This window comes from Lytechinus pictus, chromosome 6, assembly GCF_037042905.1.
Source record: "Lytechinus pictus isolate F3 Inbred chromosome 6, Lp3.0, whole genome shotgun sequence".
Taxonomy (NCBI): Eukaryota; Metazoa; Echinodermata; class Echinoidea; order Temnopleuroida; family Toxopneustidae; genus Lytechinus; species Lytechinus pictus.
The window spans coordinates 25,461,375-25,533,463 of record NC_087250.1 but is presented as its reverse complement, the minus strand read 5'-3'; the positions used below and the strand labels follow the sequence as shown (position 1 = coordinate 25,533,463).

At 35.2% G+C, this 72,089-nt stretch overlaps 1 protein-coding gene across 2 annotated transcripts; it reads right to left on the bottom strand.

The window, feature by feature from the left end:
• Window positions 1-14,761: 14,761 nt before the first annotated feature.
• LOC129263960 (uncharacterized) lies at window positions 14,762-54,671 on the bottom strand. Of its 2 annotated transcripts, XM_064101276.1 has the most exons (8): window positions 54,358-54,671; window positions 40,443-40,750; window positions 36,329-37,908; window positions 34,522-35,057; window positions 31,120-31,168; window positions 22,028-22,530; window positions 21,195-21,294; window positions 14,762-14,908 (listed from the first exon to the last, which is right to left on the bottom strand). In XM_064101276.1, the coding sequence occupies exons 2-8, from the start codon at window positions 40,744-40,746 to the stop codon at window positions 14,861-14,863; spliced, it is 3,120 nt and encodes a 1,039-aa protein (XP_063957346.1). In that variant the 5' UTR covers window positions 40,747-40,750; window positions 54,358-54,671; the 3' UTR covers window positions 14,762-14,860. The 2 variants fall into 2 exon arrangements, with proteins under 2 accessions (XP_063957346.1, XP_063957345.1); XM_064101275.1 differs by lacking the exon at window positions 54,358-54,671 and having other exon boundaries at window positions 40,443-40,833.
• Between the last annotated feature and the right edge of the window lie 17,418 nt (window positions 54,672-72,089).

The window sequence follows — 72,089 nt, the reverse complement described above, 5'->3', positions numbered from 1 at the left end:
ATAATACTGATAATAATAATGATAGGCATTTATATAGTGCCATCTATCTAGAAATATTCTATTCCGAGGCGCATTGTTTATTATTTTTTTACCCTTGGTTTAGCTCGAGCTGCCTGTCAGTGCTATAGTGCATTCAAGGAATTAATCCTGTCGGGTATCCATTCATCTCACCTGGGTTGAGTGCAGCACAATGTGGATAAATTTCTTGCTGAAGGAAATTACGCCATGGCTGGGATTCAAACCCACAACACTCTGTTTCAAAGTTGGAAGACGAATCCACTGAGCCGCAACGCTCCACACAAGTGCAAGCACAGACAGGCTCATTGTTTATACTTCAACCACTAACAGGTCTAAACGAAAGACTATGGTAGATCTAGGCGAAAGGCTCTGTCTGGTAGAACCAGCCATAGTTAGTCTTACTACTTCCGACTGCATTGTGCACACTGCGAATTGCAACATCTACAGGTCTCTGCCCGGAGACTAACCATGGTATATATATATATATATACCTTCATATATTATAGGTCAAATATGTCCCAAGTGAAACTGGTGTCTGATCCCAATATAATTGACTTTGGCTCAGTTACCTGTATTGCCAATTAATGTCTACATATCTTTTTTTCCTAGTGGCTCAGTGGGTAAGTCCCTGGATCTTGAACTAAAGGCGATCACACACCTTACGATTGGTCTGCGACCCGATTTCAGAATAAAATGTAGTAGAACTTGATGCTAATATTGAGACTTGGAATATCTTACCGTGTAATGTTCTAAATCATCTTACGAATACCTATGTTCAAATATGTGACTATGCTATCATCCTTCTTAGAATAAAAAGCGAATTTAATATCTAGTCGTAATGACGTCATAGCAGTCGTACGATTGGCTACGATTTGAAACCAATTTGGCCTTTCCTCCAAAATAAAGGCTTGCAACCTTTCAAAATGGTTATATTAGTATTCTTTCAATTTATTTTAACCGCAAATAAAATGATATGTTCCATTCACACTTTCAAAAAATGAGCAAAATGCGATTTGTTCCAAAATCGGATCGCGAACAGCCGTACGGTGTGCGATGGCCTTAAAAGGTGTGAGGTTCAAATCCCACTGTAGCGCTTTTGACCTTCGACATGGCGTTTATCTACATTTTCCACTCTCCACAGGGATGTATTTAACTGTTTAATATGTGCCAAGTAGGAATTTTTTTCTTGAATGTTCAGGTGTTCAGGTTAGCCAAGCATAAACCAGGATAATAGTATGAAGCATTTATTGGTTTCATGCAAAATACAGATTTTCAAAGTTCCAGTTTTATGTTTTTTCCTATGGTATTAAATTTGAAAATGCTGCTTTCTTCACCAAAATACAGACTTTCAGCTTTTGTAATACCGGTACTGAAATGTTCTTGTTCAGGTTGGCAGCTATTTATTGAGTGCTATGTGAATGTTGAGTATAGGTATTATTCTTCTTTCTTTCCCTCTCTTTATGCACAGTCTCACACAGCGGGAACATCCCCATCGACGCCATCATTGACATCGCCAGGACGATGAGGGAGCGTTCCATGGCTCGCGAGCTCAAGGGAACGGTCAAGGAAGTCTTGGGAACGGCTCAGTCTGTAGGATGCACCGTGGAAGGGCAGAACCCTCATGATATCATTGAACAGATCAACGATGGAGACATAGAGATCCAAGCAGTGAGTTTTTGAGCAGGGTGTTCTTTGGGGTCTATCTAACAAAGGCAGATTACACCTTCTCAATGTCATGTGGCAAACTGATTCAGATTCAGACATCATACATTACGAATATCATTTTCATATTTGACTTGTCAGTGGGGGATATCAGAGCTGATCCGGTGGTGATGACACTGCATTGAGTACTGGTTTAAAATTTTTAGCAGTGGAAGGGACTGACAGGCTGTTACCAATTAATAGTGAAAACCGAGTATTTGAGTAAAAAAATTCAAGTAATGTTTGTTATCTCCATCACCATTTATCCTGTAGTTTGGTGACAGTAGCATGTATTCGGAGGGTGACACGACATTTGCTTGTCAGACAATTGGTTCTCCGGCAATTGCTCCTCTGACAATTACTCATCCTGCTATAGCTCCTCCAACATTTGCTTCTTTCAGTATTAAACAGGTTAATGTGTGTTTGACCATGATGGTTGATGGTCATTGGAATTGATGACCATTTCTGTCAACAGTCCCATGGACTGCCATTCAAGGCAATCGGGCATTGATTGCGCGATTGCAGCGAAAATTTGCACACGTGTAGAGCTGGATATAAACTACAAGACTGTATAGCAAAATTTTCAAAAAATTAGTTGCTTATTTTTTTATTAATTAGTTATTGCAAATAAGCGTATGAAATTTGCCATAATTTTTTTTGTGTGTATGCATTGCCTTTAACTCACTTTATATAAGTAGTGGAATGCTAATTTTTGGTGAAAAACTTTCTGGATTAAAAATCAATAATGACAAAACTAAAGTATTAAAATTAGGTTCATGCCAACATTTGCATTATGACTTCTCCTTCGGCGAGATCGTGGATTTTCTTAAAGTTTTAGGAGTATTTTTCACATTAGATGAACATAAGAAAGAAGATCTAAATTACAAAAAAATCTTAAGCAAAATTAAAACACTCTTGAACTTTTGGAAGCTAAGGGATATAACGTTATGGGGAAAATTCAACCATTGAAGGTGCATATCTATTCTAAAGTCCTCTTCCGAGCGTCTCTTACTCCTGTTCCTAAGTGGGTTTATGAATCATTGGATGAATTAACTTTTGATTTTTTTTATGGAAAGGTAAGAAAGACAAAATTAATAGAAATACAATGTTTTTAGACTCTAAGCAAGGAGGATTAAAGATGTTAAACTTCCCTGTACAGGTAAAGGCACAGCGAATAATGTGGATTAAAAGACTTTTAGATAAAGATGAAGATATGAAATGGAAACAGTACTTTAATTTTGCCACTAAACATTTGGGTGGAGATTTGTTATTTTCATGTGACTATATACCAGGTTTATTGAAAGTAACAGCTTCCAAATTTTACATGGACTTATTAGAAGAGTGGGTAAATATAAGACATATTAGAAGTACAGAGTTTGGGAAAGAGGTGATTTTTAATAATAAGCTTATTCGATATAAAGGGAGTTGTATATTTGATAAGATTATATACGATAAAGAGGTTTATAGATTGCATCATATTTTGGATAATAACGGTAAACTAAAATGTGATACACATTTTCTTAATTTGAATTTAAATGCAAAGGATGTTGAAAAGATTAAGCATATTTATGCCTGTTTACCCGTTAGTTGGAAGAACAATATTGAAATAAATGCAAAGCATAACTCTGGAATCGATTTCAATTTGGGTAAAAAAACGACTAATTTAATGTTTTTAAAATCAAAAGAAATATACGAACAGCTGTTGTATAAAAATTAAATTAAACCTTCTATTTTTGACAGAATTAGAACGAATTATGATCTTACCAATAAGGAAATAGAAAGTATATTTTTAACACTAAGATATTGCACACTGAATAGTCGATTAAGGGAGTTTCAGTATAAACTCTTGCATAATATTATATACACTAACCACCACCTTTTCCGTTTTGGTCTTATTTCGACCAATTTATGCTCATTTTGTGAAAAGGAAGAAGAAACGTATGAACATCTATTTTATACTTGTGAATTTTCAAAATCTCTTTGGGATCTGTGTGCAAGAAGTTTAAATTTTGAAATAAATAAATTTAGTTGGCAGGAAATTCTTTTCGGGAAGCAGGAGAAAAGTAAAGGTAAATATCAATTAATCAATCATGTCTTGATTTTAGTTAAATATCTTATTTACAAAAACCAAGAATTAAAAAAAGCTCCTTCATTGATTGAAATAATAAATAGTATTAGGGGGGATCAAAGAGAAGAAAAGAAATTAGCAACATAGAGGGGGACTCTTACAATCCATTTCTCTAAATGGGAAAACTTAAACATTAGACCATTTATTGGAGCCCAGAGCCAGTTCTCCACCGGATAGGGGATGGGATTGTTTAAGGGAGGGTCGGGGGGGGGGGGGGGGGGTAGGGACCAGGGCTGAGTTTGTATTTCAGTTTGAATTTATTTGAGTGAAGAGGCCGAGGTGATGGGTTAAAAAAATATATGCTGATGGCTTTAATTCGTTTAGGTTTTATGAATGATTTTTTTTTTTTTTTTTTGTATTTATAATTATCAACAATGTTATTGATAATTATGTATTGGAAGATGCCTGACATTGTGTTTAACATTCATGAAAAAAAATATGTTGAATTTATGAGTTGTCAAGGTATTTGTAAAGACATCAAAGTTCTATTTGTTTGTAATATATATTATATTTTGCATATGAATCGAAGTTGTCAATAAAAACTACTCAATAAAAAAAAAATACTAATAAAAAATAATAATAATAAATAAAATAATAAATAATTAAAAAAATAATATAACTTTATACAAAAATAAAAAGAGCCGTGCCCGAGTGGTCTAAGGCGTCTGACATGACTTTTAAATGCACTGTCAATGATTATAAAGTAAGTCATTAATCTTGGCTGATTCTTTAAAATGCAGGTTTCATAAGAAAGGTAAAGGTTGAAGCAAAAGTACTTTGTTATATTAGCAGATTCTGTCATTTCATTTTTTTTGTTAGTTTGAAATATTTTTTAATTGACTACAATATTGATAAAAAAAATTTAATTACTTAATGCAAAAATAAAATAAAATCCTCGCCCGCGATACCAATGCCTGTGGTTAATCGATAATGGTCTTTTATCCTGTATTAAAAAAATGGACATGCTAAACACACTCTTGGTAACTAGGTGTGTACTTGTTGAAAAAATAATTAATAAAATTAAAATAACAAATAAAACAAGTAACTTTATACAAAAATAAAAGGAGACATAACCAAGCGGTCTAAAGGGCCTGACAATACATGGAAAGTCCGGGGTTCGATCTTCGATAATGGTCTTTTATCATGCATTCAAATAAATGAGAATGCTATACACATTTTTGGTAACTAGTTGTGCACTTTTTGAAAAAATAAATTAAAGAATCTCAAATTTGTTTCTTTGTTGGAATTGTTACTTCAAACAGTCGAATGCATTGAGAAATCAGTTTCGATCCAGAGCCCCATGATCGATACCATGGTTTGATTACAACCGAAACTGCGCCGATAAGCAATCAAGATCGTCGTCGAACGCTCAATCTGTTCATAAGATTGGACTATCAGCAATTTAGATTTGTTCTTTCAATCTTGTGATTTTAAAGGGGTAGCGACCAACACTGACCAACACTGTGTGGTGTGGTGTCTCATTTACTATGTTCATGTTTTTAAAAGGGCTAGTTTAGAAGGGTTTTCCCCACAAACACAAAATCCAATGCCATGCATGAATGGCTAGTCTTAAATTGTACCGTTTGTTAAATTAGACGAACTAAAGTTTATTAAGCAAATTGTTCTCTTCCCCTCTCTCCCACTTTCCCTCCTTTTCTCCACAAACACCCACGTGCACAATCCAACACAATGCAATAATTTTACTTTGGGATGTATGCTTTTATTCGTGTTATTGTTCATTACAACGCGCCCTCTCGCTCTACAGATTAATTACTAATGCGTTCAGTCATTTTTACACAATAAAAATGCACGAATGAATTGAATAAGATTATGAATGTGATACATCCTACTTCAACCATGAACAGCTCTAACTTGTTCCAAACATCTCAACACTGATTGTATGAAATGACCGTCATACGCACGGAATGGTTTATATTAGTTGTTTGACATTGCCACATTGTCTTTGTATTTTACAATAAATCTTATAACCATGCGAAAAAATAGTGAAATATTTTTAATGTACTTATCATATTGCGATTTAAAGATTTATTTGCGCGAATAGTACTGTTATATTGACGAATAAAGCTAAACTCGTTATTCATCTTTGGTCATTTTCCATATGTCGTGGGTAGGGAAGAGCAGTCACGACTCCAAAAGATTGAGCTCTAGTCGATCGAAATGACATGAAAACGAAACCAAAACAAACAAAAACCCAGCAAAGACAGGATAAATACAATAATTAAGTACACTGTGCTACAAGGCAGTCATATATGTAATATTCATAGTATTGTATCGATAATTCTTATGCATTCTAGTAAGATTAAGTATTTTAATTAATATGAAATCAATACTTTCGCTAAATTCAATATAAACATGACGTTAAAATCCCCAGTTATAACAATACAAGTTATTCATTAACACCCTCATCAAAAAAGATAATGAATAAACTGTATATCTCGAGAACATCATCACCTCGAATGTGACATCAAAATCCTCTGACTTGCTTCTCAATAGTTACTTCCTCGTTATCCTGTGATAACACTCATCATATTACAAGGCAAGAAAAACACAAGTTTTGAAATAAAAATCTAACTTGCAACCCTTACTCTAACTCTTTAATTAAACCTGAAATAACTCCTAAAATAAAGTTAAATGACATGCCTACTGAAGATAGGCCTACAAATGTATATACATATAAGTGTGAGAGTATTTATAATCATTATAGTACATAATTGAATATTACTATTACTTATTACTATTAATACGTGAACTCCCATCTTCAACAATATATTACAATAAAGATACCTTATATTTCATAGAATCTTCAATGATCTGAAGCAAAAACTCTTTTATCAATCTTCAATTTAAAAACAACATTAAACTCACTTGATCCAACAACTCCAACTCCTAAGGCCCTGTCACATTGTGACCATCACACTGGCATCGACTTAACAGCCGGCAGGCAGCTAAAAGATTTACTCAAAATTCACATTACAAATCTACACTCCAACATTTAGGCACTGGTTATTTACAGACATTAAAATTGATTTCAAAATATCACTTTTATCACGTCTGATTTAACGTAGTATTAACATTCCTAGCACTTCATATCATATTTACAAAAAAAAATGTAGAGTCAAAGTAAGCGTGGCATAAATGCAATTGGCCGGCCATCTCTAAATGTCATATTTCCATTAACATAATCTAAAACTACACAATCAATACGATTCAGATCTTCCAAATTCAGAGTCACTTTGAAAATTCACGCTTTTTAAGCTTCCGAAATCTACTCCTTATTAATCTTAACTTTTTGCAAACATGATAATACACTAACCACACTTCAACGAAAAATACTATACGGTACATTTAATTCTGCAGCCTTTGCACATTGATCACTTTCTCATGCTCCGTAAAGAAACACACTTGGCATTAAACAAATAGTCTAAAGTAATATAGAATATTCAACATTCCCTAAACAGCGTATAAACTTAATCTTACACGCTAGGAAGTAGTCAGACATAGTCTATTGATCTGTATTGTAATCACACATGTAAGTATACAAAAACAAATTTTCTATATTATTTTAGACTGCTGATAATAGTACATAACTACTTTTGACTTAGAGTATAGTAAGGATATCGCTGATTAAGCGCCTCACTACTTACGTGGCTGCCCAAGTGCATACCAATCTACATGTTATACACTTGCACCTGCTATAATAGTCCGGTCTGTGAGCGTCAAAAACACCCTACTTGTGGACACAGTGGACAAAAGCATGATTTTTTCTCCAGACCTTTGTTTATGTATAAGAATTAATAATGGGGTATGCTCCAAAAAATCTGGCTGCAGGAACAGTGAAAAAATGGGTGAAAATGTCAGAATTTATGAGTTTAGATTGGTCTGATATATAGACTAGCGCTAGTGCAAAACTCAATAGCAGTGCATTATTTTGCATTTGTTTAGTTCTTGAATTCAGACCCTTTTTGAACAGATCTTCTGTTTGTCCTCGCATCTCAATGCACTAAATATCTGAATGCAGATGCTAAACAAGCCGAAGGGTGGCGGTGGAGGGGGTTGAATGTTGGTGTGTATATACATATTTTGGTCTTGGGGTAAAGATGTGCAGACACATTTTTTGCATGTGTTGGAAATTGTGTTGCCATGGTAACAGTGTATTATGGCAAAAATAAGGTACAAATCTTGCAATTAGAACAACTTCCTCTGTTTTCATCCGATTCTCATGAAATTTGGCACACACATTGGTCTTGAGGTGAAGATGTCTAAGACACATTTTTGTGTGTCTTTCAGAAATCTTGTTGCCATGGTAACAACATATCATTTGGTGAAAATTGGTAAAAAAAACTTACAATTCGAACTGCTTCATCAGTTTTCAATCAATTCTCACGAAATTTGGCACACACATTGGTATTAAAGTGAAGATGTACAAGAACCTCTTTTTGTGTGTGCATTTTATATGTCAAAATTTAGGTAAAAACCTTGCAATTTGAACTACTTCATCAGTTTTGAACCAATTCTCATGAAATTTGGCTCACACATTTGCCTTGAGGTAAAGATGTGCAAGAACCTCTTTTTGTGTGTGCATTTGTCAGAGAGTATATTGCCATGGTAACCACATATGATAGCCAGAAATGCAGGAAAACTCATCGTTGATCAAACTACTTCCCCTTTTTTTAATCAGTGCTCATAAAAATTGGAAGAAATATTAATCTTGGGGTGAAGATTCATATTAAATTCTAAACTGCATTAAAATGTTCACGCCAGAGTGTGGAGGTATTAATCACCTTCAATGCATATTTCTAGGTTTTGGGGGCGGGATTGGTCCTTAAAATCTGACATCAAAATAGAGAAGGTTAAAGGCGGTGGCCATTAGGAACATAAACATGATAAACACTCTTAAAATATGCATCCCCTCAAGGGCATAGGCTGGGGGTACACTGTGTGAATGTGAAACCTTCCGCTGTGACAAAGGAGTTCCAACACTGGCAAGCAAAACAAAATGTGTACCCTTCTACTTTCAACGGCTGATTTTCCGAACCTTAGTTCCACCTCCCCAAGATGTGCACCCCTCCCCATGCTCAAACCAGTCTACGCCTACATGTATGCCCATCAGGGGTCTTTGCATTTTTAAAGCGAGACATTACTCCCTTTTTTAGGGGGGGGGGGGGTCTTTAGAAAATGACCTCATAAAAGTAAAAGTTAAAGGATTATGACTAGGAACTTAACCCCCCCCCCCCGAAAAAATAGGGGGCTGATATCTTTTTGAGCAGAAAAATGCCCCCCCCCCCTTAAAAGGTAAGAAGAGTCCTTTGCACTTCAGAGTTCAGACCATTCATTTGAAGTTTAATGCATTCTGCTTTGATAAAAAATTGTTTCTCCTACTCAGTCTTTTTATTTATATTCCATTCCTACTCTTTCTTGTTAACTTTATCACATCACTCTTGATTTTGAGCTTCACCATATCATCTTATGTTTCCTCTCTCCTTTTTTTTACTCTCTCTCTCTCCAAGCATATTTTTTCTTACATATTATAAAGTGTACCTTTAATCATGCAACTAATTATAGAAATATACATATACAAAAATGTCTGCACTTGTTTTAGGAATTCAATTGCAAATCCATGACTCAATAATATACCATATCAAAAATATACATATGTGCACAATAAATTTTTGCCTTCTATTTTCTTTCATTTAATTTTTCAGTATATTTCTGTGACAGCCCCTACTTTATACATCCTACATCTCCCATTGTAAAAAAATGAATATTATGTTTCAGTAGCAAAATTGTTGGATGCAAACTCTGACTGTCATGAAAAAATGCAAAAAAATTTCCATTGGGGTAAAGACAAACTTATTCGCTGTTCATTGAGCAAATGATGACTTTTATTTCTCTACATATAATTATATTCTAGTCATATTCCTTTCAGATGGTGGTAACTGTAGGAATGGGAAAACTCAGTGATAAAACTAAAATTTTCACAGAGGATTTTCGGAAAACCACTAAATCCATTCTTTCCAGCAACAGTTATTCCATTCTGAATGCTGCAACTATATGAATTTGATGCACCTTTACCAAAATATAATATCATGACTGTCATTTCTTCATTAAATATTGCTTATAATTTAATCAGGACAGAGTGTAGCCAAAATGGAGTTTAAAAGATTATGAAGAAAAAAAATAAATGTCATGGTATTATATTTCGGTGAAGGTGTAAGCATTCAAAATGGAATAATTGTTGCTAGATAATAATGAATTAAAATAGCAAAGAAATGTACTTAGAGAGGAAGAAAAAGAGGGGGGAGAGAGGAAACAAAACAAGAAGGTATATGGTAAAGCTCAAAAGTGCAAAAAGTGATCTGAGAAAGTTAGAGTAGGAACTGAAATGAACAAAGACTGAGTAGAAGAAGATAAATAAAACGTTGATTAATTGGGCACCGGAAATGATCTTTTATCAAACCAGAATGTTTTAGGCTTTAAATTAATACGCTGAAGTGTAAGTTCCTAGTTGTAATTATTTCCTTTTACTCTTTATGTGGCAATTTTCTAAAGCCCCCCCCCCCCAAAAAAAAAAAATGTAAGGGGTGCTTTCTTTATGAGTGTTTAAGTTCCTAATGGTCATGGCCTTTAACCTTCTATATTTTTATGCTGTCAGTTTTTAAGGACCTCTTCCGCCCCCCCCCCAAAAAAAAGAACCTATAAATATTATTGAAGGTGATTTATACCATGATTACCCCGCACTATTACATGTATATGACGTTGGAGAATGCAACCCAAATAAACACTTGTTTTTTAGAGGAAAAGGAAAAATCAGACAATAGGTCAAAGTTTGAACAATATCGGACAAACCATCAGAAAGTCGTGAATATATAAAAGTTGTAAACATTGGTAATCACTATACCCATGAAGATTTCAAATTGGCAGCATATGTGATGTCAGTGATGTAAGGCAAGGACCATTCTTCCATGTACAGGAATAATTAATTGACTAAAATGTCTTTTTTCAAAAGTTTTACTTCAAATTATATCTTTATTTCATCAGACATGAAACATTATACTATAACAGGTTTATATTAAGGCCCAATGGAATAGGGATTTAGGAGAAAACCAAAAATCCTGATAATTAATTACAAGGCCAATTGGAAAGTTGTCCTTGCGGCCTCGCCCCTTGTCATAATTTACTTACCCATTGCCAATTTGAAATCTGCATACTAGTAGCCTTAGGGATCTTAATTTTAAAGCAGCCATAACTTTATTTTGCTTGTCCGATTTCTTTCAAACTTTCACCATTCTTATTTGTCTCCTTTTCCACACAACATTTTATGACCAAGCCTGGATTCCCCTTTAACACTGAATATGAATCTTTACCCAAAATGAATATCTGTGTCAACTTTTATGAGCACAGGCTGAAAAATGAGAAGTAGATTGATCCACAATTAATGAGTTTTCCCCGCATTTCTGGCTATATGTGGTTACCAAGGCAATGCACTCTCTGAAAAATGAAAAAAAGAGGTTCTTGCACATCTTTACATCCATATTTCATGAGAATTGGTTCAAAACTGATGAAGTAGTTCAAATTGCAAGGTTTTTACCTAAATTTTGACATGTAATATGTTGTTACCATGGCAACACAATTTCTGAAACACACAAAAAATGTGCCTTGTACATCTTCACTTTAATACCAATGTGTGTGCTAAATTTCGTGAGAATTGATTGAAAACTGATGAAGCAGTTTGAATTGTAAGTTTTTTTACAAATTTTCACCAAATGATATGTTGTTACCATGGCAACAAGATTTCTGAAAGACACAAAAATGTGTCTTAGACATCTTCACCTCAAGACCAATGTGTGTGCCAAATTTCATGAGAATCGGATGAAAACAGAGGAAGTAGTTCTAATTGCAAGATTTGTACCTTATTTTTGCCATAATACACTGTTACCATGGCAACACAATTTCCAACACATGCAAAAAATGTGTCTTGCACATCTTTACCCCAAGACCAAAATATGTATATACACACCAACATTCAACCCCCTCCACCGCCACCCTTCGGCTTGTTTAGCATCTGCATTCAGATATTTAGTGCATTGAGATGTGAGGACAAACAGAAGATCTGTTCAAAAAGGGTCTGAATTCAAGAACTAAACAAATGCAAAATAATGCACTGCTATTGAGTTTTGCACTAGCGCTAGTCTATATATCAGACCAATCTAAACTCATAAATTCTGACATTTTCACCCATTTTTTCACTGTTCCTGCAGCCAGATTTTTTGGAGCATACCCCATTTTTAATTCTTATACATAAACAAAGGTCTGGAGAAAAAATCATGCTTTTGTCCACCGTGTCCACATAATTTCGCTAACAGACCAGACTATAAAGAATGCATGATGTCCAGAGAACCATTAGTTAACACAAGCAAATTTCCGCACTTTATTATTATTGTTTTGAATAGCCATCTCCAGAACCTAATGATAAAGGATCTAGTTTTCAGTGCACTGCAGTCGTGAAGCAATAAAAAAAAAAGAGTTTTGTAATTACAAACAAGCATAATTCCAACCCCCAACAATTAAAATTTCAACTTGACATACAACACCTCACATATCAGGGGCGGTTCCAGCTTTCGCCAATAGAGAGAGGGGGGGCGAACAAAATTTTACCCATATTTTCCCCGATCGGGAAAAAAGCAGTACACAAACAATTGTATTCGTATCTTAACCAAAATACAGTGCGTCAAAAAAAAACTATACACTTTCAAGATGGCTGCCAATTAAAAATTGTAGCACTTTGGGGAAAAAGACTTACACATATGGAAAGCCAATAAAGTCAACTTTCAAGTGACATCAACAAGTTGGAAAACTATTCATGCTTGAGTGAGCACTGCCCACTGAAACAAAGGGTGTGAAAATTAGGGTGGGATGGAATTAGCCTTCCAATTTATGTCAGTTTTTAAGAGGCAAATCCTTTTGAACTTGCAAAGTTAAGGGCGTTGTGATAAATGATCAACCGTGACCTGTTTTGGTTGCTAAAGCAAATTTAATAAATTATTAAATTGAACTTTAATGCATTAGTGAACATAAATTATACTTTTTGGGCAGCATTTCAACTTTATCATGTGGATCTCAGCAATGTGTTCATGGGAGTCGAGAGAATAGGGGGTGAGATAGGACTTAAATATGTGGGAGAAGCAGGTTGATAGAATAAGGATCAACAGAACATTGAGTCCCACCCCTCCCTTTTTCCCGCCCTCCCCTCCTGTTGAGAGACTTATGGCTATGTCATGAACGCGTGAAGTCCAGAGCAGAATCTTGATTATAATGATAAATTCTGAATTGGGGCATCAACTTTTTCCTATCAATCATTTAATCAACAATTTATTAGTAAATCAACTCATTCAATGTACAATATGACCAATCAAACATTCATTTTTTTCAATAAATTATTTCATTAATCATCATAACCATTACATTTCTTGGTAATGATTCAATAAAAAAAACTGACCATCAGCCACCGGTCACTTGGCAGTTAAGTTTTTAATAGGCTACACTCCAGGAAGTGAGAGAGAGAGAGGGGGTGGGAGTGGGGTGGGGGTGGGAAATGGAGGTGGAGAGGGGAAGGTACATATGACTTTTAATTTGTAAAAGGACAAAAAGAAGAGGAATGTCCTTTTAACCAAGTCTTAGTATATCTCGCCCTCTTGCTTGTAACAGGTACCATCACATTACTCTGACTCTCACGAACACACTTCTGAGGTCCACAAGATGAATATGTTACACTAAAATTACAATTCCTGGTCACTCATGCATTAAATTTCAATTTAGTAACTCGTGGAAATTTACCTAAGAAACACAAACTTATCTCACTCATTAGCTTAACACCCTTAGCTTTGTAAGTTCCAAAGGGCTAACCACTAAAAAAACTGTAAGGCTAATTCCTGCCCAGCCTAGCCGAGCTTAATCTCTCATGAGGAGAGAAGCGGGGGGGGGGGTTGAGATGGAGAGAGGGGTTGCTAAATGTTCTGTTGACCTTTATCCCATCAACGTACTTCACCTTCCTAAGTCCTATCATAGAGCTATTACCCCTCTTCTCCTGACTCTCATAAACACATTGTTTAGATCCACTTGATAAAGACAAAATGCTGCACTATAAATTGCAATTCATGATCACTCATGCATTACATTTTAATTTAATAACGCATTAAATTTTCACAAACAACAAACTAATCACAACTGATCTTTAATTCACCAAATAACCCTCAACTTTGCAAGTACCAAACAAAACAAAAAACCCTATGAAAGAAATTGGAAGGCTAATTCCGGCCCACCCTAATTTTCATATCCTTTGTTTCAGTGGGCAGGGCTCGCTCAAGCATGAATAGTTTTTCCAACTTTTTGGTGTCATTTGAAAGTTGACTTTATTGCCTTTCCATATCTATAAGTCTTTTCCCCCAAAGTGCTACATTTTTTTATTTGGCGCCATTTTAAAAGTGTATAGTTATTTTGGGACTTACTGTAGTTTATTATCGGAACGTCAATCTGGATTCAGACCACTCCATTCCAAAGCCATGTGCCTTACATAAATTACTGACTACCTGTTTGAAAATATGATATATGAATGAATTTTTATGTTAATTTTCACTTGTATTTATGTATACATTATCATGTTTACGTTCTATTTTATGTTTGTAAAGGGGAAGGGCTTCGTTTTATAACTGAACCGAACTACCGTCCACCTTATTTTATCAGTTTGTTATAAATAAAACGTGAATAAATAAATAAATATTACATGTATATCGTATACCTATTATATTTACAAGCTTCAATATAAGCATAATATTCAAGGTCCGGTGTGGAACAGAGCAGTGTTACTTCACCATACGGGTTCTTGTGTTCTTCTCGACTAATCCATTCCATAGCGTGGTACGATAAAATCGTTCGCATTAGATGCTTATAGCACACGTAGGAGTCAGCTTTACTCTCATCATGCTCATCGTTCAATCATTGTGGGAAACGAGGTACATATGCGTCTAAAGACTCTCCACCACCCTAAAACAAGACAGAAAACAATATAAATGCCACTGAGATATCCAACATTTAGAATTGATAACACATTATCTAGTAATTAAACAACAAAGAAAAAGTGTCACATATTGAATACATATTTTACCTTAACAATGACGGAGAGTAATTTTCTTAAGTGCATTGGTTTTGATAATTCGTCGGCAGTCATCCGAACCGTCGTATCACACATACGACGGTGCTAACCAATTTCAGAGAAAATCGACCTTAAAATTTACTATAATTTTCACACTTAATTCCCGAGCCTTACAACATATTCATTGCTAAAAATACATGGTTAAAAAGACCAAGAAAATTGCTTGACATTGGTATCTTTATTATTAAGAAAAACTATAGGATTAGAGAAAATATCGCAAAAAAGCTACATGCTAATTTCGGTTGTACAAAAAGGCCATAGGAAAAAAGCAATACGAGGTTTTGACTTACCGCGATTTCAATGCGCGCGATTAAGAAAAACTATAGGATTCGAGAAAATATCGCAAAAAAGCTACATGCTAATTTCGGTTGTACAAAAAGGCCATAGGGAAAAAGCGATACGAAGTTTTGACTTTTACCGCGATTTCAATGCGCGCGATCAGTCAAAATCTCGTATTACTTTTACGCACAAAGTCAATGCAGTGCTTAGTATGTTAGTGCCGATACGATGGTTTGACTAACCCCGCGCATTGAAATCGCGGTCAGTCAAAACGTCGCATAGCCTGCGGCGTAACAGGGGTCGGTGGCCAGGGAGGGCAAGAACCAAAAATTTTCCGGTCATATCATGGTATGAATATTCGTTATGGTGTAATGGGGCGACATTTTTGAGAGGGCCAGATATTGCGTATCGCGCAGATTTTATCTTTAAAAAATAAAGTTGGAAAAAATTGGATATTTATAATACAAAAAAGAATAATAATTTGATTTGATTTGATTTGATTTTATTTTATTTTATTCACCAACGATAACAACATATTTACAGATGTTTACATATTACATTATTATGTCATGCATATAAATATTACAGAAATGAAACATACATGTATATGTTAAGAGCTGATAAAAGGGACCAGAAAAAAGCACAAGTGCTAGTCGAGCCTGGCCCCTACACATATTAGTAATATAGGCGAATATTGTATCACCTTCTCTCTTTCCATTCCTTTTTTGTGGTCTGTGCGCCACTTTGAACAGGATTCTTTGCGGCAGTAGCGTGAAGAGTAAAAAAAAAAATGAGGGGCGCAGTATGCGCATGTGCTAAAAAAGCCGAGCGAGCGAAGCAAGCGAGAAAAAAATAAGAATTCTAACTTTAAAATATGTGTTGATATTAAATTCAGTAAAAAAAAATCATATCTTACATTTTCCCTTTGCTTTGCTTTCCTTCCTTCCTTGTTTTTTTTGTTTTCTTTTTGTTCTTGGTTGTAGAACCCTACCATACTCATATACGACAGTGCTATGCGGTTGGGTTCCGGGCGGAGCCCCCGGAACCTTTTGATATCAAGGCCATTTAAACCTCGCAGTTTGCCGTTATTTTTAACCAAATATCGCGGATATGTAAAGAATATAGCTTTTTTTATTCCCGCCTCCTTCTTTTCATTGAAATACTCTTTATATTCGGAGCCCATGTACATAGCACTGGGAAGCGGAGGTGCTAGGGGTGCTGAAGCACACAAAGATTTATTCATTCTATTTATTTACTTATATTTTTTTCTGGGGGGGGGGGGAGGGTGCTGCGTATATTATACACCATAGGCAACACCCCCTACCCATAAAAAAAAACAATCATTTTTGTATGCAGCAAAATGTCGATGTTTCTTCTTTTAAATTACTTGTTTTTTCCTATTCAGCCCATCAAAAGTCATTCCCAGTCCCCTGTCCATGCCCCTCTTTATCTCACTTTCCACCGCCCCTATATCGCTAATAATTTGTTTAATATTTCTTCATTTTGTCTGCATCCTTTTATTCGTCTGCCGGTTATTACTATATTGCTCTTCATAGTATTTTAATTAGCAATATGATTATACGATCAGATAAATCTTTTTTTAAAGTAAAAATTGAAAAGTGAAATATAAAATATTGGGGAAAATAGGTCAATAATTGCTTCCTTTTGTTATTTTGGTTTCGATTTTATCTTTTTATTTTTCATGGAACGATGACAGGGGAAAATCTAAAGAAAACGAAACTTTTATTTTCATTTTAGCTTTTGATTCTTCAATTCTTCTTGTATTGAAGTGGAAGAACTTAAATGATCCACAGGCACAGACACTTGTTCTTTTTATGCAGAGTGCAAAATGCAGAGTCTGAAGCAGTTATACTAAATACAATAAGTTCTGTGACTGGCTCTACTCTCATTTCACGCAGACAAGAGAGATCGGGGTCTGTGCTTGCAGACTAATACCTTAAAGGTCGTTTCTGGGGTTTATTCTTCGATTTCGTTTCTAAAAATTGGAATTAAAGTAGAAAACTGAGTCCCTCCTAAATCAAAATGCTGTAACCTTTGAATGGACATAATTATGAGATATAATATTTCACAGGTGGTTTTCTATTTCGTAGGTGGTTTTCTAAAAATGACATTTTTTAAAGTCACAATAGTAGTTTATCAGATTGTTAAATACAAAGTTGGGAGAATGTTTTTATTTTGTGGTGAGTTTTATGGTGCTAATGATGTAACATTTAGCCACTCCACACAAAATTTCGATAGCGACTGTTCATGGTGAGGGAGCAATTTTTTGTGACACATCATCACATGGTTTTATGGTAGTATCCTCTATAACTTAAAAAAATACATGTTAAAATTGAAAGTGTTAGTGGCTCCCCTCCCCCAATATCTCGGCTCTTCCCCATTTTCGAATTCTGAATCCACCACTGATTTGTCCATAAATTCTACTGATCCTGATAAATTGTTAGGAAAGGAATGAATTTATTTTATGCAACATAAAGAGTATTCATTACTATGTTTTCAAGTGTGCTCGTTCAACCGTGAAAATGTAAAAACTTCAGAAAGTGTGTGGTGATAATTATGATGGATGATAAACCAACACCAATTAGGTCACATTTGGAAAGAAATTTTCCTCTTATTCATTTTATAACCCCTTGGAATAACTCTGTGACATTGAAAATCATTTATTTCCTTTTTGATGCGTGCTCATCATCCATTAATAAACAAATCAATTTCATTTTTGCACATAATTCTGCCCATAGGTTGATAAACATTACTTTCAAATGACACTGATAAAGACAGCTTTGAAAGAGGGTTCCACCATATTAAATGAGGGGTTACATATTCTTACACAATGAGTTTACATGTAATGCCATTCTTCTCTTTCTTCCTCTTTCCCGCTCTCTCCATTTTCGAACTTCTTTCCTCTATATTTCCCTCTCCTCTCTCACTTTATTTATGTTTCTTTATCTTTTCTTGGATATCAGTCTTTATATCCATTGTCAATTATCTATCCAAATGATTCCTATGTTTATTGTGTATATTTGTATATATAAGTTGTCGCTCTTTTTTTTTTTTTTTTTTTTTTACAAAGTACTATTTTGTTTTTATTTATTTGCTTATATTCCTTGCATTGTATATGTGTATTGTATCATTTTTTTTTGTTTCGAACAAAATATTGGCAACTGCCAGTGAAGTTCTAATAAATTCAATTCAATTCAATTCATATTCTTGAACATATGCACCAATAGTGTACACAAGGTCTATGACAGAGGAAACCAACATTTTAACAAAGGTGAAATAAGAGTTTGTTTCATGGACTGATTTTGTTTCTTCTGTCAAAAGATTTTTTTCAGGAAACTTCGCACATGGTTCAGAGTGACGCTATACAAAAGGTGCGCACACTAAAATAATAGTTGATACCTCGCAGAGTGGGAACAAGGCCTTGAACTTTCTCACATTAGCAAAGGCACAGGGATTTCCCATAAAAATCATATCATATGAACTATGCAAGAAGGTTTGTGACAGATATCCATAGTAAGCAATTACATTTATTTCCAATAACGCAAAAAATGAGCTATTCATATCCCACATGTTTATTCAAGCGGGAATGTTTGATAAAACACCTTTGAATCATTGAAGCAAATTAATTTGTCATTAACATAACGAAAGGAAGTTGATAAGATAATTTCAGTTTCAAAAATGAAACAATACTTGTTCATATTCGATCATTTTTATCGATAGAAATGTGTAAAAAAGAATCAAATTATAGCAAATCTTGACTTGTGTTTATTCAACCATGGAATTTAGCATAAAGTTGTACCGTCTTTTAGGGAGTACCCTTTTCAAGCCTTCTGACGATTTTTCGTGATGAGAATGTAGAATTAGTTCTGATAAAATTGAATCAAATTCATGATATTTGGCTTGTGACTTTTAAAAAGTGACAATTTTGCCTCCTGGCAGTGCTACTAAACATGCTAAAGCATGACATAAAGTACATCCGTAACATTCACTCAGATGGTAGCTTATAAAATTACCTACACGCGACATGTAAAAATATATCGAGCTCAATCAGTGGTTCAGAAATTATTGATGTTTGTCTAAGGAGGGACTTGCTTTTTTGTTCTGTATTATTTCAACTGTGCCTTTTTTTTCCTATTTTCTTCCCAAAGAGGTAAAGGAACGTCTTTCGTTTTGTAATGTTGCTAATTTTTTCTCATTTACAAAGTAAAAAAATAAGTTTGGACTGCATTTTTCTGCGGTGATTAGTTTTGGTATTTGGTTAGCTAATAGAAATAAGACAGGTAAGAACTCGTGCGCTCCATGCCCGAAAACAATAAAACAAATCAGGAATTATCAATGTCTTATATAATATAACAAAATAAATGACATAATCCTTGTCATGATTAAAAATCTTTAATAATCATGTCATTCGTTGGGGTTATGTAATTTTCTGAGTAATTTTCACAGGAGTGAAAAAGAGAAAGAAAGGATTTTGAAAAGTATTTTGGCTGACAGTGTCTGAATTTTAAGACGAAAACAACAGCACATGTCCCGAATATACCAAAGTTGTTGTTTCTCACTGGAAATGACAATCAATGTAAAAAAGTAACGAGTGGTAATATTATATTTGTTTCATATAATACTATATTTACATAGTTATATTCAAACGAATGTTTATTTACCGATGGCCTGTTGTAGTCCTTGCCTATAATGTAGATTTTCTACGATCATCACATGATGTATCAATTTGAGTTTTTTATGGGGCATCGTAGGCCGCTACGGGCTATTTTTTTGTTTTATATATTTATATTGTTTAAAGTCATCTTATGAAATTATATGCTTGGCATCGTAGATTGCCCAGTAAAAGCCATCGTGAGACAACGATAGTTGTGACAAACTCAAACAGAAAATGCAATATGTATACCATCACCATGATCACCATTCAAGCATCCTTAAGTTTGCTGTTCGTAAAAACATAATTATGCAATTTGCAAGTCATAATTGTGATCTAGTTATGTATTCAATTTTTCTCCCTCATGTTAATTACAGAGCTCTTGGTACTTACGTTTTACTGGTATAGGATTGGTTTAACGTTAACTGGCATGAAGGGAATATTTATATATGGGGCTGACCGACTATGATAAGAAATAGCCAAATTTACGTATTCTGACTTTTCTCCCTTTCCCTTCCTTTATCTCGCTTTTCTCTTTGACTTTTTCTTACATCAAATATATAGCAAATTATATATCAAAACGCGATCACATCTTTTCTTCCACACTCACGGCATTTACTGAGTGCTTTTTGTTTTCTTCATAAAAAATGCTTCATTTCCTCATCGTCGGAGTATGATGAGAATTTAAAGTAAAATTAAATCACGCGTTTTGCCTGTTTTCAATTCAATTTATTTCACAATTGCATAATACGAAAATCCATACAACTACAGTGATAAAAGGCATAAAATACATAAGATCACACAAAATCCAGATAATACAAATGTGTGCAAACTTCGTCATATCGAAGGCAAATCCCAAACGGTTGCAAACAGAACAAAAACGTGTTTAAAACAGAACTAACCTAGGCAAAGACACACATAAAAACTTTTTAAGAAACAATTCACGAATCTATCATAAATTCTATTATTTTCGTTGAAAAGAGTTGAATGAATTATGAATCAGAGAAGAGCTACTACTACACATTAGATTTCAAATTGCATTAATTCAATCTTTCACTTATCTTTTGATTTATCCTGACACGTACATACTTTACCATCAATAATGATAGTAGTGTCAATAATGTAATATTCCAATGACACAGTGTAAAAACAGAGCAGTGACTTACATGGGAAACACGCACGTAGAGACCGTTGGATGATTGACCGTAAATGCGCTCGAGGTAAGAAGCCACCTTACCATTTGACATCGTCCCACATGTCCAGAGTCTATATTCATGAAAGAAAGCCATGGGTGCAAGAAATCAAAATAAGATGGGAAGTGTGTATCAGAATGTGTGCGTGTCTTGTAGGAATATCTGTATGGTTGAGGTGGATATGCTGGTAATATTGGAATGTTTTGTTTGGATGGAAGATTTTTTGTTAACTCTTCCCTTCAGAAATCAAAATTTATACTTGATAATGCAAAAATGTTTAAAACATCATTCCATTTGGAGTTAGCGCATTCAATAAATTCAATATTTATACTGAGTTTGAATTTGGAAATGATAACTGGTTCTTATCTGTCATTTCATTTGTGGTTTTTAATGTTAATAAAAAAAAAGAAATATACAATTGCTTTAACAGTTTGGGTAGTAGTAATGTTAGCCCTGGTGCTAATTAGTTACTGAGGGACTTATTGTAATGTTAACGTGCTTACGGATGTAACATATTATTTTCAATAATAATTCTAACAGAGGATACATAGGATTAAGATAATGATAATCTGACTGATAATGATAATCAATGCTAGATTTTGTTCTCTCAATACATCCAAAAATTATCATACAATAACCTATACACATACTACATGAATAGAGCAACTGCTTTGGATTGACACCTTAATACAATAACATAAAAATAAAATGTACTGTATTATGAACACTGTTTGTGAATCAAACTACTGATTTTGATTGATGTGTGTTAGTTATAATAAAAAATAATGTTTAAAGCTAGAACCTACATTACGCGCTCCATCGTCTTCACATGTCTGCAGCATTCAATGAGATAAACCAAGTCATCCTCGTCTGTGCACTTCACCCTTTTCAGAATGAGATACTCCAGGTTCTTGGTATGTTCCTTGATGAGCAGACCCAGTCCTCTCATTGTCTTGCTTGAAACGGTCTTCTTCTCTGATGGGAGTGAGTACGGAGTGTGAAGGTCAATGCGTGTGAGCTTCCGTCCTCCAGTCCGACGAAGACCAGCCGTGATATCGGCTATGTCTCCCTCTGCCTCATCGATAATGATATCGATATATACCAAAGCAGGGAGTGATGAGATTAACCTTTCATAGCATTGTGACGTCACTCTCTTAGTTGATATATCTGTGATGGATGGTAGCTCAGGAGGAGATGAGGAGAAACTGATAGATGAGTCTGAGATGTTGAGATGGTTCAGTGAGGTGAACGATCTCAGACAGGACCACACTCTCGTCGTCATCTCAGGAGACAGATGGCATTTGGTTATCTGAAGAAAAAAATGAAAACAAATTCGTGCATATATTAAAAATGTTGTTATATGAATAACAAAACGTTTTTCAAGCGTGATTATTATTCACTACTTAATGGGTGGATATATGCTACAGGAATTAACAAATTGAGTAATATATATCGCTAGTTAGTAAAAAAAAATGATGGCCTTATATATTGGATCTTTAGACATCTCGAAACGTTTTATTTCGGCGAGAAAAATGTAATGTCCTTACTTCGAGATTATGTTCTGCACGTTCAGTCACACAATAGAGACTACTTTATTAATTTTACATTTTTGCATTCGAAATTTCATAAAACATTGCACTACTCTTTTCATCTACTTGCTTTAATTTCCAGAAAAAACTCACAACACGATTTTTCAAGTATTTATATGAAGTTCAGTTTCCTCTGTTTTGTGTGATTGGTAATTTTTAATTTTGTGAGTATACGGATGGTTTATGTCTGTTTCGGTATTTTGGCGGCCACTTAATGTTTGGCACAGAGCCCTGGTTTTAACCAGCATGATGAAATGAATTACAACTATCGCGAATTTATTTCAGTTTCAATTTACCAGGGTAGCCCCTTCAGTTACGACAATGCTTTGGTGAATCCCCCCCCCCCCAAAAAAAAAAAATAATAATAATAATAAATAAATAAATAAATAAATAAATAAATAAATAAATAAATAAATAAATAAATAAATAAATAAATGAAAATAAAATAAATATATAAATAGATAAAACAATAAATAAATAGATAAATAGAATGCATGAAAAAAAGAAATGTCATAAAAGGTATATGTTGATTCCCTGGCACATATCTTGAAGGGGGAAAATATAACATATTACAGTGATTGATCTACTCCTGTGCTAGTACAGTCAAACTGTATTAACAGTTTTAAAAGGAAAGTTGACCTTGACAAAAGTTTATTGCAATAATTGCCAAAAGAATGGAAGAAAAATATTGGCATATTTTTTTTAAAGAAAAATCCATCAAAGAATAACAAAAGTATTAGAATTTTAATTATTTGATTTGTGACGTCATATGCCACAACTTTCCTGCATATCGTAACGTCAAAAACCAAGGAAATTTCATTTTCTCCGAAAATCTGAAATGGGTTTTATTGTACTTCGTTTTATTAATAGACAATCATTTTGCGGCCGTTAAAAAAATGTGACACCCACTCGTTTATGACGTCACATCTGCGAAATTATAAAGCTTAATACCTTTCTTTATCTTTTATGGAATTCGCTCAACCTTCACCAATATTTTTCAACTATTTTTGGGCTATTTTTAGCTCATCCGGCCCGAAGGGCCAGATGAGCTTATGCCGTGGCGTGGCGTCCGTCGTCTGTCGTCCGTCCACAATTAAAAATGCTTCTTTTTCGCCGTTTCAAGTTCGATTTCCATTTTCTGTTTGCTTTAGGTGGGGAATTCAAAACTTCTACACAGTATTTTGAAACTCGTTAAATATGCTAATTTATGCACATTTTTCAAAATTCACAAAAAAATGCTTCTTCTTTTTTTTTAATTGACCGATTTTGATTTTGTTGCTTTCATCTGGTAGAGCTTTATGAGGTTCACCAAACTTCTACACATAATTTTTTAAATTTTGACCCGAACAATTTTTATGCTAACTTATGCGAAATTAATTTATGCATATTAAAAAAAACCCCACATATAATGCCTCTTCTTCTTTATTTCTTGACTTATTTATGCTAATTTATGCAAAATTCATAAATCACCTGTAGAAAATGCCTCTTCTTAATTTGTTGACTAATTTTCAAAATGCTTCTTCTTCGTCATTTCAAGTCTGATTTTAATTCTGTTTGCTTTATATGATAGCATCAGGTGGGGGGTTCAAAACTTCTACACATAATTTTGAAACTCATTAAATATGCTAAGTCATGCGTATTTTTTAAAATTCACATAAAATGCTTCTTCTTTTTTAATTGTTGATCGATTTTGATTTTTTTTTCTTCCATCTGGTAGAACTTAATGAGGTTAACCGAACTTCTACACAGAATTTTGAAATTTTCAGTAGAAAATTATTTATGCTAATTTATGCAAAATGTATTCATTATTCACAGAAAATGCCTCTTCTTTATTTGTTGACCGATTTTGATTTTTTTTTCTTCCATCTGGTAGAGCTGCATGAGGTTCACCAAATTTGTACACAAAATTTTGAAATTTTGTCTAGAAAATTATTTATGCTTTTTTTTATATTTCAATAGTATTTTATTGATACTTTCCAATAAAACATATGATACAGATCGATAAGGATACATTCATACTTTTTGTGTTTACACATAATAATGCATATAACAAAGAAAGTACTGGTTCGTTACATACAATTAGTGATTCGAAGTGAATAGTGGCATAATACATTTCCATTTTCTTTGATGGATATACAACTTCCCCTTCCTTTTAGCGATGTGCATTTCTTCTGTGTACGAAGAAAACAACATTCTTTTAAAATAGTCAATGCTTGGCTTATTGTTACCGTTTATGCTCGTGTAAATACACCTCTTTGCTATAAGTAAAACATGATTCTTTATTTTAGCATCTTGTTTGTCATGTAAAAATCCAATAATTATGGTCTGCTCGCCTAGTGTTGAAAAATCCAACATCGATAAATAAGCCTTGAATTCATCCCAGAATATTTGTACATAATTACAATATTCTTTTCAACCCAAAGAGCATTCTGGTGAATCTTTTATTTTCATTTTATACAGCCTATAGTTAAAAAACAAAATGGTGTTTAGCACTTTGAACTGAAATTCTCTAGTTTTTGTATCAATGGTTGTATTTATCATTATCTTTCTAACTTTGTGTAATTCGGAATCACTTAAACTGTATTTACCCTTTAATCGACAAAAACTGAGAGATTGTTCTCTCTTACTTTTAACCAAATAATCGTAAAAGTTTTTGCTACGTATAGACTTAACTTCTCTAAATGTAACAGGCATTACTATATTGTCTTTTAGAAAATTAATTTCGTCTACATGGAATTGAATAACATTTTGATCACTGTTCATTTTTATAGAGTAGTATATTCCTTTCAGTAGCAAATAGTCATTGCCGTTTATGTCAAATTGATCTTTAAGCAAGTTATAACTTTTTAGAGAGCCATCTGATGTCATAATATGATGCCTGGATATAATCCCTTTATCAAATAGGTGTTGAGAAAAAAATAATTCTTTTGTTGAGCAGTATCTCTGAATTATTCCAAATAATCTGATTAACAAGTGATTCATCTTCTTTTGAGGAACGAATAAATTGCCAATTTTCCAATACAGAAATATAAAACGAATGGAGCTGTGAATGTAATAAATTGTTTTCAAAATTACAGTTAAGTAAAAATTTTCCGCCTGTTTTCCGTGTATAAAATTTGAAAATATTATACCAAGCTTGGTTGCTCCCATTTTTTATTCTTAAAATCCACATTAGCTGCTGAGCAGAAATTGCCGATTTAACATCAACCATTTTGAGGCCTCCCTCTTCGATCCGTTGAATAAGTACATTTCTCCTTATTTTATCTTTCCCTTTCCACAAAAATCCATAAAAAATTGTTTCAATTTCTTTCACTGCCCAGCTAGGTAAGATAATTGATGAAAAAAGATATATGAATTTTGATATCCCGAATGACTTAATGTTTTGTATTTTACCAAACAGGGTTAAATTTCGTTGTTTCCACATATTTAATTCTCGTCTTGTGGATAGCACTAGATCTCTAATTTTTCCCTCTTGGAGGTCGGCAGCATCATACCCAACATCTGTTCCAAGGACTTTTATATTTTCTACTGTGCTAACGCCATCAATACATTGGCCATCTCTGTACTTGCCAACTTTTAGTATTTATGTCTTTTCTTTATTAAAAATCAGGCTGGAACAACTCTGAAATTGTCTTAGTATTTTAAATAAGACTTTCACTGAATTATAATTTGAACAAAAAGCACAAAAATCATCGGCGTACATTGAAAGTTTGGATTCATATGATCCAAAACTAATACCTATGATCTCCCTTTCTTGTCTTATACGTACAGCTAAAATTTCGATGGCTATCAAAAAGAGATACGGAGATAAGGGATCCCCTGCCTTACACCTCTGGAAATAGGGAAGTAACCAGTAGAGAAGCCATTATTAAGTACACATCCCTAAATGTTACAATATAGTGTTTTGACCCACTTGATAAAAATTGGTCTACGCCAATCGATTCAAGGGCTTTAAATATAAATTCGTGATCGATCGAATCGAAGGCGTTTTAAAAGTCGATCGATACAATGTAACCATCCTTTTCTTTAGTATTAAGGTAAAAAAAACATATCATGTACATTCCGAATTGCCTCTGCAATATTTATTCCTTTAATAAAAGCATGTTGATCTGGATTGATTATTGAATGTATTACTTTTTGTAAGCGTGTTGAAAGAACTTTAGAGCAAATTTTGACATCAACATTCATCAATGAAATAGGTAGATAATTTTCCAAAAATCTTTTATCTTTGTTTGGTTTAAGTATCAACGTAACAACACTCTGTTTTTGACTTGAAGATAATTCGGATTTTATAAAAGAATAATTCAATGCCGCTACCAGAGGTCCAGAGGGCCAAACAAAATGTCCCAAAATCTCACATAAAATTATTTTGTGAATCCGTCATTACCTGGTGATTTTTCCGACTGGCATTGCTTTAACCGCTGCCTGACATTCGTCTATTTTTAATAGACCTTCACAACTGTTTCGGGATTCTTCATCCAAACGTTTAATCTCATTGTACAAAAATGATCTGGCATTAGAATCGTCCAACTCAACATGCTGTTTCAAGTACAATGATTTATAAAAATGTTTTATTTCTTTAAGAATATTACTTTCATCTTCTAGAACTTCATTTTGTACTTCAAGCTTACGAATGGTAGATTTGTTTTTATGATGCTTTTCAAGAGACAAAAAATATTTATTACTTCTTTCACCGTACTCTAATCCATTTGTGACAATTCTATAATATTCTTCTAATTCTTCTTTAGCTTTCTCATACTGTGAGATCTTATTCTTATCCCCTTCTCCGATGATATATTCTAGTTTTTTCACATTATCTTCTAACTCAACACGTTTCTGTTTAACCAACTTGGCTTTCTTTTTGCTAAATATTTGTGTCATTCTTCTAATTTTAAATTTAAGATATTCCCATGTAAATGCAGGATCGAATGATTCACATTCTTGTTTCCATATCTCAAAATCTCCCTAAAGGGATTCACAGTATTTTTCATCAGAACATAAAGAAGAATTAAATTTCCAATATCCATTTCCCGGTTTTTCTTTTTTCAAAGTAAGATACAATATAATCGCAGAATGGTCTGTGGCTATCGATGGTATGATATTAACATCAGACACAAAATCTTGAATCTCATTTGAGATTAGCCAGTAATCTAATCTACTCTGACTTTTTAAGTCATTCCTTCTCCATGCATACCTCTTCAATTTAGGGTTTTGGCGACGCCATATGTCCACCAGGTCATGTTCACAGAGCAGAGATATCAAATCTCTTCTACTTTCTTTTTTAATTATCTTCGGTTGTAATTCCAAGTCTATCCAATTGAGGATCTAGACAAATATTGAAGTCTCCGCCTAGCAGTAACACTGTTTCCTCAGTGTTCTCAATACTTTCTAATACCTCTTGTATACGATACAAAAAAAAATTCTGCTCTGTAACAATGTTCGGTGCATATATGTTTAACAAAACGAGTAATTTTCCTTCAACTTCAATCAAAATAAGATTTATAACGACCATTTTAGCACATAGTCAAAACCATTCTTAATATATATAAGGGTGCCTTGACTGCAATTAGAACCATGAGAAAAGAAAAAGTCACCTTTCATTTGGTTTCTCCAAAATAATTCCACTTCTTTTGTACTGTGTGTTTCTTGTAAGCAGAATATATCTGCCCTTTGGTTTTGCAAAAAAATAAAAAATTTCTTTCTTTTAACGTAATTCCTTATACATGTACCTCGTACATTGAGTGATATGATTTTAAAACTGGTCATACATAAAAGTTTTTTTCTTTGGTTTGAAAATCATTTTAATTAAACTACATCCCATATATACCACTTTGGAAAATAATTTTTTTCTACTATTCGGATCCTTGAATAAATTGATTCTTTGTATCATGTGTAGAGGACACTGTAAAAAAATATATTGCTCATAAATTGTACATAACAAAAAAGTAACAGCACTGATGATTAGCATCTGCCAAACAGTGTATGGAGCTCCATATGTGACACTCAGTGTTTACATTTTCCTTTGCAAATGATCGAACATGTTAAAGGTCGTCCGGCCTGATTGTTTTTAAAGCGCCAGGATCATCTTTTTTCCCTTCTTTATATTTGATGACACGGGGAACTGACCACGGAATAAAGGCGAAGTTTCCTGCAGCGCGAAGCTCGCGAACTTTCTTCATCAAGATCTGATGTTCCTTACGAGTCGATGGATGGACGTCGTCGCTTACGAAGATACGAGAATCGTTGACTTTAAGCGATTTCCCTTTCGATGACGCTGCTCGTAGAAAGGTTTCGCGATCGCGATATCGTAGGAATTTATGCTAATTTCTGCAGTTTATTCGTAAATCACAAAAAGCGGTTTTTTTCATTTATTGATCAATTTCAATTTTGTTTGCTTTATATGATAGCTCGAGGTGTAGATACAACATTTCAACACAGAATTTTGAAACTCATTAAATATGCTAATTTATTCATATATTTTCAAAACTCGCAAAAAATACTTATTTATTTGTTGATTGATTTTGATTATTTTTGTTCCATCTGAGAGCTACATGAGGTTCACCAAGGTTCTACAGAGTTTAGGAATCTTGACTAGAAAATTATTTATGCTTAATTTACATAAACTTTAATCATAGATCACACAAAAAAATGCTTCTGTGTCATTTTTTTTTAATCAATTTCAATTCTATATCCTCAATTTATGTCACCAATGTAATTCACTACAGTGTCAAATAGGCTGAAATTAAAATTTTGTTGCGAGATGCCGGATGAGCTCCACATCATTAATGCGCCAGTTATAACATTTTCTACTTCAGGGTAATATATCCATGCATTGACCACCATGGCATATAACATGTTAAACAAGGCCTGTATATAGTGTCATAAAAATGAGCTCATGAGATTAAGAATTAGATTGCGAATTGTGTATTTGGTTGCTTGTCAGCTGATGTACATGATAAAACCAGATACAATGTAAATTGCACATAAATATCAGATGTATATCATATACGTACATCATATTTTAACCATATCTTCTTCATTTTGAGGTGTTTTTTTTTTTACCTCGATGTGATGTCTCACCGGTCTATGTTTATGGGGACAGGTACCATGGTAATGCTGATCAAGAGCCAATCAGAATCAAGGTTCCGTGCAAGTCACCATTGGACGGCAAAATTAACATAATGGTAATTTTTTTAGAGACGGGGCCCAGAATAGCTACAGTGTAAATGCCATAACGCGAGGTTGACTATAATCCATCGGTAATATTTTCGTCTCACCGCCCCTGAATTAGCATATTTGACAAAACATATCTTCAATTTCCGAGACAAAACATATCTTCAATTTCTGAGGCATCTAATTCTAAACCCAAGAGGTCATTTCTATGACACTATAGTTTATACACGTATGTATACAGGCCGTGTTTTATGTCATGGTGGTCAATGCATGGACTTACATGTATGCAGTGCAGTATATACCGTATATACATATACTCTATAGCCCCAATGGATAATTGACATTTTTTTGTTTAATAAGATATGTTTCGCAAAAATCCGTAAAACCCAAAGTAGAGGAATAAAAGCAATATAGCTATTATAGGAAGCTACTTGCTATTGTTGAACTTTTATCATCTAATATCAAAGAACCCCAGGACGATGAAACCTACTTTTTGGCTGAAAAAAAAAACTCTAAATCTTTGTAAAATTTAGGTGAAATTACCTTTTAAGTCAACAAATAATGGTTTGAAAATACTAATTGTAGGAAAAAACAAATTGCCTTCTACCAAAAACACATAGACACCAAAACTAGAGAAAAAACACCAAATAAAGGACTCGTGGCCAAAACTATGATTTTTGGGGGTTGTGGATTCTGGCCCGGCACACTTTTTTCTCGGACCCAAGACAAAAAATATTCTCATTTCTTGATGAGACACATTACAAGGAAAAAAAAAGAACTGTTGCCATATTGAATTGACACCAAAAATATTTTTGACCCATAGCCCACTCCTATTAATACCCTTTTTCATGTTTAATGGAATTCGCTCAACCTTCACCAATATTTTAAATTATTTTTCTGCTATTAAAAAAAAAATCTTTAGGATAAACTTTCAATTTAATTATACGTACGTATTTAGAAATATGCTACTTTGAATAAAACCTGCATGCGAACAGGGGGCTAATAATTGCGTTTAATATATGTACTTTTTTCCTAATGGTGGGATCGTACAATTATGGATTGATTGAAATGATCGTTTAATGGTAAAGCGAATCTCGTGAAACATATCATTAAACTTCCAAACAATCAATGCTTACCTCTACCCTAAACGACGTTTCGAAGTTGAAAGACCAACCATCAAGAAATCTATATAATAGAGGAAAAGGCAAATTTATGACCTATCATATTGATGGGGAAAAATGTGTCGTCTGAAACATATCGAAAGCCGTATAATCTCTAAAGCTGTTTTAATTTTAGTAACGAAAAATGTTTAATAAATATCTCCCATCCCAATGAATTACCCTTTAATAGACCCCTTCCATGTATACTAATACTATCAAGCGGGAAATGACCAGTGGGGTCTCTAATTCATAGAGTTCGGTAAAAACCTTGAAAACCTTGTGGTCAAATGATTCACGTCATCAGTCATGATAATGCAGTATAATACAGATTTAGTTTTATCTTGTAAGGTCCAAGGTTTTTTTTTTCTTGCAGTACGCTATGTAAGCTAGTACTATAGAAAATTACGATTTTCAAAATTTGGTCAATGTGTAATAAAAAAAAGAAGTGATGACATTAATTTACTGGACGAAATGAGAATGATCGGTAATATTTTTATTGCTTTACTTTTACTCTTCACTCTTTAAGACAATGTTAATTAGAAAATTGTGAACGCAGTTGTAACTTTAAATGCAAATGATTATTGATGAAGAGTAGGAAAACAAGCTATTCTGAGAAAGACTCGCCACTTTCTATAAACTGTACTTGTTGTATCGATAGACTTGTGGTGGATTTCAATTCGCCTAATCTTTGTAGCTAATTCAATTTTAATCTAATCTCACGTTTACTTAAAGGTCATGATCACCTCAAAAGAAATTCATTTGAATCAATAGAGATTAAATCAGACAAGCATAATACTTAAAATTTCATCAAAATCTGATTAAAAAAAGAATGTTATGACATTATAAAGTTTTTCTTATTTTTCACAAATTAGTTGTATGCACAATTTAGGCACATGCAAATGAGAGAATCGATGATGTCCCTCACTATTTATTTTGTTTTTTATTGTTTTAATAATACAATATTTCATTTTTTACAGACTTGAAAATAAGGACAAACTTGACTGAACCATAAAATGTTAAACAATGGTAATTCAATATGTTCAGAGAGAAATTAACCTTTGTTTCACAGAAAAATGAGGAGAAAATAAGAACATGTCTCATATTTTTCAAAGAATGAAATACAAAAGAAATAGTGAGTGATGTCATCAATTCCCTAATTTGCATACCATTCGGGATGTGCATATAACTGTTTTGTAAAAATAAGCAACATTTTAAAATTTCATTATGACAGCTTTCTTGTTTATCATCGGATTCCGCTTTTGATAAAAATGTTCAGAGTTATGCTTGTTGTATTTCCCCCTTTTTATTCAAATCAACTTTTTGTTGGGTGGACGTGTCCTTTAACCCTAAATAGACTGGGCTATTTCGACGCCTAAGAAGACTGGGGGGGGGGGGTGATTCAGCCCCCCCCCCCCCCCTTGTGATCTCGGCCGTCGACCGCTCGATCGCGACGAAAATTTGCATGCGCGTTACCCATGGCATTATCTACATACTATGATATCAAATTCTGCAAAAAATTTCATTGCTCATTAATTATGCTAATTTATGCGTAAAATCATAAGTTTGCTCTAATTAATAAAATAATGCCCCTAAAATGCTAGTTTTTGTTTCACATACTCTAGATAGGCATCTGATCAAATTTATTTTTAAAAAATTCAACATCACATTTATTTTCTTATGTATTCTATTGTTTTCTTACTTTCTTATGTATTTCTCTGTTTTTCGACTTTTCTTTTTATTGTTTTTTAAATGGAAATTGTCGGGTACTTTATTTTGACCATAACCAAAATTAAATTAATTGATTTTAAGCAGTAAAAGGAAAAATAATGATACATGTATGAATTTTGGCTAAAAACACTATTTGCATTGGATTTGTACACAAATTCACGTTTTTGAGTAATTTTGTGTCTACATGCACTTACGAAATGTTGCGTAATTTCGGAATCGCGTACCTGGGGGTCACAATTTTGGTCTCAAAAGTTGCGCGAGACTTGAAAGTAAAAAGTCAGCGAGCGACGCGGTCAAAAACATTCAAGCGGCGGATTTACCGCGAAAAATGTCGAGGGGGGGGGGGCTGAATCAGCCCCCCCCCCCCCCAGTCTTTTTAGGGTTAAGAACAGAATCACCCCCCTAACGCTAACAAATGAGACGGTCAGAATTAAAGGAGAATGAAAACCTTGAAACCAGCTGAATCCATATCAAAGAGAAAAATCAAAGAAACATATTGTTGAAAGTTTGAGGAAGATTGAATGAATAATAAGAAAGTTATGAGCATTTGAATGTCGAGATCACTAATGCCATGTAGATCCCCATTGGCAATGTGACCAAGATCTGTGATGTCACACACGTACAACTCCCTCATTACTTTAGTACTTATTTCACTTATATTCTCACTTTTATAGAGTCTATCACAAGGTGAGGTGTTCTCTTTATGAGAGGACAGGTACAGAGGTTTCACAACATTATACCATTGATGAATCGTTTGTCATATGATTAGAATGAGCAAAAAAATATGTTTTGGGGTATATTTTCACTGTCCAAAAGGGGAGAGTTGTTCATCTGTGACATCATAGATCTTGGTCGCATTGCCAATAGGAGGATCTCCATAGCATTAGTGATCTCGACATTCAAATGCTCATAACTCTTCTATTGCTAGTCCTATTTCACTCAAACTTTTGTTGATCTTATTCTTTGATTTTTCTGCTTTCATAAAAGCCAACTTGCTCCAAGAGTTTCATTTTCCTTTAAGGACAACGGTCCACCCCAACAAAAATTGATTTGAAAAAAAAAGAAAAATCAAACAAGCATAACACTGAAAATTTCATCAAAATCGGATGTATAAAAAAAAAAGTTATGACATTTTTAAGTTTGGCATATTTTTCACAAAACAATTATATGCACATCATATGCAAATGAGGAGACTGATGACATCAATCACTCACTCACTATTTCTTTTGCAATTTATTTCATGAAATATGAAATATTCCAATTTTCTCCCTGTTGTCGTGTGAAATAAAGATTAATTCATCCCTGATCATGTGTAATTAGCATTGTTTTAATTCTATATCTTTCAATCAAGTTGGTCCTTATTGTCAAATCTGTAAAAAATGAAATATTGTATAGTTCAAACAATAAAAAAACAAAAGGAATAGTGAGTGAGAGACAACATCGACTGACTCATTTGCATGTCACTGAGTTGTGCATATCACTGTTTAAAAAAAAATAAGCGAAACTTTAAAATGTCAAAACTTTCTACTTTTCTTTTTTGATGAAATTTTTCGCATAAATCTTGTTTTATTTTTTTCTATTTATTCAAATCATTTCTGGGGAGAAGTTGCCTTTAAGGTAATTCTTATTGTCTAAGGAATAACAACTCACTCTAGTTTCAGTTGAGCCAATGATGCCAAGAATGCAAACGACTCGAGGACTTCAACAGGACCTTTCTTTTCCGGATGTAGAGCGTTGTCATGGTTGTGCAATTTAAGCATGTTCGGGCCCAAACTATTTTTGACGAAAAGCAGCCTCGGTCCTCCCTCTGTCTCATTCTGGAAAGGACTCTTCCGTGACGGGAATGATGACGAAGTTTTGCGTATAATTATTCGTTCGAGCTTCTGTCCCCCTGTCCGACGGAGGACAGATACGATATGGGCTATGTCCTCCTCTAAATCATCGATAGTTACATCGATATATACCATGCCAGGGAGCGTTGAGATCAGACCTTTATAGCACTGTGACGTCACTCCCTCAACTGATAGACTTCTGATGGATGGTAGCTCAGGAGGAGATGGAGTGAAATCGATAGATGAGTCTGAGATGGTTAGAGAAGTTAGCATCGGGAATGATTTAAGACAGACCCATAGTCCATCTGTCACAGCGGCTGTCATGATGGACTGCTCGAATTGTACACTACTAACCTATTCAGGGGACAAAAAAAAACAATGAAGTAAACAGCATAGGAAGGAAATGAAGAGCTCACTTGCAAAAGGGTTAGGTCCATTTTTTTATCAAATTTGATTTTTTTGTCTCAATGTATAGATATTTAGTATCTCTATTAGATGATACCAAATAAAAGTTGAAATTCCCATTAAAAAAAGTGATCTAAAATGGCAAAGAAAAATAACTTTTTTTCAAAAGGGATTAGGTCAATTTCAGTTTTGTTGCAAAAGGGGTTAGGTCCACACCACTCTTTTAAAGAATGTTTTAAAAAATATGAAGACAGGTAGATTTTATTTATACACAATTTTATGTTCTCATGGTAGGGTATCATTGAAATTTAGTTTCGCATAAGAATATTGCAATATTGCAATTTAGTTTCGCATAAGAATATTGCAATATGGGAGAGTGGACATAACACCTTTTGCCATGTTTGCAAACAAACTATTCTGAAGAGCTCATTTGTCAAAAGGGGTTAGGTCCATTGTTCATAAATGTTTATTGTTTTCTGTCTCAAAACCTCTATAATTTTAGTCGTTCTGATGAAAACAACGAAAATTTGAAATTCACACGAAAACATGAACAAAAGTGGCAAAGAAACATCACTTTTTTAATCAAAATCGATTGGATTCATTTAAGTTTAGTTGCAAAAGAGGTTATGTCCACAATGATAATTTTGAAAGATTATATACAAAAAAAAACTTGAAGACAGGTAGATTTCTTTTATAGCCAATTTTATGTTCACATGATAGGGTAGTGCATCATGACAATTTAGTTTCTTATAAGAGTATTGCAGTAAGTGAGAATAAAAACATGGTTTTTCTCGGAATAGTAAAAAGTGGACCTAACCCCTTTTGCAACTATACCCTTCAAACATTCAACGCGTATTATTTAACTATTAATAAACATTGAGTATCGTATATATTATTCCTCATACATGTCATATGACTATGTCCTTCAATAAGCAGAAGCAGAAAAATGAGTAAAAAAGACCCACAATACCCGGCTTTTATTTTCTAAACTCTGATTTGCTAACTGTTTGGTAATCGTGTTTGGTTCATCCATTTATTTATTCGCCTTTATCTGTTATGCTACTGTTGGTTCGTTTGGTTTATTCCTAAATTATGACATCGGTCAATACTGCGCTTTTTTTGGTATAACAAAAGTAGGCATATATTGTATGATATACGAAGTATAACATTACGGACTGTTATGAACTTATTTCTCTGGCAATCCTCTGGCATAAGATTACCTTCTGTTTCAGCTCACGTGGAAGATTTTGCATCCCAACAAAAGTATACACTGTTGGTGACTTTAAGACCATACGCTGTGACGTCACACATCTTCGTACCAATGATGACACATTCCCATCGTTGACCCCAGACTCTGAAGAACAATCTAGGAGAATACGATATCGCTCACTCTCAGATAAATAAGTATTTGTAAGGACGCTCTCCATTATTCTAGTGCAGAGATTGCTTTTCGTACCAGAAGCAAATCGAATAAGATTTTCATATTCTCCAATGCTTGTTTTAATATCTCGCAGTACCCGGTCTAACTTACTGAACTTCAACAAGAAAAGAAAGCGGTTTGTTTCATCAGCAAGATACTTTCCTGCTGCATGTTCTTGAGCAAGTTTGTGATAAAACTCAACAGTAGTTATGGTAGTCGAAAATGCTTCGTCAAGTTGTGGAAGGTGTCTGGTTGAAACAACAGTCTTTGATACTATTCCTAGGGCGCATGCCATATCAAGAATAGAGGGAACTCTCTGAAAATCACAAGACGAGAAAACTAACTTCTTAGCATCATTGAGCAGACCAGTGAGAGCAATTTCTCCCAGTTTCAGTATTATTTTGTTTAGTTGTTTGGGAGTTTTTATCAAGCCAGGTGTCCGGGCATTTGCGTGGAGCATTAAGAATACGTTAACTTGGTCGAGTAACGCTGTTTGAGTTGTAATCTCACTCTGTAGTAGATCTTCAGACCACAAGTGACAGACCATGAGGCAAAATAGCGGAGTTTTTACTAATTCCTCAATAAGGGGTTGTCCATCGAGGTAAACTTTCAGACTGTCCGCTTTCATAGGTTTCTGAACAGAAGTAAAGAACCTGTCAGCGTAATCGCGTGCGTTCTCCCGCGAGAACCCTTCGATCTCCATCTTTGTGTACACCCTTGGTAGATCCCCTTGACTAAAAATGTCTTCTAGGTGAGGTCGTGTTGTTACAATAACACGACATTGTGGAAACATTTCCCAGCGGAGAATTCTCATGATATTGCTTGAGGAAGAGATACCAGCATACTCATCGAGCCCATCTAGTACAATGTGACACATTCCCTGATGCTGTCTGATGAAACTCTCTATCCCCTCTGGCGTCAGATCGTCAACGTCACTCAGGAGTTGTGATATGATAGCTTCTCCAATCGATGTACTGTGACTTGTGTTTCGAAACTTGACTACGAACAGAAGTGGCAAGTCTTCTAATCCTGACCCTTCCTCTCTGTGAACCCAGTCGTACGCCATCTTAGCGACAGCTGTCGTCTTTCCTCGTCCAGCTGGTGCCGAAATAAGGATTCGAGATGGAAACCTTCCATCTACTTTGGCTGAAAATATTTTCCCAACAGAGCCTTGAAGTATTTGTTTTTCCTTAATATCTCTTCCACGAGCATCCTTTTTTACCATGGTAACAACGGTGTGCATTTCTTCAAACTTTGCATAATCATCTTTGTCCCAAGGTTTCATTTGAATTTTACATAGCTGATTCGAATATTTGTCCTCCAAGATTGTTCGACATTTTCGAACAGTCAGAGATTCCGAAATCTTCTCACTGTATGTATCTGGATTGATATAACAAAGACATTGAGCAAAATGAGTTCAACCACGTGATATCCGCCCCTTTAAAATACATGTAAAGGCCACCGCACACCTTACGACTGTTCGCGATCCGATTTTGGAACAAATCGCATTTTGCTCATTTTCTGAAAAAGTGAATGGAACATATCATTTTATTTGAGGTTAAAATTAATGGAAAGAATACTAATATAACCATTTTGAAAGATTCCAAGCCTTTATTTTAGAGTAAAGGCCAAATTAGTTTCAAATCGTAGGCAATCGTACGACTGCTATGACGTCATTACGACTAGATATTAAATTCGCTTTTATTCTAAGAAGGATGATAGCACAGTCACATATTTGAACACAGGTATTCGTACGATGATTTAGAACATTACACAGTAAGATATTCCAAGTCTCAATATCAGCATCAAATTCTACTACATTTTATTCTGAAATCGGGTCGCAGACCAGTCGTAAGGTGTGCGGTCGCCTTAAGACAAATATAGATAAAATAAACATCATTGAAAACAACGAAACATAAACATCTAAAAAATAGACATCAAATATATAATATATGATAAACGGGTTGTTTCTTCTATTTGATGGGATAACACAAATTTATCAAATATGAACAACGAAAATCATATTCCTAAATAATAAGATTATTTGTGTTTTTTTTAATGCTCTAATGTCGTCTTTATCAGATGACAATGAAAAATGTATATTATTGTCAAATTTCAAAGAAACATTTGATAATTTGATGCTCCTTGGAGATAAGGATTTTACGGATAGAGTTAAAAACAAAGATAACTATTTCACTTTTAATTCTTTTATAATATAATAATAATAGTCAGTTCTTGTATAGCGCATAACACATTATGAATAACGTCTCTGTAGGGCCGTCTGCACCATCCCGAGTTTTCAAATTAGCGCGCTATTTCTGATCCGGCAAATTATCCCGATCTGAAAAATCTCGAGATAGTTGGCGGTGCAGACGCAATTATCGCGCTAGTTCGTAGGATTAATCTCGAGATTGCAATCCCAAGTCAACTCGGGTTTATTTGCAAAATAGCGCGCTATTTTACGAATTATCCCGCTAATTCGTCGGTGCAGACGCACTCGAGATTGGACTCGGGGTAATTTATTCATGACGTCAGTCCATAATGCAATTCGCGTTCCACTTCCGCCTTGGTCAAAACACGTGCGAAAGTCAACTTTATACATGCGAATACATAAGCAACGATGGTGTCCCACCAGTGAATGGATTTTGGGAGAGACCAGACCGAAGGGGAGGCGCTCATCGACGATGGTCATATTCAATAACAACACTGACAGCAGTGTTGTCTTATTCCTTCGCAAAATGTGAGCAAATAGCATTTCTTTCCTCCTTCTCTCCCTCTCTCTCTCTCTCTGTCGTTGCCTCCTACTCCGCCATCATATTTAACGAAGAATACATCACTTCTTCACTCGCTGAGCTGAGAGGATTGTTGCATAACACCGGTTGAATTCGGCGAAAGTGCTAGTGAAAGGAATACATTGCTTGCATATCGCGGGAAGTTATTCAAAAGCGCGGGCCGTTGAAACTCCAAGATCCGAAAGTGCGCATGCTCGTAATATCGGGCTTGTTGCCTCGCTCGAGCAGGAATCGCTCTTCTTGCGATGGTGCAGACGGGGTTTCTTGAATCTCGAGATTAATCGCGAAGTGGGCCGATCGGGCTAAAATCTCGAGATTGAGCAAACTCGGGATGGTGCAGCACCGCCTTATGCACTTCCAAAGGACTTGGATATTATTACCCAGGCTGTAGCTCAAGCAGCTTTTACGCGCTCGGCATTTCAAGGAATAAATTCCTGCCAGGTACCCATTCACCTCACCTGGGTTAAGTGCAGCACAATGTGGATAAATTTCTTGCCGAAGGAAACTACGTAATGGTTGGGATTTTAACCCACGACCCTCTGTTTCAAAGTCCGGAGACTATATGCTTTTCACACTGCACTTTTTGTCCTAAATTGGTGGGGCTAAGGGGGGGGGTCTTAGCCCCACCAATTTCTCGGGGTTAAGCTTAGCCCACTTCGTTTTCACACTACGTTTTAGCAAAGTGGGCTAGCACGGTAAATAGTACGGTACTATCTGGCCCTGCAAAAAAGCAGGGTTAGCCGGCTTATTGAGGTGCTAGCACCACAATTGCGGTGCTAAGAGATGCAGTGTGAAAACGAAACGGGGCTAAGGAAAGTGGGGCTAAGCATTAGCCAATCACAGAAGTCGAATTGCACATTAATCACGCTCTGTATGGTAAAATCATCAATATTCATGAGCTGAGGGATAGTCCGGGGTTAGGGCATCAACCACGGTTGAGCAGATAGTATAGGGTTCAGAAAGACAGTGTGAATCGAAAAAAAGATAGTATGGGGTTAAGGATAGTCCGGGGTTAAGGATAGTATGGGGTTAAGGAAATGCAGTGTGAAAAGCATAATTCACTGGGCCACAACGCTCCACATTATATACTAATATATCATATGACCTGAGTCATATACTCACCTTGGTTTGCTAATGTGTCATTGAGATAAGTTTCAGCAAGCATGATTAGATTAGAATCATTGAGAGCTTGTTTCAGCCTAGGATGTTGATTGGATGGCCTAGTGGTCTGTCTCCAGTCAAACAGCATGTCACGTGTTCCCTTACACGTGATCCGTCCTTCCAGTCTGTTAGTTTCTATGTATCTATTGATGGCTGCATTTTCGAATCCGAGCGTTCGTGCCAAGGCCTCCATCTGCTCACCTGTCTCGATGTGTTCAGCTAGCTTACAGAGAAGCTCATCGGGAATACCTCCATGAGAAGACATCTTTCTGGTAGGATAAATGAATGAAAAATTGAACTAAAATTATCTGTCATTCATACACTACTAGACATATAATTAAACAGCAAGCAATGAAATTAGTTAAACAAATTTTAATTGAAAAGAAAGGGGAATATTACTTCTTTTGAACAGAATGTTTTCCCCTATCTCATGCATGGCAATACAAACATGTGTACATAAATAAAAAAAATAATAATAACAGAGTAAACAAAAATTTAAAAAACGTAAAATTTCCTTGAGGTATTTCATTCATTATTGAATATTTACAATTCGAACGTTTTGCGATTGATAATTCATGATAGAAAAAATATAATATAATACATGCAAGGCAGTACCAAACATTGGTTTTTATCCGTTCCAACAAACAATCGTAAAAGGGGGCGTTGTCATTACTCTTCAAACATACATTCCTATATTCCTAGGTATGGGAAAATGAAATGTATGCAGCAATGGAATATGACATTCAAATGAAGGGTAATAAATGACAGAAATAATCTACGCCCTGGTTGATCGGTTTTTTGTATATCTTATCAGGTCTTCACCTCTAAATTGGTTTATTTCGTTCATCTATAACTTATACATGTGTGCAAAAACTGTCGATTGAACGTGAGACCCTTGCTTGAACATGACGGGAAAAAAATTTTAATGGGTGAGCAGGGTCGGGCAGGTCATCCAATGACAGTGCCAACTCTCGGGTTATTTGCTTGAGGGAAACACGACCTGTAGGTAAACACTGTATGATCTAAAACTATAACCAGGGCTTGGGATTGTTTCTGCACACGCTCCTCATTTTTTAAATAAACGTGAAAAAGAATGACCATATGAATGTGAATGTCCGTGTTGTCAGCCACACTTTTTCTGCTGAAATCCCACCCCCTCCCAAACACCCGTTTAATCATGTAATAGAAAAAGAGGAAGACTGTGAAATACGTAAGGAACATAAACTTTGATTTATTTGTTTATAGTCCAAAATATAACAAGTTCGCCAGTGGTAAAAAAAAAGGGTAACTGAATTATACATAACGATTACAATCATTCAATCCACCATGACCCCCCCCCCCCCCCACCAAAACGTTCCATATCCCTGGGAAGTGAGAATGCGGCGTATATAATTTACCACATATGGGCAGCACCCCTTTAAATCATGTTGACAACCCCCCGACCCCCCCCCCGACCCCCCAAAAAAAAAGTATGACGGAGATGTGGGAGCTGTAACGATTGTTTATTCAATTGTTTGCTAGTATTTTCTACTGATGACAACCCCCTAAACAATATCTAAAAATTGTTTCCGAGGACCTGAACAGTTCTGAAAATCAAGTAAAATAATAACTAACGGGGTTTTTTTGTAGCTAAAAACTATTAGATATTTCGTGATGTAAGATAATTAATTCATAAGTTTATACTGGAGGGCAAAAAAAGGTGAGATTGAAAGGTAAGCGTTCCTTGGCTTTAAGAGGGCGCTGTTTGACATTAATGTTACGTGCCATACTCGCCACCATGTCCATTACGATGATCACCAGAAAATCGAATGTTCATCCATTGACGGAAGCAAATGCACACATGGTACACATTCTTGTTACATCGGTGCTAGCCCCCAAAATCTGTTGACGTCACTTCACACAGCCGAGTAGGTGGAACCAAGATCTGCAAACAGCAGTCGAAGCGTGTAATTACTTACAAATGGTCAGAGTTCGAGCATTCAGAACATGGCTTTAACGTCGTATGACGTTGGTGTCAATGCGCACCGTTGCCGTTCGCGTACTCATTTCCAAAACACCCTCTTAATATCTGGGAAGGTATTCCTTTAAGGGTAAACTTCTATTAAACGGCGAATATCTAGCAATGGAACTTCTCCATTTTTTTATTTTTTTTTTTATTTGAATTTTGTAGTAAAATGTCTAAATTTAGCAAACATACCAGCTTCCATACATGTAGAAGGCAAGAAAATAAATAAATTATTGATTTATATAAAAAAAACACCTCGGTGGTCGTTGGATCTTCATTAAAAGAACGTCTTTATTCCGGTACTTTTCATGTATCACAGACCAAAACTGGCGAATTTAAAGGTCAAGTCAACCTCAGAAAAATGTAGATTTGAATCAATATAGAAAAATGAGACAAGCACAATGCTGAAAATTTCATCAAAATCGGATGTAATAAGAAAGTTATGACATTTCAAAGTTCCGCTTATTTCTAAAAAAAAAATTATATGAACGAGCCAGTTACATCCAAATGAGAGAGTCGATGATGTCACTCACTCACTATTTCTTTTTTTCTTTATTGTTTGAATTATACAATATTTCCATTTTTACGAATTTGACGATTAGGACCTCCTTGCCTGAAGCACAAAATAATGGAATTCCACGTGTTCAGGGAGGAATGAAACTTCATTTCACATGACAATGACGAGAAAATCAAAATATTTCATATTTCATATAATAAAATACAAAGAAATAGTGATTGAATGAGGTCATCAGTTCCCTCATTTGCATACCGACCGAGATGTGCATATAACTGTTTTGTGAAATGAAGCAAAAGTTTAAAATGTCATTACTTTCTTATTTTACATCCGATTTTGATGAAATTTTCAGTGTTATGCTTGTTGGATATTTCTCTTTTTATTCAAATCAATTTTTTTGTTGAGGTTGACTTGTTCTTTAACAAGGTTATGCATTTTTTTCGATGATATTAATATTTCACATAAAATGGTTAAAGAGATTCAACATTTTATAACGGAATTTTACCTGACGAAATCTTCGTTGTGGAAAGGCTAGAAAAAAAAAATTATTTATTTAATTATTTGAATTTATTTATTTTTACAGGATAAAAACATGATCAGCACAGCTGTTTTACATCATGGTCCTGATACAACAGGATAAAAAAATTGAAAATATATATATATATATATATATATATATATATATACAGTGCGTCCCAGAAAAAAACGAAACCGAGATTTAGCGATGATTTATCATAACTTAATCATAAATACTATAGACAAATGACGTACCAATTTAAAGCTTAGAATCCCCTCTTTCATCTGACATTACTTAGATTATTCCTCATTCACGCATGAGTGAGCAAAAACAATTCGAAGAAAGGATGCCAAAAACTCATTTGGCGGGGGTATCTGAATATCAAAAAGAAAATCACATGACTAAAAAGTTCAAAATCTGCTCTTTCGTTTGATACCTTAATCACAGAAAATGGTCAAGAAGTAAAAAAGTTATGATCCCTCGAAACAATGCTTGTATTTCCATAATTTCATTAAATGAACGTGTTTTCACTGGTTTCCCACAGAAGCTATCGCATGGTAACAAAAGACTTAATGCATGGCTGATCGTCAACAAAACGGAGTGTCGAGTGAGTCTGAACGCTAGCCTGTAAGACATCTTCATTTTATGAAATTATTTAAATTCAAGCCTTATTTCAAATAACCAGTACTTTGTTATTTCTTGACCATTTTCTGTAATTGAGGTATCAAATTAAAGAGCAGATATTGAACTTTTTAGAAATGTGGTTTTCTTTTCAAAACCCAGATACGGCCCGCCAAATGACTTTTTGGTTTCCCCTTTTCAAATTATTTTTGCTCACTCATGCGTGAATAAAAAAAATTCTAAGTAATTTCAGATGAAAGAGGAGATTCTAAGCTTTACAATGGTAGGTCATTTGTCTATTTAATTTGTGATTAAGTTATAATAAATCATCGATGAATCTCGGTTTCGTCTTTTGTGGAACGCACTGTATATATATATAAATATATATATATATATATTAATTCATCAGATAGATTAAAAATAACAAATACAATTTAACAAAGTAACTAGGGAATTCATAATATAAAACTACAAAATATAATATAGTAATCTAAGAGAATTAAAAGTTAAAACAAAGTATATATCAATAATTCACTAAAAAGAATATGTAGAGATGAGACAAAAATAATATTCGGGAGGTAAGGTAACAATTGATAAAAGAATAAAAATGACATTGGTTAAAAAAGCTTGCTTTATAAATACGTTTAAAAGATTGCAGGGATCGGATATTTTGCGTTGATGTCGGCAAAGAATGCCAGACTTTTATAGCAGCATATTTGGATGAGAGTTTAAGAATGTCCTTATTATGTTTTGGCAAGACTGCGTTTAGGGAGTTATGATTTCTAGTATTGATTCCATGTCTGTCAAAATACATTTCAATTTCATTACACAACCTAGAAGGTGCAAGCCCATAAATGCATTGATATGCTAATATACAAAGAAAATAGTCACGTCTTTTTTCAAAAGGCTGCCACTTTAATTCCTTGAATAGATCGGCACTACTTACAGAAAAATCGAATTGTTTGGTAATAATCCGGGCTGCTCTTTTTTGAAGTTTATCGATAAGGGTCTTTTTTTTTCAGAGCAATTACCCCAAACTGAACAACCATAGTCAATGCATGGTTGTATAGTAGATTTGTACAATGTATTCAACAATTTATATTTAGTATAGAACTTAAACGCCTCAGTGCATGTACTTTAAACGATAATGATCTACAGAGTTGTTTGACATGATTTTTCCACAAAAGATAACAGTCAACTTCAACACCCAAATATCTAACACTGTTTACTTGTTTCAATTCAATTCCATCAAGTTAAACTCTAAGCTCTCCTCTATTTCTTGATTTACGCGAAGAGATTAGCATGACATCAGTCTTTGAAGCATTTATCTGACGGTTTTCAGTATATCAGGCGTTGATACTATTTATACAATTTTGTAAATTTTCTTCAAACTTGTTTAGTGATGGATCAGTAAAATAAATAATAACGTCATCAGCAAATATGTTACAAGTCCCCTTAGAAACACTTTGGACTATGTCATTGATAAAAATAAGAAAAAAAGATCAGGACCAATGACTCCCCCTTGTGGAATTCCAATATCAAGATCGATCGGTTGAGATTGAAGACCATGACATCGGACAGATTGTCTTCTGTTAGACAAATAACTTTTTGAACCATTTGAATTCAACATCAATAATACCATATTTCTTCAATTTAAACAATAATAATTCATGGCTAATACTGTCGAAACATTTTGATATATCAAGGAAACATGCCCCAACCATATCATGATTATTCAATGCATCGTACCAATCATCGATGACGCGATGGAGGCATGTTACCGTAGAATGTGATTTCAAAAACGCAGATTGGTCAATAGAGATAAGTTCATTTGAGATTAAATACTGGTGCAAATTCAATTGGATTATTTTTTTCTATTAACTTAGCTATATGACACACGACAAATATTGGTATGTAGTTGGAACACGCATCTTTGGGTCCTTTACCTTTATAGATTGGAGTAACTCTTGAGTATTTCCATTCATAACAAATCGATTCCGTTTCTGAGCGAATAATTAAAGGCAGATGTCAAAGATGTTTGTATAAGTGGTGCAGCTATCCGAAGTAATTTCGAATCAAAACCCAGAATATCAAGGTTACTGTTTGTCTCTAAGCCAGATAGTAATTTAAAAACTGTACTGTCTGGTATCGTATCAAAAATAAATCTATGAGTACAGTCGGGGTTTCTCCAAATAGTTTTTTTTTTTTCATGAAAAGAATTTGCAATTTTGCGACCAACATTAGGAAAGTAGTCATTGAATAATTCCGGTGATAGATCATGATGAATAGGGTTACTAAATTTTGAGTTACCGGTTGCCATGTTGATATTCTTCCAGAGCTTACGAGCATTATTCTTAAATTTGTTCGAGATATCATCAAAATAATTCTTTTTACTTTCACGGATAGAACTGGTGACTAGATTTCTTGCCTTGCGGTACTCGTCTTTGAAATCATCACTCTTATCAGATTTACCTTTCAAGTAATCCCTTTGATACATGAGTTCTAAAATATCATTATTTATCCAAGGGTTGAACCGATTTTTTACACGCACCTGTTTGATCGGAGCATGTTTGTCACAAATTGCCAAAAAGGCCTGCTTCCATTCTGACCATACATTTTCATCATGGTCAATCGATTCAGACACACTTCGTTCATTATTATACAATATGCTACATTTACGATATCTTCAAGAAATAGGGATTCGTCGATTTTCTTAAAGTTTCTGTACTTGGCCAGTTTATGTAGAGGTTCATCTGGTTTGAGATCAATACATGTAAATATCAAATAATGATCACTGAGGGCAATCTTGGCGACATCGGAAAGTAAATGTTGTTCCGGTATAGTCGTAAAAATGAAGTCAATACATTTTGAGGAGGTTGGAGTGATTCGTGTAGGTTTCGTAACAATTTATGACAGAGCAAATAAACATTCAATAACATATAATGGATTATCAACAAGAGAATCATTGACTTGGTAATCATTGTTAAAATCGCCTAAAATGATAAGTTCTTTAATCTTCAGATTCCATATGTTCTAAGAGATTATATAATTCAGAGTAAAATTCAACCGTGGCATCAGGTGGTCTGTAAATACATCAGACAAATAAATCAGTCTTTCTCAAAGACATTTCGAATAACACTGCTTCGATACCAAATTTAGTGACAATATCACTTCTATCTTTGCAATGTAAATGTTCTTTAGCATATAAACAAACTTCACCCCCATGTTTCGAAGTTCTATCACGTCTGAAAAAAAATCGTAATTCACAGTGAATATTTCCTTGTCAGAAATGTTTTCTTTCAGCCAAGATTCACTAACGCATAGGATCAGTGGCGTAACTACGGGGGGGGCGCGTGCCCCCCTTTCCCCAATCAGCTGACCAAAAAAAAAAAAAAAAAAAAAAAAAACGGGGAAAAGGAGAAAAAGAGGGAGAAAGGAAAAGGAACGTAGTGGGAAAGAAGAAATTATTGTTCATTATAATGGTATATGATATTATAATCATGTTATGTCATATTACATAGAGAACATTTCTATCCTAACTTTATGAAAAATTTAAGTTTCTGAGATCCAGGAAAGGGGATTGAACTGCCGTAGACAATCCGGCATTCTTACAACACTTATAAGTCCACAAACACTCATTGTGTTTCTTCTTTAAAGACGCTTCTTTTTCTCGCTCCCTAATCAGCTCTCTCTTAATTAACGACATTGCCCATTCTCCTTTCACTGTCTTTTCCTTTTCTTTAGTTTACTATTTTTTCACTGCAGGTAGATACTTCCAAGGCGGGGCATTGGCCAACAGAGCCTTTTGTACTTTACAGTATATCTCTCAGTGACGATCCTGATACCTCCGTCTCTGTATCCACTTGACTGCACACACACGCACATGCACTCACTCCCAACACACATCCCTCAACATGATCAACAACACAGATGAATTCAATAATGAAAATAAATATTACACAGTAGCAGAATTTAATAACTCATTTTCGAAAACAAACAGCTTTAGCATTTTACATATCAACTCAAGAAGCCTCAACAAAAATTTTGAATATCTTCAACACTTGCTTTGTGCCATCAGTTCAGTTCAATTTTCAGTTATTGGTGTCAGTGAAACCTGGTTCAATAAAAAATCTCCTCCATTATTTAATTTACCAAATTATTCTTTGATTAGAGCTGACTGTGTAGGAAGGAGAGGGGGTGGTGTTGCCTTTTACGTTTCCGACAATTTGAAATTCCGTACTCGAAATGACATAATGTTTGAGCGAACTGAAACATTGTTTATTGAGATTGACATACCTAAGAGTAAAAATATTATTATTGGCTTAATATACAAACCTCCCAATGTTGAATTTGACATATTTTATCAAAATCTGGAGCAATGTCTTGATAAACTTTCTACAGAGAATAAACATATTTATTTCATGGGTGATTTTAATACACATTTTCTGAATATAAATAATTCTAATACCGAAATATTTCTTCAATTAACTAATTCTTATGCTTTTTCCTCACATATAAATAAACCCACAAGATTAACTGCAGCTTCTGCGACTTTGATAGATAACATTTTTTCTAATATTCATAATGAAACAATCATCGGCAGTTTACTTTATTCAGAAGTATCAGACCATTTGCCAATATTCACGATATCCGAAACCAATTCATCTAAAAATAAATCAACTATACCTCCCCGCTATAGATTAGAAACTCCCAGAAAAATTGAATCTTTCAAACAGGACCTTTTTGAAGAAAATTGGAGTGATATTTACAATGAAAATAATGTACACATTGCTTATGAGAAATTTAACAATAAATTACAATATTATTACGATAAAAATTTTCCACTTGTGAGGAAGCGTCAAAATTCCCGCGAGGCCAAAAACCCGTGGATCACAAAAGGAATTCTAAAATCAATACATACTCGAAACAGTCTTTACAAATTACATTTAAAGAAACCATCACCCATAAACGTGCAAAAATATAGGAAATATCGGAACAAACTTACAAATTTAATAAGATTATCTCGCAAGATGTATTACTCAGACAAATTAACTAAAGTTAGCGCTAATTCAAAGGCGACATGGCGGGTTATAAATGAGATTATCGGAAAAAAGACAACTGAATTACCTAAAAGATGGACTAACTCTAAACGGTGATAAAATCGCAGATAATTCCACTTATGCTTCACAATTCAACTCTTTTTTTAGTAACATCGGCCCCCAACTAGCAAATAAGATAGGTAGTTGCAACAATGCACATTTTACTGATTTTATTTCAACGCCATTCGAAAATTCTCTTTTTCCTCAATCCTACCAACCCCACTGAACTCATTAACATTACGAAATCCTTAAACTCTAGTAAGTCGCAAGGACATGATAGGATAAGTACATCTATGCTTAAAGAAATTATTCATGCTATTGTTGATCCCATAACTTATATTTTTAATCAATCTTTATCATCAGGTGTTTGTCCGAACCTACTCTAAATTGCAAAAGTTACCCCGATCTACAAAAAAGATGATCCTCATGAAATAAGTAATTACCGCCCAATTTCTATACTTTGTAGTATATCCAAAATCTTAGAAAAAATAATATACACACGATTGTACAATTTTTTAAACTTGCATAATTTATTGAATCAAAATCAATATGATTTTAGGAAAAATCACTCTACAGATTTAGCGCTAGTAAATATTTACGACAAAATTACTAAAGCGATGGCTGATAAAGAACATGTTATTGGAATATTTTTGGACCTAAGCAAAGCTTTCGATACACTTAATCACAAAATATTACTTCACAAACTACATTTATACGGAATACGTGGAAATGCACACAGATGGTTAGAAAATTACTTATCAAACAGACAACAATATGTTACATTTAATGGACTAGATTCAACCTTTAAAACTATCGAATGCAGTGTGCCTCAGGGGTCAATTTTGGGGCCGCTCCTCTTTCTATTATATGTCAATGATATATCAAATACTTCGGCCTTATTATCGTTTATCCTCTTTGCAGATGATACTAATATTTGTTATGCTCACACAGAACTAGAAACTGTAATATCTACTTTAAATGTTGAATTATGTAAAGTATCTACTTGGTTCAAATGCAACAAATTGTCCTTAAATATAAACAAAACACATTTTATGCACTTTAAGCATTACAATACACCTGGTGTTAACAATACAATAACGATAAATATTGATAACGTATCTCTACAGCAAAAACAACATTCAAAGTTTCTAGGGGTAACTATTGATGAAAATTTATCCTAGAATAACCATTTAAGCCAAGTCACAACTTCCGTGTCCAAAGGTGTTGGAATAATTTCCAAATTAAAATACATATTACCTGAAAAAACTCTCTTTTTACTTTATAATGTTTTGGTGCTTCCTCACATATCATATTGTAATATAGTTTGGGGTAATTGTGGTAAAACGAAACTTAATCCGATTTTCTAATTACAAAAAAGAGCAGTCCGTATTTGCACAGGATCACAATATCTTGCTAAATCTAATCCTTTATTTTTTAAATTAAAACATATAAAAATTTCAGATATAAATACATTTCATGCTGCTATATTCATGTTCAAATACAAAAAGGGATTACTTCCCCCTTCCTTTCAAAATATGTTCACCCTGAACAACACCATCCATTCTTATCCAACACGAAACTCCACAAACTTTCATTTAACAAATCCAAAACTAATAATAACACACAAATCAATTAGACATTACGGTGCGGATTTGTGGAATGATTTATCACATGACATTAAGCTATGCACATTACTTTATTCATTCAAAGCTGTTCTGAAAAGAAATACGCTGTCAAGCTATAATTTCTAAAATCTTTCTGTGTAATCCCCCCCCCCCTTGCACATGCACACTCGCACACCTGCACTTGCACTTTCACTTTTATCAACGTTATTAATCTTCTCTCAATCAAATTTCTCTATCCACTTTTGATATATTCCTATTATTTTGTGCAATAAAAAGTCTCTTTTATTGCACCATACAATCTGGTTTTCTATCCCCTTTCCTTTCGAGGCCTCCATCACTTTCAAGCTCCAAGCTTAAGATGGAGGTCTCCCACATTTTTATATATATGTTCAGTAATCAAAGAAAATGTATATATAGATATAATTTCACAGTACAGTTGATATTTTATAATGATCTATGTGCATTATTCATTATGTTTAAAAAAATATTTGCCTATTATGTAATATTGAAAAAATATTATACTTGTATATTCTTTGTTTTGGTTTTGAAATGTGGAAAAAAAATAAATCAAATCAAAAAATTATTTGCTCAGGGCCTATGTTGTCATTGTTCCTAATGCTCACATTGTCTGTTTAAAGAGATTCATGTATATAAACCTGTTGTACGAAAAACTCCCGTTTCAAGTCAATATACACCAAATATATTATTGTTTTGTGCTTATTGCTTTTTATGCTTGTTTTTTAGTGACATATGCTTCTTTTTCATGACTACTTAAAGTGATTGCCCCATGTTAAGGTCTTAATATAAAATATTTCCTGTCCGCGATTACGTTCGCATCAGTGGATTGATGAGATATGTCTGCTCTCAGTGAATTCCTAAAATCAGTCCTTAAAATGTCCCTTTTTCTGATCTGAATATCAAAAATTTTCAGCTTGCGCTTCGCGCCCGCATCATTTGGTTAGTTAAATACGTATGGTCTTAGTGAATTCCTACAAACAAGCTATAGAATGCCCCTCTTCAGGTCTGAATTTCCTAATTTTTCAGCTCGCGCTTCGCGCTCGCAATATTTGATTAGTGAGATGCGTATGTTATTCATGATTACAATGAGTACAAACTGTGCTTCATAAGTGTTTAAATGTAATTCTATCAAAATCAGCAAGCGCTTGGCATTGGCATTAGATGACTATGGTGAGATATGTATACTATAAAGGGATTATTCCTATAATATAGTCCTTAAGATCTCCCTGTTTGGGGTCAATGTTTACAGAAATTTCGGCTCGCGCTTCGCGCTTGCATTGTTTAGCGAGACAGGTACGTATCATGATTACAAAGTCGATTATAATGTCCCTTTTTAGGTCTGAATATCAAAAATTTTCAGCTCGCGCTTCGCGCTCGCATTATTTGATTGATGAGATGCGGATTTTTATTCATGATTACAATGACTACAAGTGCTTCTTTAAAATGTCTCTATTAGGTCAGTATACCTCACACCTGAGCGCGCGAAGCGCGCTCACTAAGTGACTCAAAAAAATTTTTAAGTGACTCAAAATGCTGGTGCCCCCCCCCCCCCCAATGCCGTGACCCACGGTATGCCACTGCATAGGATATCTTACTTTAGCTCAGTAATAAGGTACCTTAATTCATCAATTTTAGGAATCAAGCTTCTGACATTGATGTGTGCGCATTTAAGACATTTAAAATAATTTAACTGAGAAGCACAATCCTTGTATGCATTTTTAAAAGTCATATCATGGGACACTGAGTCATTTTCTAGTTCAAATTTGTTGACATGACCTTCACGGGTGGTCAAAGACGGTACATAAGCAGAAGATGGTAGACCCACATTGCATTGCGTCAGACAACGTTCAGTAGGACTTATTATTTATTCAGTAGTCTTCTTGCCGTATCGAGAGAGTCCTTTTTTGTTGCCCTGAATGAGTCCACCCAATCACGTGTGAACACCCGATTGTGAGGAGTTCTCTTTGTTATTGTGCGTTGAGTGTAGTGAAAATCCGTTGAACGACCTTCAACTTGTGGCTTGGGTATTTGCTTTCTCAACGAGTTGATGAGATTAGTGGCGAAGATTACAACACCGCGTCTATTGAGGTGAACGCCATCACCGTCGAGATGCATCGAAGGATCAACGTTGTCATTGTCTACGTAGTCAGCCTTCCTCTCATTGGCTAGAAGTTTCAGCTGGCGGTTAAGCGCTCTCAACTTTTAAGTAGTCATCTTGTGTCTCATTGTACCGGTGAATGATAGAAGATAACGTGATATCCTTCACTGTTGAAGCGATGTTGATGATTTCGTCGATCAATGAGGACATCTTAGCACCTATTTCCAAGGGGTGATCACTCTCAATGTTGTTGGTTCCTTCATGAATGATCACGCTATCCGGCATATTCGATCGAAGCACTGAAGAAGAGTATTCAATAACATCATCAATCTTTGCTCCCGACAAAGTGTGACAATGAATTCTTTGCGTCCGTGACATCTTTAACATCCCGGTATTCTACGCGTTTTTGTACGTGTCCTTGAACCGCGCAGTCTACGACTCGGGCGATATAAATCTAGTTTGGGCGATATGTGTCGTATCGCCCCGAGGCCAGTCAATATTGTTTTATTATTACCCTCCTCCAATTCAAATGCTTAGCGCCAATGAAGCACGAAGGCAGGGGGGCACTCGACCATAAAAGTAGTAGGTATGTGCCGCGGGCGAGACAAATAACGGGGAATCTGGAGCGGGCTAATTGTAAAAAAGGAGGGTACTCGGAACGGCCGGGCTTCGGAACTACAAATGTTTGTGAAAACGGGGGTCCTTGGAACGGGTCGCCTGTGTGTGAGTAGGTATGCATCCCTATGGAACGTGTATGCAGCTAGCCCGGCAGCACGGGCGCCGGGTGCGCTAGCGCAGAGAGGCGATGGTCGGACAGCGCTCTGCGGCCGCTTTACCCCAAAATTGCGACTCATTGTAGCACATCAATGCGACCGGAACGGCGTAACGGAAAATATGCGAAGCTTTGGAGCGGATTTTTTTCTTCTTTTTTTCTCGATGAGAAGAAAATGCTATATGATTTGTAGCGGCTTTCTTGGTTCTTGTTCTCAATAAGACAAAAATGCTATACCTTGGAACGGAAATTTGAGTGTAAAAATGGGGGTCCCCTCCGCGTTACATACCCACTTTGCATTATATACTGAGTGCCCCCCCCCCCCCCCCGAGAGGGTCTCATTTTTTTTATAAGTCTTTGGTATGGCTCGGCCGAGGATCGGACCCACGACCTCCCATTCATAAGGCGGGCGCTGTACCACTGAGCCATCCTGTATATTGAAAAAACACCATATTTCCAACTGTTTGTCGGCTATTTTTTAGGGAGGGTAGGCTTAGATTTTTTTTCACCTACCCGGCCTCTTCATCGTTTCATTCTTATTTCATATTTATATCTATCTTTACCCCATCTTTTCACAAACCTTGTTATTCTGAATAGTCATACTCACTTGTAAATTGTTGCTTAACAAGGAAGGACACAAAAGCTCAATCTCGTCTGTCTCCCGACTGCCATGAATAGTGCATCTCCCTCTCAATGCATGAATCTTGACGTATATTTGTCCGAAAAGACTTCTGAAATTCCGCCGATGTCTTGAAGTAGATTATAATAGTTCATAAGTAGATAGTCCAATACATTTCACGATTATATAGGTCTAGGTAATATAATATTTATTATTTACAAAAATATGAGATTCTTAGTCGTGTAAGAAAAGACATTCGAAACAGTTGAAGGTGTGTCCGTTGAAGGCAACACGAGTTTTGCGTCTCATTTAATTTTTTTTGCCTGAGGATATAATGCCGATTGTAGATCACAGTTATGATTACTTTGGGATCAGTGCTCCTCTTCTCTGATTTGATGATACAGACTACGTGAAATTTCCATATGTAGGTGACGTGGGCAAAACAGTATTCGGAAATGACTTTGAAGGTGATTTTCATGGCAGTCACGAAGTCAAGCTCTAAATAGTTCACGCCTTGTTTAGTTTCCGGTGAAACAAAGAGGTGAGTAGTCTGCATGTACCAAACCTGACTAAAACTTTGATCAAACAAGTGGGTCTCCCGCAAAGACTAGAGCATAATTACTTTTTACTGAGTGACCGGGCATTCAGTACACAAAGCCTAATAGACTGCACATTCAGACCATTAACTCACGTGAAGGGTTTGCAGAGCAGCATGCCCACACCCCGCCCAGATTTACCTGGGAGGATATACTGATTATCTTACATGTTGTATCTATAGGCAGTATCCCCTGGAAATCTAGTAGGTATTCTTGATAGCAGTAGTGTATTATACCAAAGTCACTTTTGTTCATTTAGCTTGTCATAGTTTTACTGAATCAAAATCATATTTGTTTTGTAGCGGCACATTTTTTGTTGTTTACCTATTTTGTAAATTATTATTATTATTTGTTTACTCATTTACTTTTATTATTATCGTTATTATTATTATTATCATTAATTTTTTTTATTTCTTGTTTCAGTTGGCCATTTTCTGGTGAACCAAGCGACATTCAATTTTTGAAACTTTTTTTGGGCGGATTGTCAAAATTTAAACAGCATTCCCTGTTTAAAAAAAGTATACCCAAGGCCCTGCTAAGCAGACTACGAGGAACACACTGTTGAAACGATTGTACCCTTAGGCCGTGTTTATGCTTCCACTTTTCAGGCCAGAATCAGCGTTTCCAAACGTGATTAGTCCAAAACACGGTTGCGTCCATGCTTACTTTCATTTAAACGCTGTTTCAAAACGCCGATCGTAAACTCACAAAAAGGTGCGTTTGTAAACGTCGTTTGACCAGAATCAGGCTTTCTGGGGAAGTATAAACAGAACCACGATCGTAAACGTGTTTAAATGACGTAATTTTGGTACATGCTTCCGGTGAGATGAAAATCCGCGGGCAAATACAGTCGAATTGCTCCATGGTCGCATGTTACCTCCACGAATTACTTCTCATCTCCCTTGTTTTGCATATGTAGTACTATTACTATAGTATTGCTCTTCCAATTTGTCATCCCGATGAACATTGAGGTATAAACAGAACCACGATCGTAAACGTGTTTAAATGACGTAATTTTGGTACATGCTTCCGGTGAGATGAAAATCCGCGGGCAAATACAGTCGAATTGCTCCATGGTCGCATGTTACCTCCACGAATTACTTCTCATCTCCCTTGTTTTGCATATGTAGTACTATTACTATAGTATTGCTCTTCCAATTTGTCATCCCGATGAACATTGAGGTATTTACACCCAAAAAAACCCTGGAACAAATGTTAGAATGAGGAGACATCGCCAGATCCCCCAGTAGCATAAACAAATATATATTTTATTATTTTGTAGACTAAATATTCTTTATTTTTCCCTACTATTATCTTCACCATGGTAGAAATTATATGGCTATATCAAGAAGCTCCATGCAATGACTAAAATATACGAAGTTGTTTGATGTTTATATTACAGTTGACGTACGTTCTTCATAACAACACTCGGAAAAATTTCGAAAAAAGGCGCGCCCAATGTGACCTCGCTTTCCTGATCAACGAAAATTACGATGCAAAGTCAGCTGGAGATCGTAATTTCGCCTCTGAAAAGTTAAGCATAAACAGCACTCCCAGAACCACGTTTATATATTTTATTTTATTTTGTTTTATTTATTTTATACTGCAGGGTAGGCCTGTTCAGTTCTTAAAACTGCTTTACAAAGGCGCCCTGCAGTTTAAAATACATGTCAAGATAACTATGAACAACAACAACAACAACAAACAACATCAAAAATACAAAATACAAAATATCTAACATCAGAAACAATTAACACCAAAATATAGAGTGGGAAGTGGCAATTTAAACATACATAGCATTGTAAATCAATGGAATATCAATTCGCTCTTTATCAATTCGTATGAAAGGCTTTGCATAATTTTTTAAAAACTAACAAGGAGGTACAAACTTGTAAATTTGAAGGAAGTGCATTAAATAATTTGGGTCCGACATATGCGAAAGATTTTCTTTTATGTTCAATTCTAGCTTTGGGAAGCTGAAGGGGGCATCGTAAAGAAAACCGTGTCCTGTATTTCACGGGCCGTTTACATACTAAAGGTTTTAAATAATTTGGAACTAAATCATTCACTATTTTATATACAAGAACACAATACTGATATTTTATACGCTGATCTACTGATTGCCACTTCAGTGACTGCAACAAAGAAATTTGTGATGTATTATAATCTTTTTTCAAAAGCATTCTGGCATATTTATTTTGAAATTTTTGTATCTTATCTAAATGTATTTTTGCACTGCTTCCCCAAGATGTAATACAGTAATCAATGTAAGGTAAAATCATAGAAAAGTACAGCTTCTTCATGATATTAAAGGACAGTAAGTGCTTAATCCGCCTTACACAACCTATTGCCCGAGATATTTTACAAACGATATTAGTAATATGTTCGCACCAAGTCAAGCCCGGATCGAGCATGACACCTAAGTATTTAATCTTTTTTACATTTTCTAATTGTATGTTCCTGAATTTCACTGACAAATGAGCACCCCTCAACTTTTTCTTTTGACCAAATACCATGGCTTTTGTTTTTTGCGGGTGTAAATGCATATTATTTAAGTCTAGCCATTTACTTATTGAATCAAAATCATCTTGCAAATACTTTTGTACCTCCTTAATTGATTCACCGTGATTAAAAATCACGATTGGCGTTTTGAATCGGCGTTTGAAAACGCTGATTCTGTCCTCGCAATGGAAGCATAAACACACCCTAAGTCATGCACAGCAGACTACGAGACACACTGATGAAAAAAAATCGCTCCAAAGGCCCTGCACAGCGGATTACGAGGGATCCCTCTTTAAAAAAAATAGTTACCAGAGCACTGGACAGCAGACTACGAGACACTTTCTGTTACGAATTCGTTCCCAGGGCCTTGCACAACAGACTACGAGGCATGCGTTGTTAAAGGTCAAGTCCACCTTAGAAAAATGATGATTTGAATCAATAGAGAAAAATCAAACAAGCACAATGCCGAAAATTTCATCAAAATCGGATGTAAAGTAAGAAAGTTATGACATTTCAAAGTTTCGCTTATTTTCAACAAAATAGTTATATGAACGAGCCAGATATATCCAAATGAGAGAGTCGATGATGTCACTCACTCGCTCACTATTTCTTTTGTTTTTTATTGTTTGAATAATACAATATTTCAACTTTTACGAATTTGATGATTAGGACCTCCTTGCCTGAAGCACAAAATGGTAAAATAATGGAATTCCACGTGTTCAGGGAGGAATGAAACTGCATTTCACATGACAATCACGATAAAATAAAAATATTTCATATCTCATATAATAAAATACAAAAGAAATAGTGAGTGAGTGATGCCATCAGTTCCCTCATTTGCATACCGACCGAGATGTGCATATAACTGTTTTGTGAAATGAAGCGAAATTTTAAGATGTTATAACTTTCTTATTTTACATCCGATTTTGATGAAATTTTCAGTGTTATGCTTGTTGAAATTTTCTCTTTTTATTCAAATTAAGTTTTTGTTGGGCTGGACTTGTCCTTTAAGAATTCGTTCCCAGGGCCTTGCACAACAGACTGCGAGGCACTCGTTGTTGTGAATTTGTTTCCAGGACACTCCATAGCAGACTACGAGGCACCCTGTAAAAAAAAAAAAAAACGTTCCCATGTCCATGCACAGCAGCAGTGGCGTAACTACGGGGGGGGGGCATGGGGGCTCGTGCCCCCCCCCCCCATCGGCTGGCAAAAAAAAAAACCGGGAAATGGATAAAGAGAGGGAGAAAGGAAGAGAAATGTATATAATAATAATGTTATACTGTATATTTAATACATTTGAAACATTTTTTTCATAACTTTATGTAACATAATTTGCTCAGGGCCTATGTCTTCATTGTTCCTAGTGCTCGCAATGTCTGTTCAACTAGATATAATAGGCAAACATTTATTCGGAACACTATAGATTTTAAGTATATTTGAGAGACCTGACGTTGTCAAATCTAGTCAATATACACCAAAGATATTTCCTTGCACTTCGAGTTTTTATTGCTTTATGTAGTGAGATATGCTTCTTTTTCATGACTACTTAAAGTGATTGGCCCATTTCAAGGTCTTAAAACATTTTCTGTCCGTGTTTACGTTCGCATTAGTGGATTAGTGAGACATGTCTCAGTGCTCTTAATGAATTCCTAAAATCAGTTCTTAAAATGTCCTTTTTTCTGATCTGGAATATCTAATATTTTCAGCTCGCCCTTCGCGCTCGCATCATTAATTTGGCTAGTAAAATACGTATGGTCTTAGTAAATTATTACAAACAAGCCATGAATGAATGCCCTTCTGAATTTCCTAAATGTTCAGTTCGCGCTTCACTCTCACAATATTTGATTAGCGAGATGTGTATGATAATCATGATTACAATGACCATCAGTTGATTAGTGAAAACGAATATTCTTCGTGAATTCCTAACAAATGAATTTTCAGCTCGCACTTCGCGCTCGCAATATTTCATTAGTGAGATGTGTATGTTGATCTTGATTACAATGACTACAAGTACTTCCCGTGTTTAGATGTAATTCTAACAAAATCAGTAAGCGCTTGGCACTTGCATTAGATGACTATGGTGAGATATGCATACTCTTGATTGATTCCTTAAATATAGTCCTTAAAATGTCCCTGTTTGGGGTCAATTAACAAAAATTTCAGCTTGCGCTTAGCACTCGTATTGTTTATCTAGCGAGACAGGTACGATTCATGATAACAAAACTTTGCTTATAATATCCTTTTTTAGGTCTGAATATCAAAAATGTTCAGCTCGTGTTTCGCGCTCACATTATTTGATCAGTGAGATACATATCCGTTTAATGGCAGTGTCCTTAAAAAATGTCTCTACTAGGTCAGTATACCTGCGAACAGAGCGCACTTCGCGCGCTCACTTGGTGACTCAAATTTTTGGCTGCTGCCCCCCCCCCCCCCTAGTACTAGTCTGCTATGCAGACTCTGAATGGCTCGTGAAGTGGGATCTGCAAAACCAGCCTGAAAGGTCGAGCGAAGCGAGCCATTTCAGACACACATCTGCAGCTCCAGTAGACCTAGTCTGCTATGCAGACTCCTTGAATCAGCTGTGATACACACACTGCAGATGTGGGTCTACAGTTGTAGACTACCCTCGTACCATGACCCACGGTACGCCACTGCAGAGCAGACTACGAGGCACGCCCTGTTAAGAATTTATTCCCAGCGCCTGCACAACATACGACACGGCACACACACGTAAAAAAATCTTTCCCAGTGCTATGCACAGCATACTACGAGGGACCCCTCTTAAAACTTTGCTCCCAGCTCCCTGCACAGCAGACCACGATGCACCCTCTTTGAAAAATAAACATTTTTTTTTTCATTCTTTATATATTTTTTGAAAAATGACAATTTAGGAACTTGACTTGTGACAATGCTTATTCCACATGTTCAGGGAGGGAGTAATCATTTTTTCACTTGGCAATGGGGAGAAAATTAGAATATTTCATGTAATAAAATACAAAAAAATAGTGAGTGGATGACATCATCAGACTCCTTCTTTGCATCATGATACCGACCAGGATGTGCATATAAAGGTTTTGTGAAATTAAGCGAAACTTTGGTATGTCATAATTTACATCCAGTTTTAATGATATGTTCAGTGTTATGTTTGTTGGATTTTTCTCTTGTTTTTATTAAAATTAAAATTTTTTTAGGGTGGCCTTGTCTAAACGCTCTACAATAAAATGCAGCCTATTTAGTCGAGCAACTGTGACTTGCGCTTCTGTGTTTCAAGGAATAAATTCCTGTCAGGTCACACATATGCAGTACCACTGCGATCTATTTCCTGTTGACGGAAATCTGAGTAAAAGACAAACTGGTTTCGAATCTCTGTTATTATAATGATACCATATCTGTTTAATAATAAGCTTTATGTTAGCAGATTGAAATCAGTCATTTCAAGTTCATCAAGAATCATATTTAACACAAACAACTTTTTTATTTTACTTTATTTATCTTTCCTAATTTTATATATATATTTTTTGTTTAGTTTTCCATAATTTGCTCGTTTGACTAGATCGTCTCTCTTTTTTCCCCTCGTTTTAACAGTAATCATACTATGTCAATAAAATTCAATTTCCATCGACCGGACCTTTATTCGTCCCTTCAGTCTTGATGGTGATAGTGGCGATGTTATGGTCATTGCTGACTCTTGGTCTGATATCAGTTTGATAAATGAAGAGTTTAGTTGCAAAAGGGGTTAGGTCCACTTTTTACCATTCTGAGAAAAACCATGTTTTTTAATCTCACTTACTGCAATACTCTTATGAGAAACTAAATTGTCGTGATGTACTACCCTATCATGTGAACATAAAATTGGGTATAAAAGAAATCTACCTATCTATCTATCTTCAATTTTTTTCTATATATTCTTTTAAAAATTATCATTGTGGACCTAACCCCTTTTGAAACTAAACTGAAATGAATCTAATCTATTTTGATTAAGAAGGTGATTTTTCTTTGCCACTTTTATTCACGTTTTCATGTGAATTTCAAATTTTCGTTGTTTTCATCAGAACGACTAAAAAAAATCAGAGGACTTGAGACAGAAAACAATAGATATTTATGAACAATGGACCTAACCCCTTTTGACAAATGAGCACTTCAGAGTAGTTTGTTTGCAAAAGGGGTTAGGTCCACTCCAAGAAAATCCTTTTTTTGTTCTCCCATATTGCAATATTCTTATGCGAAACTTAATTTTCGTGATACCCTATCATGAGAACATAAAATTGGGTATAAAAGAAATCAACCTGTCTTCATATTTTTGTAACTATTATTTTCCAAAAAAAATCTAACCCCTTTTGCAACTTAACTAAAATGGACCTAACCCCTTTTGAAAAAAAAGTGATATTTCTTTGCCATTTTAGATCACTTTTTAATGGGAATTTCAGGTATTTTCAACTTGACTTTGGTATCATCTTATAGAGCTACTAAAAATCTATACATTGAGACAAAACAATCAAATTTGATGAAAAATGGACCTAATCCTTTTGCAAGTGAGCTCTTCAAATATTGACGTTTTACTTTGTTGCTGACTAATACGATATCAATTCTTAATGATATTTCCAAATGTTCATTAGTCATGCAAATTGTCTTTTATCGACGTGAATACCTTCAATTCCTCATTTACATAAACTTTGTCAAAGATTCTTTCTCTAACTTTCATAATATCACATTATTTGCAGACGATACGTCTTTTGTTGGATATCATAGTGATATTTCCTTACTAGATAATTCATGACTGAAGAGTTAAAAAGGGGAGCTTGTAAAAAAAAAATATATATACCATTATTATGCTACATCTAACTATCCTACGGTATGTTTCGGTGAAATAACAAGTGGTTTTCCAAGTACTTGCCTTTATTTAATGATAATGCTCTATGAAGAAAAGAGCCACATCTATTCCCTTTTGCTGTTATTGACGAGTTCATATCCTTGTTTCACTATCAAAACTTTGAAAAACATTTAGAAATGTATATGTTTTTTGGAAAATCTCTGGGAATGCGGTCAGTATCCTGATATTGTTCCAATTATTTTATCAGTCCTTCACACCGTCACCCACTTCCTTCCTTACGGTATTATTATGAGAGCATGCAGGCGCCGATGGCAGTTAAAAGAAAATAGTTCTTACTAACACCCTTTTTTAATTATCTGGTATCACAATATTTACAAATGATTTACCATATTGCAACACAAATTATTGGAACATAAAGAGAGAGAGAGAGAGAGAAAAAAAGAAAAGGCAATTAGAAAGTAGCAAATAAAACAAAACGCAATAGTAAGTAGATTGATATCGTGTATGATATATTAAATAATCATCAGTGTGATATTAACCAGTCAAGTAACGCAAACTCCTCTTAGAATCAACGACGTGATTTAGTGGATCAAATCAAATTAAATCAAATCAAATCAATTCGGTTTATTAGATATAGAACAGAATACAATGCTGTAGTCCGAAGACTATTTGTGCAAAGTTAACATTGTATATTATTTACATTTGAAGATTGATTGTACACTTTTAAAAAAAAATTCATATATAAATGAGAAACAGTTGGTTGATTGAGTCATGCATAAGTGAGATTTCAGTAGATAATAGTACTAGCATGGGATTCAGATAATTGTGAATTGGGGGAAAGTTTTTTTAAACTTCAAATCATACAACAAAAAGGTCAGAAATATAATTCAGATTTGATTTCTATTATGAAGTTATGAAATATAGATTTAGAATCAAGTTATCATAGTTAATCATAGTTATAGAACATTTAAAGAAATATATATATATATATAAAATATAGGATATAACATGATAGGATTGAAGGTTAAGATGGGATAATATAATTTATGGGATGAGTTGTGTAGGTGTTTACCTTGAAACCCATTAAGTTTTAGAAAACATATACTAAATCATTAACTTATAACACCAAAACGATGTCATTCCGACATTTCATAAAGATTATTCAAATAACATTTTACAATAAATTTGATATAAATGGTTCTAGAAATGATCGAAACCGCATTCAGCACATTAACTTGAAACATTACTAATATATCAATTATAACGTTTTGTCAACAAATAACATTAAAAAAAAAACATTAACAACTTTACGTTTAAAATGTTACAATTATATCAAAACATATGGTGTCAGAAATGACTTGAAATATTTTCAAAATATTAACTTGAAACATCAGCAAAATGTCGTTCTAACATTTGCAAAGTTTACTCAGGTAATCTGGTAACGGTGCGCTATCATGTTTTGCAAACATTTGCTAAGAAGTAGAAGAAAAAATAATCCCCCCAATACACATGTTGTTGGGTTATGTGATCAAACAATTTGGTGAAATGCTACAGGCACAATTCGAATCATCACGTAACGTAAAAAAAATTGGAAATTGCCACTAACAACAGACATGACAGAGCAAGACGCTCGCACAGTATGCAGCCGACCACTAAAAGGTACATTTGTGAATCGAATGCAAAAATCACAAGGGTTCCATGACCACCGTTGGAATTTCTCTCGTTTTACGAAAACGCATTTTCTTTTTCCATCTAATCATTTCAGATTCTACTGCATTTTTATCTGTGCAAATGCAAGTTGCGTTTCCGTCAATTATCATTTTATATTTTTTTATTCTCAATCGTTAAATAATTGTATAATTATGTGATCATACTTGTTTCAAAAAATAATCGTTGTTGAATTTTGAGTTATATTTTTATTTAAATTCTAAAAATGTACTTGTTAAAATTTGATGAACTAAAGTTAATTTTGCCAATTAATCACCTCCTCTCTCTTCAGCCCTCTTCTCTTCTCTTTTTCACAAATACCCGGGAAAAGAAATCCAAGACATTGCAAATATAGTGCGTTGGGTTTTATATTTTTATTTGTGCCATTTAATTAAAAAAATTGTTTCATTTCACTGTGTTCTCTCACGCTCAAAAGTACTCACTGATGTGTTCAGTTATAAGAATGCACAAAGAAATCAAATAAATTGATGAATGTGGTACATGCGACTTCAATCATGAATAAAACTTGGTAGCTGAAAGAAAACATAATTATACAATCTGTGAAATATGAAAATTAAGAAAACTCTTACTTCTTTTAAAGATCTAAATACTGATTTGTCGGTTACAGCCCGATAGTCCGCGGGTCCGATAGTCCGCGGGTCCGTTAGTCCGCGGGTCCGATAGAACGCGGGTCCGATAGTCCGCGGGTCCGATAGTCCACGGTGTGTGTAAAATTATGATCAGGATATAGTAAGATCAAATATCATAGAGAGGTCAAAAGGCCAATGATACGAGTCCATGGGGTTCTGTTACGATGACCCAAAGGACAATCGCCCCCCCCCCCCTGACAGCTACTTCAAGGAAAACATTATTCCCATATTTTTTATCGTCGGGGACTGTTACCCCCCCCCCCCCTAAATTTACCCAGGCGCAGATCCAGGATTTCGTGGGGGCCCAAATTTTCCTGATTTTTTGGCGCCCATGTGTACTTTTCAAAAAATGGAGCCCCTCCCTCCCGGCCAGACTAACTTAAGTGTCTTAAATGCATTTTGAATCATCTAATAATCACATTTTTATAGGCAATTAAAGACCACTTTTTTAAAGTGTTCTTGACCAAAAAAATCCATGAATATATAATGCAACATCAATGTGAGCGCGAAGCGCGAGCGATTTTGGGGGGTTTTGATTTGGTTTAACTTCTCACTAGAGAAGTTCCCACGAGAATATTGTTTGAACGAGTGCTGTAGTTTCTTTACTAGTTGTTTTAGAATAGCCTTGATCTGATTTTTTTTTTTTTTTTTCATTTATTTTATCCTGAAAGCCTGAGTCAGGGGCGAACCCAGCTTCCGCCATAAGGGAGGAGGGGGAAGCGATTTTTCACCCATATTTTCCCCGATCGGCCGCTCGAAGTTGATTTTTTTTCTTTGAAGGGGTTGTCCCAGTGCCTTAATGAGCCAACATTTTTTAGGGGGCTCGATATGGAGTATCGCATAAAATTAATAAGAAGCTGTCAGTGAGCGAATCGAGCAAGCAAATATGCTGACAATTTTATTACAAAAATCAAGTTTGTGATAGATTTTGACATAACATTTAAAAAATATACAAATATTATTATATTTCACCCTAATCCCTTTCCTTTTCTCTCTTTTTTTCTTCGTCGTGATTTTTTTTCTTTTTAATTATTATTATTATCATTATTTTTTTTTTTGGGGGGGGGGGGGGCAAAAGGCCCATGTCCTAACAGTCATTTCCTTGCTTTACTTTATAAACAGCATAAATGTGTAATAGTCTCATAAGCCCTATGCGAGCTACAAAAAAATGAAATTTTATGTATTTTGTTCCGAAAGTTGAACATTCTAGGCAATATTTGTGAGCCTGAACAAGATGCGTATGTAATTCATTAAAAATACAAGTTGATATCATGATCAGGTACAAACAAAGAGGCAATAAAAATGAAAACATAAATAAATACAAGCGAAAGTGATAATCAAAGTATTGTTGACAGATCAATGAAACACTATAAAACAAGACGAAAGATAAATGAAAGGTATTTATAATTATCACGAGCGCGAAGCGCGAGCAGAAATGTTTAATATGCGTTCTGGCCTGGTCAAAGGGACCTGTTAAGGACGTTCTGCAGTTAGCCATAAAGACGATGCATATTTCAACGATTCAATAATGCGAGCGCGAAGCGCGAGCTGGACAATTTTTATATTCCAACCTAAAAAGATGAGATTTCAAACCACCAACGGGACACACGATTCATGTTTTGTCAATCATGAATAAGGATGGGTAATTTTTGGTATCTTCCTACATTGTCATTAATAATGCGAGCGCAAAGTGCGAGCAGAAATTTTTTGATATCCAGTTATCTAAAACTGGATAATTCTAGCTCGTTTTGAATAAGATAAAGCTTCGTATCTCAATAAACATGCGTGCTGGGCATTCCGAATACATTTCGTTTTTCATCATGAAAATCAATGCGAGCGGAGCGCTAACTGAAAATAATATTTGGAATTCTGATATGAAATGGGTCAACTCAAAGCACCATTTACAGCACAGTAAATATAAGGAAATTGTGAAATGGACGTGGAAAGCACTAAATAAATGATGCGAGCGGGAATAGCGAGGCCTAAGGACATTTTGTCATCATATAAAAATGATGATTATCTTGTATTCCTCTTCCTAAAACTTTTCGCGTTTTTTTTTCTGAAAAGGGACAGTTTGGGGGCAATAACTTTGACCCCTGGATCGGCCTATGTACATTGAACATCAATTCGGCGCTTCCCTAGTTCGAACATCAATTTGGCGCCCCCCCCCCCTCCCAGTTCAAACATCATCGAAAATTAATTCGCCTCCCCCCCCCCCCTTGTTCAAATATCAATTCGGCGCCCCGTAGTTCGACAGTCATTTTGGCGCCGCCTAGTTCGACATCGCCCTCTCCCCCCCCCCCCCATCTCCTTTTCTTTCTCATTTCCTCATTCCCCTTCCCTTCTCTTTTCCTTCTCTCTTTCTTTTCTCCCTCTTCCTCTCTCTTTTTATTCTTCTCTTCTTTTCCTTCCTCCTCAATCTCTCTCTCTTCTTCTCTTCATTTTCCATCTTTCTTCTCTCTTTTTTTCTTTTCTTTCCCTCTTTTCCTCTCTCTTTTCTCGTTTTTCTTCTTTCTTCTTTTCTTTTCACCTCTTTCCCCCTCTCTCTCTTTTTTTCTCTTTCTTCCCATCTTCCTCTCTCTTTGTACTTCTTTTCATTTCTCTTTTTTTCTTCTTCTTTTCTTTTCCCCTTTTCCTGTCTCCTTTCTTTTCTTCCTTTTTCCCTCTTCCTCTCTTTTTTTCTCTTCTTTCCCCCTTTTCTTCTCCCTTTTTCTTTCCTTTCCCCGTTTTTTTTATATTTTCTCTTTTTCTCCTTCTCTTCCTTTCTCCTTCTTCCTCTCTCTTTTATTCTCTTCTTGTTTCCCATCTTCCTCTTTCTTTTTTCTTCTCCCCCTTTCCCCTCCCCCCCCCTTTTTGAGCTGGGGTGGGGGTGAGGCCCCCTCGCCCCCCATGATACACAGCAAACACTGTGGTGTTAACCGGTGTACATAGAGGACCACATCAGTTGTTTTACACCGGTGTTCAAATTCAAATTCAAATTTATTTATTTCACTTCCATCAAACAAAAACAAATTGTATACCATATATAAACATAAATATTTGTATCCGTTGCAAACAAAATTAATGATACATATGTTGTGAAAAAACACTTAGACAATTCGGGCAACACATTGTAGGTTTTAAATATGTATACTATTTTTCAATAGAAATTAAATTAAGATGGACATGGACATGGAGGGACCCACTAAAAAGCAATGCTTGTACAATGGTGTTAAATTGGTGGTGTTAGTTTTACACCCATAGGTGTTATTTCAACACCTTTGGTTGTTACATTTACACTCTTTGGTGTTCTGTTCAATCTCTAGGATGTAATTTTAACACCTCAGGGTGTGGTCCTCTATTAACACCAACTGGTGTCAGTTTTAACACCACAGTTTTTACAGTGTAGAACCCCATGGTCTCGTATCTTTTGACCTCTGGACCTCTCGACGACATTTGATATATCTCATCATAATTTTACACACATTGCGGACTATCGGACCCGCCGACTAAAGGACCCGAAGACTATCGGACCCGCGGACTATCGGACCCGTGGACTAACGGACCCGCGGACTATCTGGATGTCCCCGTTATTTTGTACGAAATTCAATTTCATGATGGCATTGTCAAGAGTTTGAACGAGGGTTTAATGTCCCTCTGAAGATCAACGAATTTATGGCCATAAATTCTGGGATTTTATTTTTAATGCAAGGTTGAATCTGAAAAAATAAATCAAAAGGCAATGCCATGATATATGCTCAGCAACGAGAGGATTGATATGTAATTATGAAAAGAGGGACACGATGATGTGTAAAATGATGGAATTGGAAGTGATTGATTATACCCATTTTCCACTAGGGCCAGGACAGCGTCAGGACAAGGCGCGGAATGTAAAAATTGTAATCCGCGACCCTTCCGCAACCTGTCCGGACATTCCTAGGAGTGTCCGCACGTTGTCCTAAACTCTTCCTGGTGTTTGGGAAATCAACATTTGGACGCGGATATTGGATTCCTGACACCTTCGGGACCTTGTCCTGACGATGACCTGATGATGTCCCGCCCTTCCTAAACCCTTCTGCGTCTTCCGGAAACAATCCGCGATCAGGTCAGCTTCAGGAAGCAAAGAAGAAGCCATGCAGAATGTTTCAGGAACGTGCGGATTGGAATCAGAAGACAAGCGGACTGTTTCAGGAACGTGCGGACATGAATAAGAAGGCAAGCGGAACGTATCAGGAATGTGTGGATCCAATACAAATGTGTATGGAACGGGTATACAAGTAGCAAAAGCCATTGGTCGTCAGTGCGCTAGAGGGGCAACGAGACATAATACAAGACAGGAAAATTACAAAAAGTAACGAAGAACGGGGTCAAGGGGCCTATATCACTAAACAAACATGAAAACTTAATATTTCACGCAGTGTTTTAAACATCACACGAGCGCGAAGCGCGAGCTGATTTTTTTTTTTTTTTTTTTGGGGGGGGTTCAGACTTTGAGGAGGAATATTTCAAGCATTTTATACTGATCCGAAAAGTAGGCATTTCAAATATGTCTTGCATTAGTTAAGCTGGAAATGATGCGAGCAGATGTGTTCTATACTGAACAAAAAACGTTTCAAGCAACGTTTAATTAGATTATTTTAATGTACTCGACTGAAAATATGACCGTTTAGGCAGCACTTGACTGAACGAATGGGGAAAATATCTTAACAAAGTAAATAATGCAGGCATACATTTCAAACTGAAATTCAAGTTTATATTTTAAGCACTTTTATTGATCGTGAATGAGATACGTATTTCATTAATAATAATAACAATAATGATAACTAGTTTTGATATATCGCTTTTCTCAGAATGGCTCAAAGTGCTTTACAGCATTATTACCCAAGTCCTTGGATTCATTTAAATCCCGCATGAAATGCGCACAATTTCCATTCCTTAAGAAGCATTCCTTGCATTCATCGCAGCCTCAAAATTGCGCTGGCAGATTCAAACATACAATAACTTTCGCATTGACCTGCCGGGTACCCATTTAGCACCTGGGTCGAGAGTGGCAACGTTATTACGCCTTGTCAGTCAAATATAGAACGCGGTGGGATTCAAACACATGACCCTCGGTTTACAAGGCGAGAGTCAGAACCACTACACCAAGGCTTTTTTCACAAAAACGAATAGGCCTTCGTGAAAAAAATTCTTGCACAAGACATATTTCTGATAAACATCAAATGTGAGCGTGAGCTTATTTCTTTCTATTTTGTCCTTAAATTTGATATCTTAGGCAATGTTTGTAATCCTGAAGAAGTAATGTAAATGCGTATGTAAAAAATAATTACTTCGAGCGCGAAGTGCGAGCAGAATTTTTTTTATATACGCTCTGGCCTGATCGAAAAAAAATGCAGTAAACCAATGAAGAAGATACATACTTCAACAATCAAATAATGCGAGCGTGAAGCGCGAGTTGAACATTTTTTGACACTCCGACCTAAATACTAGACATTCTAAGCACTTTTTAATATTGAACAGGAATTATTCACACCTAAAAACGGTGTTTTGTAAATCAGGAAAAGGATGGGTAATTGGATATTTTCCTATATTAATAATGTGAGCGCAAAGCACGAGCAGAAAAAAAAATGATATTTTGATCTACAACTGGAACAAGATTTGAATCTTAATAAACATGCGTGCGCGTGTTCAGATTTAGACCTTTTTACAGTGTAGAACCCCATGGTCTCGTATCTTTTGACCTTTGGACCTCTCGACCACATTTGATATATCTCATCATAATTTTACACACATTGCGGACTATCGGACCCGCGGACTAAAGGACCCGAAGACTATCGGACCCGTGGACTAACGGACCCGCGGACTATCTGGATGCCCCCGTTATTTTGTACGAAATTCAATTTCATGATGGCATTGTCAAGAGTTTGAACGAGGGTTTAATGTCCCTCTGAAGATCAACGAATTTATGGCCATAAATTCTGGGATTTTATTTTTAATGCAAGGTTGAATCTGAAAAAATAAATCAAAAGGCAATGCCATGATATATGCTCAGCAACGAGAGGATTGATATGTAATTATGAAAAGAGGGACACGATGATGTGTAAAATGATGGAATTGGAAGTGATTGATTATACCCATTTTCCACTAGGGCCAGGACAGCGTCAGGACAAGGCGCGGAATGTAAAAATTGTAATCCGCGACCCTTCCGCAACCTGTCCGGACATTCCTAGGAGTGTCCGCACGTTGTCCTAAACTCTTCCTGGTGTTTGGGAAATCAACATTTGGACGCGGATATTGGATTCCTGACACCTTCGGGACCTTGTCCTGACGATGACCTGATGATGTCCCGCCCTTCCTAAACCCTTCTGCGTCTTCCGGAAACAATCCGCGATCAGGTCAGCTTCAGGAAGCAAAGAAGAAGCCATGCAGAATGTTTCAGGAACGTGCGGATTGGAATCAGAAGACAAGCGGACTGTTTCAGGAACGTGCGGACATGAATAAGAAGGCAAGCGGAACGTATCAGGAATGTGTGGATCCAATACAAATGTGTATGGAACGGGTATACAAGTAGCAAAAGCCATTGGTCGTCAGTGCGCTAGAGGGGCAACGAGACATAATACAAGACAGGAAAATTACAAAAAGTAACGAAGAACGGGGTCAAGGGGCCTATATCACTAAACAAACATGAAAACTTAATATTTCACGCAGTGTTTTAAACATCACACGAGCGCGAAGCGCGAGCTGATTTTTTTTTTTTTTTTTTGGGGGGGGGGTTCAGACTTTGAGGAGGAATATTTCAAGCATTTTATACTGATCCGAAAAGTAGGCATTTCAAATATGTCTTGCATTAGTTAAGCTGGAAATGATGCGAGTAGATGTGTTCTATACTGAACAAAAAACGTTTCAAGCAACGTTTAATTAGATTATTTTAGTGTACTCGACTGAAAATATGACCGTTTAGGCAGCACTTGACTGTACGAATGGGGAAAATATCTTAACAAAATAAATAATGCAGGCATACATTTCAAACTGAAATTCAAGTTTATATTTTAAGCACTTTTATTGATCGTGAATGAGATACGTATTTCATTAATAATAATAACAATAATGATAACTAGTTTTGATATATCGCTTTTCTCAGAACGGCTCAAAGTGCTTTACAGCATTATTACCCAAGTCCTTGGATTCATTTAAATCCCGCATGAAATGTGCACAATTTCCATTCCTTAAGAAGCATTCCTTGCATTCATCGCAGCCTCAAAATTGCGCTGGCAGATTCAAACATACAATAACTTTCGCATTGACCTGCCGGGTTCCCATTTAGCACCTGGGTCGAGAGTGGCAACGTTATTACGCCTTGTCAGTCAAATATAGAACGCGGTGGGATTCAAACACATGACCCTCGGTTTACAAAGCGAGAGTCAGAACCACTACACCAAGGCTTTTTTCACAAAA

Excerpts from the sequence above, each read along its gene's own strand:
- LOC129263960 (XM_064101276.1), bottom strand. The coding sequence starts at position 40,746 with ATGTCTTCTCATGGAGGTATTCCCGATGAGCTTCTCTGTAAGCTAGCT. Across the intron at positions 35,058-36,328 it reads CACGTGAGCTGAAACAGAAG|GTTAGTAGTGTACAATTCGA; the intron begins GTAATCTTATGC and ends TCCCCTGAATAG. Across the intron at positions 31,169-34,521 it reads TTGGCTCAACTGAAACTAGA|ATTTCTTGATGGTTGGTCTT; the intron begins GTGAGTTGTTAT and ends TCTATTATATAG.